At 55.4% G+C, this 56,547-nt stretch overlaps 2 protein-coding genes across 2 annotated transcripts; one reads left to right on the top strand and one right to left on the bottom strand.

Moving 5' to 3' along the window:
- The first annotated feature begins 8,568 nt into the window (after nt 1-8,568).
- WIPI1 (WD repeat domain, phosphoinositide interacting 1) lies at nt 8,569-31,122 on the top strand. The gene is made up of 13 exons (XM_082492074.1): nt 8,569-8,700; nt 10,079-10,161; nt 11,704-11,873; nt 15,446-15,542; nt 19,227-19,324; nt 20,378-20,470; nt 20,789-20,859; nt 21,749-21,856; nt 22,258-22,422; nt 22,608-22,715; nt 23,976-24,097; nt 24,842-24,942; nt 29,375-31,122. The coding sequence occupies exons 1-13, from the start codon at nt 8,630-8,632 to the stop codon at nt 29,420-29,422; spliced, it is 1,335 nt and encodes a 444-aa protein (XP_082348200.1). The 5' UTR covers nt 8,569-8,629; the 3' UTR covers nt 29,423-31,122.
- A 42-nt stretch (nt 31,123-31,164) lies between these two features.
- On the bottom strand, nt 31,165-50,496 carry ARSG (arylsulfatase G; the record flags this gene model as incomplete). The annotated part of the gene is made up of 11 exons (XM_082492317.1): nt 31,165-31,544; nt 31,864-31,954; nt 36,074-36,194; nt 40,830-40,938; nt 44,396-44,476; nt 45,144-45,337; nt 48,199-48,336; nt 48,648-48,759; nt 48,839-48,886; nt 49,790-49,977; nt 50,300-50,496. The coding sequence occupies 11 exons, from the start codon at nt 50,494-50,496 to the stop codon at nt 31,210-31,212; spliced, it is 1,614 nt and encodes a 537-aa protein (XP_082348443.1). The 3' UTR covers nt 31,165-31,209.
- Nucleotides 50,497-56,547: the final 6,051 nt, after the last annotated feature.

Raw genomic sequence — 56,547 nt, 5'->3', positions numbered from 1 at the left:
TGGTAAATACTGGCAGAGTCTGAGCGTGGATGAGAAGAGATGACTCCCCAGGCAGGGGCTGTGAATCATCATGTGTCACAGCATGGACTTGCAGAAAGCTGCAGTTAGGACTTCCTGGACTTTAGCAGCTTGATTGCTCTCAGTTTTAAACCAAGAAACACTGCCTGAAGTATAATATTTCTAGGCAGATTCTGGATTAAAGTGTCCAGAGATATTTAGGTCCCTGCATGTTAAGAGCTGGCTACCTAACTACCTTGGAGAACCTAGACCAGAATGTCCACCCATTTTTGTAAAGTACTCTACTGTTAGGTTTATGTATTTAGCCACTTCTGCTTCAGCCTCCTCAGGAGGAGCCAAAAACACTATTTTCATGATTAAAACCAGCAACCCTCTTCAAGATCATCACAATTCCTTCATCAACTGAGTGATAATGCCACCTTATCATTCTTAGGCATTTGGCTCATCTCCATTCTGCATTAAGTCATGTAGGATACATACTCCTTGTCTCATAAAAGACCGATAAATTTGTCTGTAAAAAGCATCTGAAATATCCCAAGTGGGAAGATAATTTGTTTGCTTTTTAACAAAGCTTCCCAGAAGTTCTTACAAAGACTGAATTTATTACTCTAATTTTTATGGTGCTATTTATCAACGTGGTGATCAACAGTAATAGAAGCTAAGAATGGTCACTGGGAAGGAAAGAAGTCAAGGCTTTCTATTCTGCTTACCACCACGCAACCGTATAAACCCCACAGAGATACTGACTGGCTCAGTATTATCCCGCAAGCATAAAGCGTTGCAGCATTATCCGAGGAAGCAAATGAGAGCACAGCGGGTTAGCTGAGGGGAAGGAGACCCAGGGCAAGGCAGCTGGGTAAGAAGGAACAGCGAGGATGACATGGGGAGAGGGCACAAGGAGCAGTATTAAAGGGGTGTGAAGAGCAGTTTGAAGCTGAAAGTGGCTGAGGAGTCGCAATCGCACTCTTCCAGGAATAAGAGTGGGGCGGTGATTGGGGAGCTCGGGGGAAAAAAGTTGCATCAGCCAAGATGAGAAATAAGAGTATAGAATTCATCTCCCCCTGCTGTGTGCACAGAACAAAAGAAGCTTCCTGATAGGTACTTTAGCGGCAGCAAAATTAACTGCGCCTGTGGGTGTCTCCTGTGCTACACGGTAGTTACAACAGCAGGGTTTTCTGCTGAAGGTACCGGCCCAACTGAGTATCATGTTCTGCCTGTGAGGTACCACCATCTCAGACAAGCCACTGGGATTGAAAGCAAATGAGTCAAACAGCCAATGTTTGTGTGTCTGTGTGTCCCAGTTTTACATGTTAAATTATGCAAATTTATCACCTTTGATGTACAAGCAGGGTCCAAAGAGGCGCAGCCCAACGCGCAACAGTCTTGATCAGGGTGACTGCTGCGTGTGCACTGCCTTGGGGTGGGGGGAATGGGGAATGAAGAAGCCTTAGTGGTACAGAAAGCTTTCTTCTAGCAACAGAAGCTGCCCTTAGCCCCAACAGCCCTAAAATCCACATTGACCAGCAATCAGAAAGTCAGTGAAGCTAAAACCTGTGAGCTCACTGCGGACCGTGACGATGTCAGAGGTAGAGTTCATGCTGCGTCCTTTGGGCATATCTTCTTGTATTTTGTTTAAGCTTTAACTAGCATAAAAAATAACTGCCTATTGCTGCTGCACAGCACATTTTGCTGAGACTATACAGTGTGATTCATAGGAAGATCCATAGATTAGGAGCCAAAAGAGAGAAAAAAATGTATTCCTGTTCAACAATAGACTATTTGAGGGCTTCTGGGTTCCAGGCCAAGCTCTGGAGTTGACCGTTCAAACTTGACAGCTTTCAGTGCGACACTTCAGTTTATTTGTAGGCAAGGAGAGAAAAAGGGTACTTGCCACACAGTGCCCAGCAATGCACAATGTTTGCCAAGTAGTCTGAGCCTCTGGATGAGTTGCAGCATAAATAAATCTGGTGTCAACGTCTGTAATTTTCCCACATGAAAGGAGATAAAGGAACAAAGCAAGGAACTGATGGGATCAAAAAGCATGCAGTCTGAAAGACAGCACTTGAGCTTCCTCCTCTAACCCCATCATGACCTGTGCCGTGGGCTAAAAACCACTCTGGATGCTGAAGGATGGTGCGTGGAAGCTGGCTTTGGTCTTGCTGCACGTCAACTGGGCAGACAGTTGTGTGAAATGGTCCCCAGCGCAGACTGAGTTTGCTTTGAGCAGCAGATCTCAAATCATTTCCATATGTTACTTTGAAGAAGAAAACGACGGGTAAGACTCAAAACAGAGTAACCAAGAGCCAAGAAAAAAATGCCCTGAAGCGCCCAGATCTTTAAGATAGGCCAGTCGGGGAATCCATTTACATCTGCGAGATGCCTGCTGCGACACAGCCCTTCACACACTCGGTGTGGTTCCCAGCTGGAAGTCTTCCAACACCCAAGGGGCAACACTGAGGAACGTTTTACCTCCCGAGTAAATGCTAAACAGCTCGGCAGCGTGAGGGAGGCAGCGCAGCCAGCCGGGGTGCCGTCATTATCTGAGGTATGTCACATAGCTCTCCCGTGTTTGCTTAAGGACAGGCTCAATGACACTTTGAAAAAGCCATGATACCCTGATTAAATTCTAACACAGATAATGGTGTTCTGCCTGCTATCCAACCGTGCTTAACCCGAACTCAATGTTCTCTCTTTCTTCTGACCTAAGGACTTGTGTCCAGACCAGCAATTAACGTGCACCTCAACAACAGGGTGAGAAGTTTCTAAGCACCCTCCTGAAAATATTTATTGGAAACTCCTTGCTTGGGTGTCTATGCACAAGTCTGAAGGGCTTCAGGGACTCTCCCTCTCCTCAACTCTGAGTGAGGACAGGGATTAGCACACACTGCCTCACAAGAACTGGGAGATAGAAAACAGCATCCGAAGCACTGCAAAAAAGACCCTGTGAGGCTCAGTCCTCCACAGAGAGGGAAGGAGATGGGAGAGCAGCAGATCTTTACCTCCTGCAATTCGGATGTAGACCATCTTTTCTTTGCGTTGTTAACTTTATGCAACCTCTGGGCAGCTTCAGCAGTTCGTGAACTGCCCAAGCATCTGCAAATGTGATTCTTGCCTGTCAGATCTCTCTGACGCAAACCAAATTAAAGAGCAATGAGATAGTGTGAGGCTACTGTTGACTTCTTTTCCGGGAACGCATGTGAAATACTACCAGTGTTTGTTTTGTAATAGAATGTAAATACCCCCGTTGAAAAGAATCCTCAGTTCCTGTGCTTTTAACATAGGAGCAGTCTGGGGAGAGCTCCCTCTACGAGCATCATCTCTGACACGCTTCTGTTGCAAGACAAATGGACACATAAAAGCGTTCAAAACAGCCATTTGCTTATGTGCTTGTCTCTGAAAGCAGGTGGCAAAGTAAACACATCATGCAGTCGGTCAGATCCACTATTCTTGGCCTGGACTGACATCCAAACAATGTCTGGACCAACATCTAACAAACTGGCTACAGAATCAAGCGATTCCTGGTGCAAGTTTCTGCCTCCCTCCCCCCCAAGATAATAGGACATTTTCCCAGATGGAAGAAACCCACTTTAAAAACAATAGGTCTTTGAAGTGTCAGCTAAGGCTTGCTCGGCATGTGCCGTGTGCCACAGGAATATGATATAGCCTTTTTCATTCTCCAACTGCGACCCTTAAAACTGAAGCAGCAAGGTTATTAAGAGATGCAAGTCTCGCTTCCTGTTTTGCTACTGATTTCCAGGCTCTCCTGTGGAAGTCTCTCAGCCTCGCTCCACCTCCGCTTCCCCCAGCAGAGTCAGGATAACAGCGCTTTCTGGGCTGAGGATGAAGCCAAGCTCATGAGATGGTTGTGTGCTCCAGTAATGGGGATCAGTAGTTGAATTACTTGGACAAGGTTTAAGCCCATCAGAAGAGAACTGATTCAGTACGGTTTACAAAAGAAGTCATGAAGCTGCATCCACACAAACTTGGGGGCGACAGCTGGCAATGGCTATGGATACCTCGTCTCTGCGTACCCCACAGTCCCGTGGGCAGCGTAGATGCCTCCCTGCATTCTCTGTTTCAACAAGACCCAAGTTGTTTCTGCTATGAATGTATTCATTATACCAAAGTTTTGTTCCATTTCTCTTCAAAGTCCCTCCTTGTATCCTCTAGCATGAAAGGGGAGAGAGTCACCCAGGTCATAAGACAGACTTAAGGCTCGGAGCTTGGGCAGTGAGCCTGTCTCTCCCGGTGTTACCCCTCCGCAGCCTCACTAAGCGGAGCTGCTCCTCTGCTCTGGTCACACCAGGCTGTGCAGGAACCTGACGTTTGTCTGTCCGCCAGGACCGCCGTGTGCTCCCAGTCTCCCTCTCACAATGTTACTCGTTCTAATCTCTCATGTCAGAACATTCTTTGATCTTTACATAATTACAGAGGAATTTACAATTAGTGCTGTATCCAAGAGTTAAAGGGAAGGCAAAAGTTTCTCTCTCCCCCCTCCCAGTTTTAACCCCTTTGCTCTCTGTGGTGCAGGTCTATGGTTCTCAACGAATCCCAGACTTTAAAGAATCCCACGTGCACCCCAAAGAGACATGAAGATCAGCCACCCTCAGCCTGTACCACTCCTGTGAGCAGGGTGTCTAACCAACTCGTGAAAGCCTCCAGTGAGATAATCCATTATCAGGGTACGTGTGATGTCCTAATCTTAGGGAAATGGGATGCTTGCCAGAATGAGGACAAGATAAAGGAGCATTAATCCAACTTACAAGGAAACGCAGCATTAGGTTGCAAGCTCTTCCCTGACCTTGGCAAGCGCTTCTGAAAGGGCTGCTCACAAACGACAGCTCGTTAAATGGCAGGATCTGGCTCAGGGTCAGCATCGAAAACTGAAAAGGAAAAACAAGAAGCAACGCTCTCGAAACTGGTGACATTCAGACTGGCTGTGGAGTCGGGCACTGCCGCTCTTGTCCTTCTGTCACCCTGATTGATGTAGGTGCCGACAGATGGCTCTCGAGGTCTCAATGCAACTTTCCTGATTTCTGTATCGAAACAGAGTGCAATGAAACTTCTTGTATGCACATGGCACACACACTTCCACTGTATACCCCTTCCCCGCCCCACACAAGGGTAGTTCTGTCCAAATTAGCAAGACAAACCGGTCTTCTGGTGGCTGTCACAAATACGTTCTGTCCATTGTTTCTCTTTCCCACTTTTTTATATTTGATAAAGGACTCGTGATATCCAAAAAAAAAAAAAAAAGGCTCTGAAGTGATGACTTCTCTGGTGTCTAGACCTTGTGATCAGAGTTCTTCCAAAGTCATATTGGCCTCTGATATATACAGTCCAGCTTTCTGCTTTCTTCTCATTTTTCTACTGTGTAAGAGAAAAACATAAAATCTCTCCTGACATAAACAAGAAGTAACTCATCAAAGCAAAAGAAGAATGCAAGATATAAATTCTGCATTCCATTCTATAGCATTTTATTAGCAGGACTACTCAACTATCTCTGAAGTCGGTGTTTTTTCCTACACCAGTACTGAAAGCTAGTGAAGGTGCAGGTAATCCAGTGGATAATCCAAAGAGTAAGCAAAGACTGCTCTCTCTATTTAGCAAGTACCGTGTAGAAACATCATTGCATGCGGATGCTGGAGAGGCATGAATGATGTGTGCAGCCGGACTCGGGGCACCAGATGGCAGCATTTATTTTCTGCAGGTCCTAGAGCAGCCGGGACCGGCATTTTAGTACTTGACAGTTCATGCTATTAAAGCCCAACAAGGTTGGGCTGCACCCCTTTCTTCCTCCTCTGCTTCAATGACCATGATACCACTTGCTAAGGGTAATAGGTAAGAGCAAAGCGAACGTGTATGTGCCACCTCTCCCCACTCCTTTCACATGCAAAAGACGGTTTCCTTGCTATGAGAAATGCTTGCTCTCCTTATTAGACATTAACGTTTTGCCTGTTCCCTTCTGCCTATTTTTCCCCTGGAAGCTCCAGATGCTCAACAGGCTCCTGGTTACCATGAATACCAGTGAAGGATATTTAGCAGATTTAGCCCTTGCCAAGACATTTTCTTTTTTTATTTTCTTTTTTTTTTTTTTCTGAAGCAGATTTCCTTCAAATAGCAGACATATCGGTAGGAGCAGGCTTTTATCTGAGAGGGAAGAGCTGGAATTTAAACACTGAGCCAGGGAAAAGGCTAAAAACTAGCAAAAGGTACCTAACCCTTCTGGAATGGCAACACGCAGGATGCTGTGGCCGGGAGAGGCCCTTCTAGGCACTGCAGCTGGCTTCCCAGCTTCCTCACCTCCATTTCCTCTTCCAGGCTTGAGTACATACAGCCAGGGTGGAGAACACAAACCAACATCTGTCACACACAGTCTTCTGCACTGAAAAATATTCACGATCAGATGGCCACACTCTGGGCTGGTTTTAGAGTTGATGACTGAGCTGAGGTTGTTACTGTCAATGGTTACTTACACACAAAGTAGAGTTACTGCAATCACAGGACTGTCAGGAAAGGGAAGGCAGCTCCTGATATATTTTTCCCAGCATATGCAGGCATAAGAGCAAGAACTGTCCTTCTGGTATCTGGTGTGTCTCTCTGCTGTCTCTGCCAGACCATATTCCTCAGGTGTGACACATACCCAGATCCCAGGAAAGATGTAGGGTTTAACTACTACCCTAACTACTACCTCCTTCCAACGCTGTGTTCCTGAAAAAACACAGTTTAGCTATTTATTTATGTTTGAGACATCAGAGACACCTCGTTTCTTTACTGGGAAGACCCACAATTTCCACACACAGCACCTCAGCTTCTACTTCATGCCCAAAGCCCAAATGCCCCAATCTGTCAGAGCACAGAGCCTGAGATCTCCAAGGGCTCTCGTGATGCTGAGCTTCACCAGCACACAGAAGGTATTCCAGCCAGAGGAGCGGCTTGCCCTGATGCTGGCCCTGGTCTTACAGCCACTGCCATTGCTCTGGCACGGCTGTACTCAACAGCAACACCCATTCCAAGGGCCACCAAAGGTTTTCACACTGTAGCAGAGGACAAGAACCATTTGTTTCTCCCACCTTTGCTAATTAAATAACCATTGTAGGCAGCTAGCTTGAAAGGAAGATCGACCGACATGGTTGCATCAATCAAGCTACAAATATAATTCTGTTGCCCAAGTCTCAGATGCTTCTGTGGCTCTGCTTTATCAAGGCTTCATTTTAAAACCAGCTCATGTTGATTACCCAAGCAGCAAACATCCAACTGTAGCAGATACTCAGCAAATGGGGTTTTCTTTTTGAAATATAAGGCACTGACTCCCTGCTTGTTTTTGTTTGGTTTGTTTTTTTGTTGTTTCGTGGGTTTTTTAAACTTTTTCCTGCTCTGCAAGCCCATTTTCCATCTGTCATCCCTATTTCAAAATCAAACTATGCTGATCCACAGGGACAGTCTTAGGACATTCAAAAACAGCTTTTCTGTTTCATTTGGGGGTTTTATTAGAGCTTCCCACTAGGCCTTTATGAATAGAAGAAGTTTTCCCCCAAAACATGATGAATTTAAATATTATTCCCCTGCTGCCTTTGCAGTGTCGCTCATGTGCTCTGTGTCTGAGGGAAGGGACAATCTGCCGTCAGCCTCACTCCAAGCTAATGCTGTTTTGAAGCTGTGTTTTCATACTTCCTCCCTGAAAATCAATCATCTTCACAGTTGCAGGTCTTAAGCTCGGTAACAGGGGAATATTATGGACACTCAAAGGCCCACATGCTGCAAAGGGGGATTAATCTAGGCAGATATATGTGTCCACATGGAATCTGCCTCATTTAGATGGTATTGCACGTAGCTCTTTTTCCAAAAGTCCTGTGGTGCACATCAAGTGATCCGGGGCCAATGACTTCAGCACTCACATGAGGATTACTCATCTAATTAGGGGGTTTGCGGCCTCGGCCCCTGCGTTTCTGTGCACTGTTAATGTCATTGTACTGACTTCTGGAACATTTGTCATTTAGTGACAGGCTCTGGGGTTTGTTTTTCTTTGTACTTCCCCCAACAGATTTGACCCCGCAAGGTAGCAGCGGCATTAATCACCTGAACAAAGCTGTTCCGTGCACAAATGAAGTAAGTTCACAGCGTAAATTTTGTTTAAAAAAAAGGGAAAACTGAATGCTTCGAGGCACTATCCAGCCAAGGAGGCGAACAGGAGGGCTGTGTTGTTTTCCGGTCAGCGAGACAGCGACGTCATCACCAGTTTTGTGACGCCGCTCAAGCCTCTGTCGGCAGCGATGAGCCCCCCAGATGTGTTCCCCCTCCCAACAGCTGCCCAGTCTCGTCTGATGCAACCACAACATCACCACGTGGCCACGCACAGCTGTTCCCCGCCGCCAGCCAATAGCAGCCGGCTCCGCTCAGCCCGGAGGCGGGGCCGTCCCGCCTGCCCCTCTCTGATAGGTCGATCCGCCAGTCCATCTGCCAATGGGGCGGTCCGTCCGGCGGAGCGCGGGCCAATGGGAGGCGGCACCGCCCCTGGCCGCCGCCAGCGCCGCGGAGCGGGCCGGGGCCGGCGCGGGGGAGGCGCCGCCGCCGCGGGGGCCGGAGCGGGCCGAGCCGCCGCGCCCGCTCCATGGAGGCCGCGGCCGAGGCCCCGGGGGGGCCCGCGGCGCTCAGCTGCTTCTCCTACAACCAGGACTGCACGTAAGCGAGGCGGGAGCCGCGGGGCAGGGGGTTAAGGGGGGGGCGGGCGGCGGCCGGGTGGGGCCCGGCCCGGAGCGGGGCTGGTCTCGCAGCCCCCCACGGGGCATGACGGTTCGGAGCGGGGCTGGCCCTACAGGGGCGACCCCCGTGGGACACCCCGTCTTCGCCCGGGGTCCGGTGCCGGGCGGCCCTGGGCGAGGCTCTTGTCCCCACGGCCCAAAGCGCGCCGGCCCTGTGGGATCCCGCGGCCCCACAAGGCCCCGCTCCCCTCTCTGGGGGCTCCTGGCTCTCGGTAGACATCCTCACGTGCCCCCAGGTTCGGTCTCTGGGGCAGCAAATTCAGAGGAATCATCAGGAATCACTCAGCATTATTATTTTTTTTTTTGGATGGTCGGAGAAGTGACTTGCTCCCAGGGCTTTGTCTGCTGGGCCTGTGCTGTGGCCACTGTGTTGGTGGCGGAGTTGCCCAGGGCTCTGTGCTGAGAGCCCTGCCCAGGCTCTGGGTGAGCAGCCTGTGCTCAAGTGTGGCCCCACCACCACCTCAAGACAGAAGGTTTCCCCGGAGCCTCTCACCCTTGCTAACCTGTGGTTTACCTGCTTCAAAGCCCAATATTTAAGAACCATTTCCAAGCGGGACAACAAACATCCTGAAGCGGTGAACCGGTGTGTGTGTGGCAGTCGTAGCCCAGAGCCAAGATCAGCCCAGATCATGGGGTACGAGATAAGAATCACAGATAGCAGCCTCACACCTGGAAATATCGTTTCCTTTGCAGCACTGCTTTGCATTTGCTGTGTCTAAACAAAGAGTGCTTTGATGGGTGGCGATGTGCTGCTGACGGGAACCTGCTGGTCACCACCGCCAGTGCAAACGCTGTGTGTTGGTATTCAGGCCAGCTGCTGATTTAAGTCCTAGATGTTGCTGCTTACTATATCTGGAACTGAGCAGAGCCGACGCTTGGCGTGACTTGCTGCCATCAGCAGCTAGAGCAAAGCTTCCACAGCCCTCACAAGTCAGTGTAAATGGATCAGCTCCTGGCTTAGGAAGAAGCTCCCTTTTATGAACAAAAGGTCCTGTCTGCAGCTTCCCAGGTAGAGATATGCCTGTTTGTTCCTCCAGCAGCCACAGGAACATATGAATAGATGATAGCTTGCTCTCTCACAGAGATACTTGCTTTCTGTAGGCTGTGATAGCCTCAGATGGAAAGCAGGGTTCTTGGGTTTGTTACTTTAAATGCTTTAGGTTGAGAGTGGAAATTGCAGCTGTGTCTTCACAGATCACTATACCAGGAACTACCCATTTTCCCTACCTGCAGGGACTCTTCCTATCACCTGGAGGCCTTAAAATCTGAACTAGCAGGTTTTTGTCTTGTCTTTGTAGCTCCCTGGCCATTGGAACCACAACTGGATACAGACTCTTCTCCTTAAGTTCTGTGGAGCAACTGGACCAGGTCCACGAAAGCAGTAAGTCTCCTGTTTCACTGCAGTGGAACATTGGCCAACAGACTTTACCTGTATTACTGCACTCCAGTCTGCCTTGAGGGGGTGATACTGCTCACTGCTGTTGCAGAGGTGGCATCTGTTTCTGCTGTACCCATATCAGGAGAGGAACAGCTCTGGTTATGCAGCAGCTTTTAGAGTGAGCTACAGCCTTGAAGAAGCTTCTGAACTGTCAGCGGTACTTTAACAAAGTTGAAGGACTCCCACAAGTTTCGAGTCCAGCTTCTTTTTCACTGCTGTCAGTCTGACAGCAGCAGTTTGTCCTGCAAACCAACATTCAGAGGTAGTTTACCACTAGCATGTTTCAGATATGCAGACAGGAGACTGCAGACTCCCAGCACCGATGCTGAATAAGTTGCAGGCTTTTAGTCCAATGTGGTATTTACAAGCAAGATGTTTTTAATAGGTTTCCCATGCTGTCATTCACAGCAGACTTTCGGTTATTAGCTGTGCTCGGAGCAGTGTGCAAGGTACTTAACAGCCCAAAACAAGTCAGGTCTCATGGAGCATGTACTGTAGTCTGGGTTCAGGCCATGGCCAGAAGTGTTTCAGCTGAGATCCACTAAAGATATACCTCACATACTCTCTCCACTGGCTATAGAAGGACCCTTAGCAACCAGACATAGCTGCATTATTTGGAACAAGGTCCAGGCTCCTTTCCTTTTTGCCTCACAGGGTAACTGAGCTGCTATACAGCAGCAAGCCATAGACTTATATTAAAGAGTTTTTAGGAGTTTGGATTGCCCCCAGAGTCAGGCCAAAGGGAAACCGGTTCCTGATGGTGACATGCTTAGGGTGATGGGCTGAGACACAAGCTGTGGAACAGTCCTTGTACCTCCAATACAGCACAGCCCAAGCACTGAGCACCGTTCAGAGCTACTGACACTAGAAGTCATAGTCCCTGGTGATGTCCACCAGGACCATTGTAATGCCTTCTCAACACAAGAGGAGTCATCCCAAACATGGTCTCTTGCAAGACATCACACCACTGCCCACCACAGCCACGCTAGAACTCTCTAGAGATCACAGCCCCAGTGACAGGGAGAGCTTAAACAGGTCAGCCTTCCCTAAGGAGGCTGGGAGAAATCAGACGCCATGCAGAATAAACAGTGAGTTTCACACAGCTTGTTCCTTAACTCAATAAGTTCTAGTTTATTCACTCTCTCCAGGAAAACCCCTGACCAAGCTGGGTGAGCTCCTCCTTTTTATATCTCCTTCAAAGTATTAACTACAGCTGGAGAGCCATGCCCAGGAGAGGCACAACAGCACTGTCAAAGGGGGCTGGCTTAAATTCTGCCCTCAGGGGAAAGTTCATTAACCCCTTCCTGCTCTGACCTAAATGCTTTGTGCCAGTTATGAGAAATTTTTAACAAAAGCGGATGTTGAACACCTTAGCGCTGAGCATTCCAACCTGATTCCCTCTTGAGTTGAGTCTTCCTTGTTGCTGCAGTCAAACCAACCGTAAGCCAAGCTAAAGACTCTGCCTTGCTTTCCTTCTGTGCCCAGATGAAATCCCAGATGTTTACATCGTGGAGCGTCTGTTCTCCAGCAGCCTTGTGGTTGTGGTCAGTCATGCCAAGCCACAGCAAATGAATGTCTACCACTTCAAGAAAGGGACAGAGATCTGCAACTATAGCTATTCCAGTAACATACTGTCCATCCGGCTGAACCGTCAGGTAGGAGGCTGGGGAAAGGGGTTAACCAGTTGTCCCACTCTGGCTCTTTGCTGGTGTTGACTTTCCAGCTGGGCCCCTGCTGCCTAGCAGAGCTGTGGTAGCCCGGGTAGGTTTGCACAGAGACTGTGAAGTGGGACATGAGGGGCAGGTACCTGTCCTCCCCTACCGGCTCCACTTCAGGCTTGGTGACCTCTGACAGAGGAGCAGGATGGTTGTGGATATCATCTGCCGCAACTGTTTGCTTCAGTAAAATGAAGCTAAGTCCTTTTCTTCATAGCAGTTACACAAAGGCTTTTTGTTGTCTGCCTTCTTGCCTATTCAGCATGCAGCTCTGCCAAAAAAACACCTTTTCATCTTCCTCCCTCCCTTGGATTCCACATCCTGACTTCAGGCCCACCTCTGCCTTCTTGGTTGCAAATGAGACCTTCAAAGTTGGTAACAGAACCCAGGAGTAACTTGAACTCCGTGCATGAGGTGAAGGGCTGCTTCTCAAGTACTGCTAGCAGCCTTGTTTTATTTTTAAAGGTATAGAAAACACTCGGGCCGCTTAGAAGAAGGCTTTTAGAGTGTTATTTATTCTCTGAACTGACACAGCCTCATGCAGCCTTGAGCCCTTTTGGAGGATTTAAAATCCTCTTTTCTTTTTGTCCATAATTATTTTCAAAGTATATGCCGTAAGAAGCAGAGGACACTTTACAATGAAGAAATAAGCAGTCTGTGTAATTGTATATAATCAGCCTCTCCTCAGTTAGCAACAGTGAGTCCTGCAGTAAGGCTCTCCCATAAGGAAACTCTGGGTTGAGTTTCCAGTAAAGCCGTGTTTGACCAGAAGTTCCTGTACTACAATTAAATCTGTCCTAAATTGATTTTTTTCACTTAAACTTGCAATGGAGCTGGCAAAATAAGGACTTCCTTTGAATTGCAGATAGATGTATGCATATAAAAATAACCTGGGAGGTTCTGCTTAGCAGCTCTAGGAGATTAGTGTGAGAATAAAATAAGTTCAGGCTTTTCCCCATGTGCTGCTCTGGAAACTGCCTGAAGATGATGCATAGGCTGAGCTTTGCATCCATGTTCCTTGGCTGCTTCATGAGCTTGGGTTCAAATCCTGGTCTGAGCTGATCCTCCAGCCGTAACACAGCCAAACATGGAGAGATTTGAAGATGCTACAGGTACTTGGGTAGACAGAAATCACTGTTTCGATCTATGTTCAACATTTAAACTGCTGGCAGTTGGGTTCTGCATGTGCTGTGACATTGGAACCTGGGCTTCTGTATAAAAGCTGTACTTCATTAAAAGCCTATAGGAGACCAAATCCCATACAACGTGTTAACACAGGAAAATGGTGGCAAAGAAAACAGGAACGGGTCTCAGACAAATGGTGCATGTTTAGATTTGATCTCTCTCTGAAAAAGTCCTCATTGTGCAATCGAGTGAGTCTCTCGGTGGTTATTGTTGATCCATGGGAATTCTTTGTTCCGAGCTCCACCGTAACTCTCAAGTGTGTTACGGTAGATCATGATTTGTCTCAAAGTGGGGAATAAGGCTGTGCTGTGGGACTGGTGAGAAGCTCTCCCACAGTCCCCCTGGGTTTTCATTCACTGCTGAAACCCTGCTGAGCTCTTGGAGAGGTTTCATACTTTTCCCTGGCTGTGTTCATACCCAGCACGTTTAAATCCTTGACACACAACTCGGCTATCTAACCTGGTTCGTGTCAAACTGAAGTACTAGAGAAGAATACTGGTAAGCAGTAACATTTTGTACAAGACGCAGTGCCTTGTGTAGCCATCACAACGCCAGGCACCTTCTCTGAGACTCCGTCTGTTTGCATAGTGGGGGTAAAACCCATTCCTCATCTCAGCGGGGTTTGCACTGATGTTGGCATGGGCTCCAGGGCTGCATGGAGGGCCGGAGGCAGAGAACCAGCCCTCTCCGACTCCTGGTGAGCTTGTCCAGGCCTCCTTCGCCTGTTCACCTCCCACCCCCCTCACTTTCCTGGATTTTGTCCCCGTCGGTGCCAGCATCTCTTGCTGCAGCTCTGGCTGTTGCTTTGCCGTCATTTGGAAACCTCCACTTCACCTGTACATCAATAGCAGTGTGTTTTGCAGTTCTGGGAAAGCACATGGTGGCTTTGCCGAAATCAGCTGTATAAATATTACTCTGACTGTCTCTGCTAGCAAGTTGATGGTTGTTGCTGTAGAAAAGGCAAAGTCTTCCTGGAAATGCAAAATGGCTCTGACACAGCCCCAGATGCTGTGGTTAGCAGGAATAGAAGCGGGAAAGAGTTTGATCTGAGAGTTATGGTGGAGCAAGGCAAAGGTTTTCTAATGTGGGTGTTTCAAGTTAGTGACTAAGCTCCACATTTAGATACTAAATAAGTGGCCTTATTTTTAAAGAGGTGGAGGCTTCCTGTACATGGATTCGGGTGCTCCAACTTCAGGAGTATGGACGGAGTCTGGCCTTACATTTTTATTGGGAGGTTTTCAGTGCTTCTGGACACTTGGCACTAATGTAGGTGGAACTGTGCGCTCGCTGGACTTAGAAAGCGTAACTCTTCAGCCAGATCCAAAGACTGGTCCCAAAAAAAGACTCTGTGCAAAATGCCTCTGTGGTAATGCATAGAGATGTGGACCAAGCTGAGACACAAAACTGGTCACGGAGATGGCGGCCCAGTGCTAAGGTTACAGCGTTAGCCTTCCTTTTTCCTTTCTGCCTTTCTTCCCCATCACTCGGCAGCTCCTCTCTTAGGACCTGCCTCTTAGCTGGGTGGGTGGGTGTTCCTGATGAGTTTAGTGGAAGAGGTACAAGCACACGAACTTGGAAATACCCTACCCATCTGCCAAGGTGGTGTAAATACTCGGTGTGAAACACTAACCACTGTGACTGTGCCTGAACAAATGTTTCCTGGCCCAGTTTTTATGCAATTCTGCTGCACAACTCAGGGCACGTAAAGTGGAATCTTGTCTGCTGATGGCGAATGGTAAAAGAAATCTTAATTTGCTGAACAGATGCATTAGGTTTAGCAGCAGTGGGAGGCCCATCACCTAAGTGTTCGCTCCCAAATCAGGAAAAAGTCAGGGCAAGGGGCACGTAGTCCCATCTGTAGGCATACTGGCAAGCAAGGTTGGCAGCCTCTCTGCTGCCTGGGCTTTATGATCAAAAAGTAATTTGCTATGAAAAAAACTGCAAAGAGAAGTTGAGGTAGGAATGGATGGCAATCAAGGCACCATGGCTCGGGTATAACCCTGGTGTGCCTTCTGTTCCCAGGGTCTGGGGATGTGGAAGATCAGCTCTTAGAGTAGCAGAGAAGTCATGATGTTTTAGCTGCTTTCTAAAGCAAGACCAGATGCAGGCAGCTCTCAAAAGCAGAGTCATACAAAATCAAAGGTTGTCCAGTGAGAGGGGATGGAGAAGCAGAAGAGACCACGTTTCTGTTACATTTCAGCATGTGAGAAACTCCTGTTGAGTTTTTCTGACAGTGAAGATTTGGGTGTGCGAACTGTGGGAGCAGCAGACAGAGGCACCGTGCCCGTGCTGGTGAGGTTCTGTGCATGTCCCTTGTGTCCTTGCAGAGGCTGGTTGTTTGCCTGGAGGAGTCAATTTACATCCATAACATTAAGGACATGAAGCTTTTGAAGACTATTTTGGATACGCCTCCAAACACAACAGGTAAGCATGGGAGAACTGTGTGAAAGGGAGAGATGAGCTCTGCAGGAGCTTTGTAAAGCCACAACACAACACTCATGTTAGAATTTAAACCAGCCTGGGGGTTGTGTATCCTGATTCAACACCGGGGAGCCAGAAATGCATGGAGGTAGTCAGTTGGGCTTGAGAGAGGAGAAACCCTGCTCTGTCCTGAGCAAATGCATCAAAGGAGAGCAGAAATGGTCAGCATGGTTTGACTTCACCTCCCAGGTTCGGTGCCTTCCTGTTCTCGCGTGGGATGTCTGTGCAGCTCACAGCTTCCCGCAGTGTGCCTTTATTCTCTTTCACAAGCGGAAGGCTGTAAGACAGGCCAGGACCGCAAGTTTTCCTCCACATATAGGACAGCTTGAAACTCTCCCTCCGGGGCTGCTTTGCCCTTCCTTCACCGTGCTCTGCGTCAGAGAGTCCAGCGGCATTTTTGCTCTCCGGACAAAGGAGCCCTGCTTCCCCGCGCTGCCGGCATGAGTCAGCTCTGCAGCGTCACGCCATGCTGCAGAGCTCGGCACTCCCTGCAGACCTGCGGTTAACCCAGGTTCTCTTTTGGCCACGGACATGCACTGCTCCGCTAAGGTAGAAAGCTCCTGTGATTACTTACGGGCTTGGGGTCAGCTCCCAAAGTGATTAGCACTGTGAAGATCACCCGGGGCAGAAAACGCAGCCAGGCACAGCACTAATTCCCTGCCAGGGAGTTCCCAGGAGCCCAGGCTGCCACCTGATATTATTCCATATACGCTGCAAACCCAAGGGGCAGGGCAGGTGGTTGCAGAACAGATCCTCTCTGTGCAGCATAGGGTGAATCCGGCTTTCCTGCTCATGGGAGAGGAGCTATTTTTAGCCACGGATAGGGAAACTTGGCCGAGCGCCTGCAGCAGCGCTGCTGTGCGTTGCTGTGATATCCCGGTCGGTCGCAGGCTGCAGCATCGTTTCACGGGTGGTTGATCGGGAAGTTGCTGATGTGCTCGCGCCTGGCTTCTGGGCTTTCAAGGGACGCTTTTCCGGTGGCTCCCCTGACCTACTTCAGGTCTCAACAGATGGCCTCTCCATGTGGATTAAACATACTAAATACTGCAAATATAATTAAAGTTTAAAACCTTCCCGAGAAAGCCCAGCAGCAGCAGGAAGGGCAGGGATACCCAGGCCTGAAGCTGTTCTGCAGTAGGGCTGAATGATCAGGTCATGGTTTAAGAGCAACAGCAATCAGCACTCACCAGGACAGGGACTAGGCTGCTGTGGATCACAGGACTTCATACGGGCTTAATTTTTTAAAACCCTTTTATCGCAGCAGCTGTCATTGAAATGAGCTGAGTGACAAATGCTGTGCCACGCGGGCTCCCTTTGTCCGCGAACCATCTGCTTTGGTCCCAAGCCTGACCTCGAGGACAGTGTGTCCAGGAGGCTGAGGCAGTATAGCCTCACCGCTCTTTGGATACCCACTCTGAAAAGGGTTATCTGTGCTGATGGGGTGAAGGATCACACAGGGAAGTGCGCACCATGGGCATGGTAACACCAGCATGGTGAGGACTGAGATTTGCTGCACACCCACTGGCCGGTCTCAGTGAGATCCCTGGCTGTTCCTGGCCAGGACCTGGCTCCCAGTCCAGCCTCCTCCACGCGGGAGAGGAAAATGGCTTCAGCGGGTGAGCCTGTTGTTTTTCATGTGTGCTCAAGCATGTTTTTCACGTGGCTCATGTCAGGGGCAGGATCTGCACTGAGGGGGTTGCAGTGCTTACGCTGACATGAGTGCCACGAGGGCACATCTCGGGGATGATTGCAGCTTTGGAAACCACCTCATGTGGCTCCCCCCAAGCCCCAGATCCGCCTGGACCTGCTGGCTTGGGGGCAAGGCCAGGCTTCTTGGATGCAATAGCTTTTTTCCATGCTGCTTGAGGAAGCCACCTTCGACGTGACATTCCCAGAGGTGCTACCCTGAGCAGCACCAGCCTGCCTCCTCCCTCCTGAGCCCACCACTGCACACACCAACCCTCGGCGGGGCTGTGGGGCTGCCAAGAGCAGAGGAGCATCTTCAAAGGCTGCCCGTGTCCCTTGTGATCCTTGTTCTTTGTGCGTCCCTGAGGTCAGCCCAGTACACTCACATCTGTGTTTTCCCCTGGCCTGGTTTCCCGTCCGCCTCTCCCAGCCAGGCGCGGAGCAGAGGGAGCGGGTGACTCACACCAGCCGCTCAGAGCTTGCTTTGTTTAGCTCGAGCTTTCTCTAGATCCTCCACTGAGAGAAAGGGCTGCGCCGATCCCCCCGTGCTGCCTGGGCTGGGGCAAGACCATCCTGAAAAGGCACCCTTGCTCATCACGAGCAAAGGCTCTGGGCTATCACTGCCTTCCTCCTATCCCTCCCTCTTGAGGTGCCTTTGAATTGCCAACACTTTGCTGCTGCTGTGCCTCTTCTCTTCGGTGCGTGCGCCATCCCTGGCATGATGTAAATGCCTCTGATTGACAGGGAGTGGATTCCCGGGGCCCCTGGCTGATCCTGCAGCTCCTGGCTCTGCCGCGGTCTCTTTGTTTAGTTATAAACAATGACCTAAAATGAGAGCTTCAGCCGATCTTTCCCCCCTGCTGGGCCCGGGCCAGGGCCGTGTCCTGACATGACGGGTTGCGTGGCATGTGTGCGCACGTCCGTGCGTATACGTGCACGCGTGCGGGCGTCCTGTTTGGGGAGTCTGGCAGCATCCCCAACAGCCTTTAACCCCATGGCTTCCTCCGCATGGGGGACTAGCTGGGACCCCCTGGCGGGGGCCAGGAAGCTCAGGTCATACTGAAGCCTTCAGTTGGATTTGGGAGGACTGTGAGCACATAGATGTAGTGCAGGAGGCGAGTGAGACCCATTTCTGTATGTGGCAGGATTCACCCGGATGGGTCCTCAGCCAATGGCAGAAATGAGAGGCAGGAAGAGATGCTCTTTTCCGAGGTCACCTGGGGGACAGGCGGATGGAAACATCCATCCATCCCTGTCTCATCACGTAATTCCTGCTCAGATGCTCATGTTGGCATAAAACCAGATGTCTATTATGGGGAAGAATTCCCCCTGCGGTTAAAATTTAGCTAGGTTCAAGCCGGAAACTCCCTGCACAACTGTGGCATTTCCTTTGTCTTCCTCTGCTTCCCTTTTCCATTCAGAGAAAAAGGAAACGGCACTGCCCAGCCCCACAGCCGCTGCCTTGCTGTGCCAGCCTTCACGTGCCAGACTTCATACCAGGGCTGTGTCCGTGCTGTGCTGCTCATCTGAGCTTCTCACCCAGCACCTACACCCTACGCACATCTGGAGGTGCCCAGATGTGCCTGGACAGGAGTCCCATTAGCCCTGAGACCCAGATGTCCCTTGCTGTGTTTCATGTGCCTTCTCAAAGGGGATGATTAGGGGGGGTGAAGCCAAGAGTGTGCCCCAAAGCAGGACCTGGGCTCCTCCTGAGCAGGGTTTGGGGAGGATGGTGGCTGGGAGAAGGGAGCCATACTGTCCCAGACCAGCAGGTGTCCCCACGGCCGAGGCATTGCCAGCACACAGCCGGCGTGCGCCCAGTGCCGGACACTGCCCCAAAATGAGACAGAGCCTGAACCCCCTGTGGTGTCCATGGCTGCGTTTCTGCTTTCTGTCCCCCACCAGCAAACAACCTCAGCTGCGTCCTTCTTGCCTTGCCAGGTCTGTGCGCACTCTCGATCAACCACGCCAACTCCTACTTGGCTTATCCCGGCAGTGCGACCAGCGGAGAGATAGCGCTTTACGACGGAAATACTTTGGTAAGTGCGAAGCTTGCCCGTTTGGATACCGGCAGGGACTGAAAACAAACAGAACCACAGCAAAGCCAACAGGGCCTTTGGGAAGGATGAATAAATACACTCCACCGAGCTAGACTGTGAGGGAATTGCCCGGGGCAGGCATGTTCCCCATCCCCCTTGCTTGGACGCCATGTGAAGCAGACGGCCTCTTTGAGGTCAGGACATCCATCTCCCTGTATGGGATATTAAGGGAAACGTGACCCATTACCCCACAGCCCGAGGGCCGCTGCCAGGCTGACACAGGGGTTCCTATAGGGGGATCCTATAGGGGCTTCAGCAGCGTATTCCATGGGATTGATGTGACCAGGGTAGCTCAGGGCGGGTTGGAGCTGCTCCAGGCGCAGGGCAGGACTGGGAGCAGCTGCTTTGCCCGTGTCGCAGGCTGGAAGGGATGCCGGACCCGAAGTCACGGAGAGGGTGAGGTGTCCAAAGCCCCATCAGGAAATCTGTCCCTGGCTGGAAGCAGGGTCATGATTATCTGCTGTTTATGCCAGGGCTTTGGATTACATAAGGCTGTCGCTCTGTACGTGCAGCGGGAGCTGAGGATCTGCAGCAGGGGAGGAGCAGAGCACAAGGGGAAAACACGCTGCTGCTGTGAGAGGTACTAGCGAGGGCCTGGGCTCCCTGCAGGCATCAGGGTGGTGTCGCTGCAGCAGGATTTGCCGTACAGCCGAGCGAATTGCAGGGAGGCCAGCTCTGTCTCGGCACAAAGAAATGCCAGGCTTCAGAGGTGGCGCAGTCGCAGTCCCGCAGCCTGGAGAGGTGGGGGGGCTGAGCACCTCTGCCCCTGAAATGAGCTTTCTGTAATCACAGTGGCCATAGTAGGTGGGGAGTGAGCTCAAGGCAGGGCCAAGATAAATGCTGAGGATGTTGAAGGGATACCGTAAGTGCGATATGATCCCATCAATCCATATTGGCAGGCCTGGATAGGGTGCAAGGTAGGGAACACCCTGCCCTTACGCAGTCCGAGGCACAACGTGTCTCTTTGCACTCACATCACCTTCTGCCCTACAGAAAACAGCCTGCGTGATTCCTGCCCATGACGGGCCTCTGGCTGCTCTCGCCTTCAACTCCACCGGCTCGAAGTTGGCAAGTGCTTCTGAAAAAGTGAGTGAGCGCTGCTGCGAGCGCCCTGCCTGCTGCCTGCGCTCTCTTCCCGCGGCTGGCAGGGGAGTCCCAGCCAGTTTGGCTGCCTGGAGCATGGAGAGCAGGACCTCTGAGCTGCCCCTTCTTAAACACAGCCAACAGAGGAGGGGCGCTGAAAGGACTCTGACTTGTAAGAGGCCAGTGTATCGGGTTCAGATTGACCCTGGCTGGCAAACAGGAGGGGCCTTTGCACATCCTGAGTTTCCTGGGTGTGTCAGAGAAAGGGCTCGCGCTCTTTGCCCTGCTCCTGCCTGATCTTTCCATTTGCATTTTGTGCAGGGCACAGTCATTCGTGTGTTTTCCATTCCTGGTGGGCAAAAGCTCTATGAATTCCGTCGAGGGATGAAAAGGTCAGTCCGTTCTTCTGTTGGTGACAAGTACACAGAGGGCTCCCGGAGCAGAAATGTAAACACAGGGACAGGGCAACATCAGATCCTGGTGGCTTTGGCATCTTTTGCAGAAAGAAAATGAGAGCAAGCGTATCAGATAGAAATGTCATTGTGCCAGACAGCCACGCTGCGCCCAGCTGCCTCCGGCAAGTTTAGTGATTCAATTCAGTGTGCCGCAGAACAGGGCGATTGCAGAGGTAGATTCTGTCCATTTACTCTGTCCGTTCTTGTTTCTTACTTGAAATAATGAAGTCCCCAAAGTTATCGGCTCAACTATTGCGCTCTCAAAGGAGGTGTTCTGAAGCTACTGAGTCATTTGCACAGAGCCCAAGTCTCGATGGTGGAGATGGGCTGCTGTGGCTCTTCTGCAGGCTCCCTCAAATGTTTTCAGTAGATCTTTTCCTGACTTTTTCCCCTTCCCCATCCCTGACCTGCCTGTGATTTTACACCAACTTCTGCGAGTACAAAAACTGCCGTGACCGAGACACCCATCCCTGCCGAGCCTGCGCAGGAAGAGATGCCGCATGTATCCAGCTACCCAGAGCTTTGGATATCTTCCCTGGCCTTTGCAGTACCAGAAGCTTTAGCTGCTGTGGCAAGGCTGGCACAGATGTTCGCTCCACAGACAGCTCTGTGAGCAAGGATATTTCCACCTCTCTGGCTGTTTGTCACTAACTTAAGGCTATCCCCATCTGTGCTGAGCAAAGGGATTAGGGAAATGCTAGTCAGCCAGCCCACAGGCTCGGCAGCAGCCAGGCAGGGTGCTCCTCAACTTATGTGAGCAAAACTTAGCAGTTCCCCTTGAATTGTATGCCATGAAGTGACCAGTCCTGTCTTCGCTTGGTCCTAGGTATGTGAACATCAGCTCCCTGGTGTTCAGCATGGATTCCCAGTTCCTCTGTGCTTCTAGCAACACGGAGACCGTGCACATCTTTAAACTGGAGCATCTCACTGACAGGTGAGGGAGTTAGCCTGGGTTAACCTGCCTGCCCCGGGGGTGTCTCTGCTTCAGACGTCTGCCTTTACGCAGCTGGCCTCCATTTCCTCGCCACGTACTCTCCATGAGCAATACCAGCTGCAAACCGCCTCTTTGGCTTTGTGTCCTGCGGGATTCACTCCTTGGAAAAACTACACACTGCATCCCTGCTGCCAGCCTCTCCAGGCCTGCTCTGGGTTCACTAGCTGCCACTGTCCCCTGCCTCCTCCCTGTGTGTCCAGCTAGACTGGTGCACAATATGTGCAGGTGCCCCAGAGAAAGCCTTTGCATATCTGAGATCAGGATCGTTTTGGCTGTTCCTCATCTGTTTTGTCACGGCTGATTGTGGGAGCCCCACTGAAGCTGCTTTGTGACCCCCTCAGCCGGCCAGAAGAGCCTCCAACCTGGAGTGGTTACATGGGAAAGATGTTCCAGGCTGCTACCAACTACCTCCCTGCTCAGGTATCAGGCATGATGAACCAGGATCGAGCCTTTGCCACTGTCCGCCTGAACATCTCCGGACAAAGGAACATCTGCGCCCTTTCCACGTACGTATTGACATCTGCATCCCCTCTGCCACACCAGCCTGTGAGCAGACACAACTATCTCTGCAGCACACCACCGCTGTGGCTTCTTATCTTGCAGCCGTGCCTGCAGAGCACGCAGCGCGGGTGCGTGCTGTATCTGTGTGCGAGTGCAGATGTGTTTGGACTCATGATGCTTTTCTCACCAGGATTCAGAAGCTGCCTCGACTGTTGGTTACTACGTCAGATGGACATCTCTATATCTATAACTTGGACCCGCAAGATGGAGGGGAGTGTGTCTTAATTAAGAAACACAGGTAACTATACCTCCAAACATGTCTGATACAGAGGCTGATCTTTTTAAAAATTAAGGGGAATTTCACTTGAAAGCACAAAATGGAGCTGTAGGAGCAAGAACATTAGAACTGACTTTGTGATTTTAGCTGCCTGATCCGACAGACGTGGGTGGGAACCACATCAGCAGGCAGGGACGTGGGGCTTCTTGCAGGAGAAACCAGAGACATCTCCCATCCCTAGACACTTGTGGGACGTCTCAGCTTAGACAGCAGAGGTGGGCAGGCTGTGCCTTAGGAGATGCCTCCAGCAGCAGAGCACTGACCACCATGGTGGCAGGAGAGCAGAGCACCTTCTCCAGGCATGAGTGGGTGCTGGAGAGCTGACTTTGGGGGTGGGATGGTGTGGAGCAATGCTGGGAGCTTCCGTAAACAAAAACCCGCACAGATGCACTCCTGCGGGCATGCACTGCCAAAGCAGAGTCTTCTGTGCCGCTGTTCAGTTTGTGTGCAAATTTGATTAAGCACGTAGCTCTCCCCTCCCCCCTCCCCACCCCCAGATGTGGGCTACTTGGCTCCAGATGTGAAGCCTGTGGGGTGGGGTGCGATGTAACATGTGCTCGAAGCCGGGAGGTGGCTGCCAGCCAGGAAAATGCCAACAGTTTTTTGAAAAGCCACAAAACAACGGCACTTCAAAGCTGCGCTGTCCAGCGTGCTCCGGCCGCCTTCAGACACCGCTGCCGCCCGCCCGCTCCCGGCCCAAAGCAGCCGTCCAGAGCTGGCGGGCCAGCTTCGTATGTGGGTTCCTCTTAGCATCAGAGGACTGAAAAGGGCCCTTGGGTCATGAGTTATGTTACATCATACTATATCTCTGCTCAAACGCCATCCTAAACTAGCCAGGGCTGCTTTTCCCATCTAGTCCGCTCCTGTTGGAAGCCCTTTGGAGCCCCCTCTGTGATTAGAAACACTGTTTGCTTTTGTAACCTAAAGCTTTTGTGGTCAATCTGTTCCCTTCTATTCTCATGCCAGCATTGTCCTCTAGCCGAAGTAGTGCTTTCCCTATCTTCTGCTCCCCCCCGCCCCCACCGCTTTACTTGTAGAGCACAATGCTCTCCTCCTCTGCAGCGCTGCTGGGGCTGCAGGCAGTGCCTGTATGCGGTGATGCAGATGGGTGATGTGCTTCAAGGAGACGTGGATGCATGTGCTTGTCTTAGCCGGTGCTGGGGGAGGAATGGTGAGGATCAGAACTAACTCTTCTCCTCTCTCTTGCTCCTGCACAATTAGTCTGCTTGGCTCAGGAAAGATGGAGGAGAACAAAGAAAATGACCTTCGGCCTCCATTACCTCAATCTTATGCAGCAACTGTAGCCAGACAAAGTACGGTGCCTTCGACTTCGACCATGCCAGGTAAGCATCGCATCTGCCCCTCCTCCGGCAGAAGCAAGAAAGCCACCTGGGGCAAAGTGGAGTCTCCCAGCTTCCAAGGGTTCAACCAGAAACACCACTTGTGCAATTAGACTGGGGCAGCAGGACTCCTTAGGGCTCACCCAGTTCATCCCCTGCCCACAAAACAGGCCAGGCTTTTGCTCTGGACCCCTTCCCAGTGCTTCTCCTCCTTGTGCAGAGCTGCACCACAAACGAGCTCACCAGCAGTAACCACATCCGAGCTTCACAGTTTGTCACGCAGCAGCTGCTGCCAGGCTGGTTTCCAGGAGTTGAAACTGTGGGCGTAGAAGTCAGATCTCACTATTTTAGTGGCAAGATCGCTACAGATTCTCCCAAGCCTATTACACCTTGTCCTAATGAAACTTGCACTGAATTGTTGCAGGAGAAGACTGGGTGACTATCTCATTATATTCCTGAGTCTAAAGGTCCACAAACAGATGTGGATATTATTCTGAAATCGGTGCTTACATTCGTGGTGGGAGGAGGAGGAAAGCTTCTGCCACAGGAGTTACCCATGTAGTCCATTCCCTAATCAGTCATGTCAGCGGAGATAACCTTTCTTTTCCGCAGTCCCTCAGAGCGCTGCAAAAAGCCCAAGAAAGCAGCTTTGTGCTAAAAAGGTGATAAAATAATGTCTTTGCTGTTTGTTTCCAGCCTCCTTCCATCCATTTATCTCTGTAACGTTTTGTATTTTCACTTGGACAGGTTATTCAGAGGACGGTGGTGCCCTGCGAGGAGAGGTTATCCCAGAGCATGAGTTTGCAACTGGACCAGTGTGTCTTGATGACGAGAATGAGTTTCCTCCTGTGAGCATTCGGGACCCCTAAAACTGCAATTCGGCCCTCATGCTAAGAAGAAAGTATTAACCTCTGACAGAAGAGATACTGTTGCCCCCACCTAGTCCCTGCTCACTGTGAAGCCTAAAATAACTAATTAAGTTATAGGGACAGTGCCGGGAAAAGTGCACCCCCACTAAATGGCAGCTAGGGATGGGGCAAAGGTGATCAAACCTGCTAATTAGAGACAGATCTGAACAAACTTGTTGAATGAAGTGCAGATGCAGAATGACATTCAGATCCAGATCTGACCTTTGTGCCTTGCGCAGATTTCTAGTATTACCAAGAATAGCTTTAATTTGAACAATACCATCCTTTAGAAATAAAAACGTAGTACTCCCTGTTGCATTTACAGTCAGTTGTGTTAGCTTACGGAATGCACCTGGGACATACCTGAATCTCACCAGTCTCTTCGTTTCCAAGCTAACTGAATAGGAAACTCCTTTTCCAAGTACAAAGATGAAAGGCATAACAGAGTTTTAAACCTTTTTATGATTTTATATGGCACTTTCTCAGTTACTGTTGGAAGAAGATACTGGCTTTTTAAAGTCTAACTTAAGCCTGGCAGTGTCTCTCTGGCTCCTTTTCCTGTTACATGCGCTTTTATTATGTTAAGTATCTAACCCTTAAATGGACAGATGTTGGTACTGTGCTATGATCTGGTTGTAATCAGCGGTGTCTTCTTAATAGTAATGCGCTAATACAGCGGAATATTGTAATAGATTTCAGGCTGTAGACTTGGCAGACTTTTGAATCCCTTACTCCGTTTTTACATATCCTGCTGTTGGAGTTTTGCCAGAGAAGGAGGAAGTAAAAACCTTTATCGGGATCCCAGGATTTGTTCCGTATGCTGAGGCTGACCTCTGTGAGGCACTTTCCGATTAACTGATGCAAAGTGTTATTTAGATAAAAGGTGACTAGCTCATGACTCCCTTTGAAACACCACTGCCTAAATCCAACTCGAGTTGCATAAACCTTAGACCAATTCGCTTTTGTTACCTGTAACACAACCTGCTGCAAAACTGAGAACAAGAGTTTTCTAGTGGTCTTACTCCGTTACCCAAGAAGGGTATTTAAAATGTGTCCCTCCTCTGCAAAATCCTTTGCTTCCTTCTGCTGAACCTGCTCTTGAACATGTGGTTTGGGGACAAACAAATGCCAGCAAGCAGGAATCACGCTGCTCCTGAATGAGCCTTCCTGCTGGGACCATGCCCTATAAAAGCAGCCCCAAACCCCTGCTGTACGACAGCGGGCGCAGTATTAAATGAACTTTGATCTGTCAAAATCCTGTGCTGTAATGAACCTGCCAGAGCAACTTACGTGTGTAACGTTAGGGAGGAGGTGGTGTGGGAGGGAAGGCGCTTTCCAGAAATACTCCCTGATATGGTGGCTTAGCAATCAGAGGTTCCAGATAAAGTCTCTGCAGCTAGGACCCCGGGTTTGCCCCTCCGTTGCTCGTGGTAATGTGTTTTGCATCTGGTCTACCCGTTAGTGCGGCTCTGGCTCCCGCTGCGTTAGTGCCTACGGAGAGTTGGTTGGGATGTTTTGACGCTCGGAATTTCACTGTTTTTGCTCAGCACTGAGATGTTCGGTCTCAATGACGCGCCAAGGGGGGGGGGGGTTTCAGGCATCGGTCACTTCTGTGCGGAGAAGGAAGGAGAGAAAACCTGACCTTATCCAACAAAAATGTTTTGACAGCATTCTGCTTTGCGGAAACATGGGAAGGGTTTTGTTTGTTTTCCAGCGTGCAACAAAAAGACATTTAAAAACCTCAAAACTTGTGACAAAATGGAATATTCACCCGCAGCCCACGCCACGAGTATGGCTTTGAACTTAGACATACTTCTGGAGAAACAGCAGTGCTCAGACCCAGCAGTTCCTCTCCATTTTGAAACATCTCGCCTTCCCCTGACCTCAAGCAAGACTTCAGAGGCTCAGCTGTTAAAAGTGAGGAAAAGCAGCTTCAGTCTAACATAAAATCTGTTGCTGATTGTCAAAAACTTAAACAGAAGGAGGGACAGATCAGAGAAGAGATGAGAAGCCCGAGACGGGCTCATAAAAAGTGGCCTCGACAAGAGTGGATGTGGATGTTGCTACTGATTGTGCCAGGACTGCTGGAGGATCCTGCGGCAGGAGGTTAAACAGGTTCAGTTATGTCTCTCGCTCGCATCGGTGGGGTGGATCAAGTGCTTTCAGGTCCGCTGTTGCTCTTACGCAGGAAGGTCACGGGCGTTACTGAGACGGACAGCAGGCTAAAGCCTGAGGTGAGGAGAAGGTGCCGTGCTTGAGAGGAGGCTGCGCAAAGCCAGCTCTGGCTGCAGGTGGTTGTGGCGATTGCGGCTGTTTTCTGGTTACCTGCCCAAGCAGCTGCCACTTTTCTCTGGGTTTCTCAGTGTCGGTGAGGTTTCCAGTGGCGTTGGGAGCTGTTGGTGTGCGTGTGCTTCGGGCCAGGCAGGGCACCGCTCGGCCAGCTCCACTTTCGGGAGCCACCGTAGCGGCTCTCCTCACCAAGGCATGGTCAGAATAGTTTTTGGGTAGTGCCGTGAGGTTTGACAACAGAAATCCTACGGGATCAGCAAGCAAGATGGCCTGTGTGGACCTGAGCAATGCAACCAGGGGATCTTCTTCAAAATTCTGGGGTTCAGGTGATTTCTGCCAGCAGATTGCTCGGTGCTTTTCCAGGCATGTACGATCCGTCCTGCATTTGGCTGCACGCTGAAGTTTGCCAGCTTTGGGACCAGAGCTGATGTGACGGCTTTATCGGGAGAGCCATTTCATTAAGCCAGACTAGATCGCATACGGCGGTCAGCTCTTCAACGACAGCTTCCCAGCACCGACACACAGACAGTCTTTAGAAACATCTCTTTCACATCGATTTTTGGCTGCATCCAAAAATGTTTGGGCAGCCTGCCTGTGCTGCCAAAGGATGCTGCTGCCCGTGCGTGCCCGTGGCTCCTGCCTGCAGGAGGGTGCACAGGGTGGAATAAAGATTTCCCCCCCAGCAGTGAGCAGCAGCTCCCGCTCCTGCCTGCTCTCTGGAATGATGGGCCAGAGCAGGAGCTCCAGCAGCCCATGCACCACGGCCGCCCTCGACAGCACGACATCCCCATCCTAGCAGTGCCGCTGTCTGCAGGGGGGGAGAAATCAGTGCCCCAGCCTGGGGGTCCGCACACATCCCCACCGCTCCAAACCACGGAACTTAATATAAGCAACCAGGTTGCAGATGCATCTTTGGCTCCGCAGGACCAGTATTTGCCCGAGTCCATCCTCGCCGTTTGCTGGCTGGTGTCTCGCTCATTCTGTTGCCCAGATATGCGACACTAACGATTTTAAGTGATTTTTTTTTTTTTTTTTAACAGCTGGCTGTTAGCAGAGGAAAGGCCATAGATTTTACAGTGAAGCTCTACTAGTAATCATGTTTCACGGGGGATGAGCACGTTTGGCAGAGCCTGACTGGTCTCTTCTTCCTCATGGCAGCGCCTGCCCCGGTAGCTCCGATGGGCGTTTTGGGCAGCCGGGGCTTTCAGGATTAAGCCCAATTTATCAGTACGTTATCTGAGGTCCCTTGGGAAACGTGCAATGCAGTGCCAATGCTTGTGCCTCAAAACCTGGCAAGTGGCGGTCCCAAAGCCCATGGAGAGACAGATGCCGAGAGGAGGAGCTGGCATGGACCCTCCTGCAGCTGGGGCTGCGCGGATCACATCCACACCGCTGGGAGACGCAGGTCTGGCGAGGCTGGAGCCGGTAAAGGGGAGATGTGTGCCTTGGCTCATGGTTAGCATCCGCGGAGGCACCCGCCCCCACTGCTCTGCCCCAGCCCCGTACAGAAGTAGGTGCACACCTTCTCCCAGGGCCCCCAGCCTCGTCCCGCGGAACGAGTAGCTGATGTGAAGTGGTTCAGGGTCCTCGTTGCTGCCTGTTCTATGCGCCTGCTTTACTCTTTCACTCCAAGGTGTTGCTGATACTTGGGCTAGTAGGCTTCCCCTCACCTAATCCAGTCTAACCTACAGGGTTCCATCTGGAGGCCCCGGAGAGACACGGTGGTGCACGGCACGCACCGTTCCCCTCCCGCCATGCCGGGAGCTGAACTTTTTGGGAGGACATAGCGAGACAAATGGCCTTCAGCCCCAGTAATTGAAGTCCTACAAGCATGGCTGTGCACAGCCCAGTGACAGCTAGAGGCAAGACACACTTATCACCCAGCCAGATGGTTCCTGTTCCCAGGACTGTAAATTTGGGGAGGGGGAGAGTAAATAAATAAACCGCTCGCAAATCTGCCTTTGAATGGAAAGTAAAACACTGCAGGACATCCCTCCCCCTTCTCCTTCCATGTGCGTAAAACCAACTTGAAACACACCCTGTTGCTGGGAAAAGTAAGGCCGTTCTGTTTTGATTTTGGTAGATAATCTTGTGCCGTGGAGGTCAGCCGGGCAAAGCGAAGAGGTCATGATGAGAAGCAAACATCCGCGCTTAGGACAGCTGCTGGGAAGTGCTTTGGAAAAGCCAGGAATTTCGAAGAACAGATTTGTGAGTCCCCAAGACGAGAGAAAAAAAAAAAACAAAAACCTCCAAGGTGGGCCACTGCTTTTTCCTACGGTATGTTTAAGTGAATACCCGGCCCCGCTAGCCCCTTGTTTTAATTTGTGTCTGGGTGGGGTGTCAATGTACTGTATGCACATCGCTATATTTAACAAACTATATGTTAGAACCACAGTGTAAATGCTAATTTAAGCAGATTTTTATGTAACCAGAATTTTATATACCCGTTTGTCCCTTTTCTAATTTATGCTGGTTTATGTGTATAAATGTACTTATAGGAAGATATATTAAACTTATGTCTTTGTACAGTATATACATACTATTTTACCCAAGCAAAGTATTTTTGCAGTGATATTAGAGAAGATGCCATTTGCTATGTTTAAAGACAGAATAAAGTCACGGTCTCTCCCTGGCGACTCGCTGCCCGTGCTCCTGCTGTTCTTTGTGGGGCCCTAAAGATGTCAGTCTTGATTAAGTTTTACCAGTGGGAGCGTGGGTCTGGGGGGCTGCTGCGAGGACAGCTGCTTCCACCCGGCCCACCTGGCCGAGTTCACACAAGTCCACTTACGGCTTGTCCAAAGAAAGATCTCCGTGCCTAAATCGGGGTCCAAAATTGGTTCAGAAAACCCTCGCTCAGCTGCTGGGAAATCCCGGTGGTTTCTACGTTTCAGTTGCACCTTCGATTTTGCATTTGCAGCTCCCCAGGCCTTTGCATCTGCCCAGAAATGGCCCCGTAAGAGCGCTTTCGCCCCATCTGCCTCTCCGGCATCGCGCTGGGATCAACAGGAGCAGCCTCTCTGCTGGGAGGCATCGGGGCAGGGACCTCTCCTGACCTCCCTAAAAAAAAAGATGCAGTTACACCATTGGTGTTTCCATGCAGAGTTGATGCGGAGCAACTCCCCCATTTCGGCACTGCACACCTCTCCCCTGCACCTTCCCCGAAAAAAGCCTTTTCCCAACACTGGGACTTGGGTGGGTGTCTCGGGGCAATCCCTGAGCTGCGCTGCGGCAGCTGCGGACGAGCCGAGCATCCCGTCCCCGAGGAGGGCAGCGGTCAGGTCAGGGAGAGCCCGGGACCCTCTTTCTTTTGCAGACAGACGGCTCTTTAGCACAACCCCGATAATAAACCTCACTTGGCAGCCGGTGGGGCAGGTGCTCTGTTTCCCAGAGCACTCACCTCCTGCCAGCCAGGAATTTTCTCTCCGCAGCCACAAACTTCCAGGGTCTCGGCACCAGAAGGGGCAGAGAAGCAGTGCGCCCTGTCCTCCCCTGCCTTGTGCTCCCACCGGCCCACTCCTGTATGGTTTATTTTAGAGGAAAGCCAAGCAAATTTCCCAGAGGAATTGTCTCCCAAAGCCAGCTCTCACAGAAGGGAGTTTTAAGCCAAGACCTGGCTCTTTTTCAGGTAAAGAAGAGCCCTACAAAAAACCTCTCTCCTTCCACGTGCCCGGAGCCAGCAGGTACTGTAGTGCCCTGCTCTGCCGCAGTGACGGTCCTGCTCTGCAGCAAAAGGGACCCTCTGTGTGCCCACGCAGCCCCACAACGCACTCCCCTCCCTGCATCACCGCAGGGGACCGCAGCCTCCGTCCCTCTCCTCCACGGCCAACCTCCAGCCTGGAGCCAGCCCGCGCGTCGCTCCCGTTCACAGAAACCAGACTCGGGGTGGGGGGGAAAGGAGCAGCCTGAGCAATTATTTGCTTAAAGACAAAGCCGTGTGGCTCTTCTTTCCGTGCGACGGTCCAGCCCGGCTGCGTGAGTGCCGGGCGCTCGGCATCGGCAGGCCACGTGCTGCGCGTTGCAGCAGGGGGTCACGGCCGGGTCTTTGGAGTAATCTGCAACCGAGACGTTGTCTGTTGCGATGTCCTCCAGAGCTTGGGTGTAAGCCCTGCTGACTACAGGCAGCACTGCCTCATACTCTCTGGATGCCACGTCCAGAGGCTCCTGCTCCTGGATATCGCGATCCAGGTTGAAAATGAGGGGTGGCTGGTGATGCTCAGCTGGCCCGATGCTCCCATCGCAAGCCATCGCCCCTCCTAGGGAGGAAAAGAGAGAAAAACACCAGAGTCGCGGGCTGCCCCGGGGTCACCTCTGTACTCCTCAGCTGTCTGTGATGGCCCAGTCCCACCGCGTCCCAGCTTTGGGAGCCCGAGTCCCGCTCCCAGTCCGAGACTGCTCCTGAGGCCAACAACCCCGGGCTGCAAAGCGCAGACACAGCGGGGCACGTACTTACTCCCCGCTGGGTTTGCTCTTGCCTGGATTAACCTCAGTTGGTTTTTACCTGTGTCTGCAGGGAACTAAGAATTCCAGATTTTTTTTCCCCAGACTTTACGATCCCTACGAGGGACACGGTACCTGTGGTGTAGAACGCCTTGTACTGAGCCAGCCGTAGCGTCTCTATCTCGCCGTCCTTCCCCGCTGCCCCACTGTTGGGGTGGAGCAGAACCTGAAGGAAGCAGTGCAAAGTGCCCGTCAGCCCGCTGCAGAGAAACCCTGCCCCGTGAAACCCTCTCCCCGCCAAGACGAGACCCTGTCCCGCCCGTGCACACACTCAGAGACACCATTCAGCCCCCGGACTCTGAGCAACCAAGCGAGTTTTGCTTGCTGAAGGGCGGAGGGACAGCAAAAGGGCACCGGGAAACACCAGCATCTCCCTTGTGCCTTCCTGGTCCTGCGTGCAGGACCCCCTGGATTTACCTCCCCAGACCGATTCCACTGCAAGAAAGGGCTCACCAAGGTGCGGGGGCAGAATATTTCAGAGCCGGGATGATCTCAGGTCTTCCATGTCACCCACCACTGCCCCATGCCGTCGAGACACCCGTCTCCCTGGGTGCTCACAGCTCAGCCAGTGACAGGGACATCTAAGGGAGCCGAATCCTTGCCCGGGGCCAGCAGCGAGCCACAAGCTGAGGGTGAGCTCATGCGAAGCGGAGACTGCACGGGTAGGTGAGGTGCTGGAACATCACTGCCGGTCCATCCCCACCGCTGACTCACCCCGCTGTGCGAGCGCTCCCTTCCCTAACAACAGCCGTCCCCGCACAGGGAATGGGGGTGAGAAGGAGGGGAAGGAGGGAAGGGTGGGTCGAATCTCTCCCTTTCGGTATTTAGGACACTTGATCCGCACAGGACGACTGCTTTGGCACACGGGAGCGAGAAGACAAGTGAGCTGGACGGTTCAGCGGGCTCATCTGTCAGATAATATCTGCCACGGAGCCAATGGCTTCATTGAGGGATGAGTCACTCGAGGTTTCCTCCCCGGGAATTGAGTTGAAAAGTGATTCAAGAAATTTCCACTGTGCTAAAAATTAGAAACATCTGCCGGAGTTGTAGGCAGCTGCGGTGCCAAGTTTAGTAACAGCCTTCGCAGCTGATGAGCGCGGTAATGCCTTAGCAGGTGCCCGGCGCGGAGCCCTGTCCCGGCACGCAGCACCGCTGGGCACCGCGCTCGCCCGCCCGCGGGTCTCCATCCCGCGCTGCCTGGTCTGGATGCGGCCGCCGTCTCGGGGCGGGGGGGGAGGAGGGGAGGGAGGAGGGGAGGTAGGGCAGTTGGTAACTCATCCAAGAAATGCCAGGATTCGGGGCGGGGGGTGATTTCCAAATGCTCTCGGTTTCCTTTATTGCCCTCCATTGCAAGGTAAATAAATAAATACATAAATAAACAAACAAATGAAAATTCGCCTTCTGGAACTTGGTTTAAAAATCATGTTCTAGGGAAAAAAAAAATCAGGGTGTAAAGCAGAAGAGGTGGTGCAGTGTGAGCCTGCTACGGGGAGGAAACCCCTGCGACAGAGTCCCCTTACGCTGACACTCCTCGGGCAGAATAAAAGAGCTCCGAAGTAGAAATCAGCCAATATTCCTGGGCCGGTGAAGCCGAGGTACCAGGAGCTGAACCAGTTTTCTTTTTCCAGCCCTAAAGCTTTGCCTAAACCCTGTCACCAGTCGGCGTTACCTTTAGCAGCACAGTCGGGATGCTGCTGCATTGGTGCAAAGGGACTCAAACCTCCCTCGCTACCAACCAGCCCCTTCCCAAACCCGCCTCGTAAAACCCTACGCTGAGAAAATCTATTCTAATTTACTGCATCGTTAAGGCGCTTGTTTCAATTGAGCCCTTTCAGGGAACATCCCCAGGTCTGCAACACATCTCTTGATCTTTGACTTTGTTTTAATTTAACAAAAAAAAAAAAAAGAAAAGGGGAAAAAAAAAGCCTTTTCTCCCCAGAAAATCCGTTGTCTGAACTCAGTGCTGGGGGCTGTTTGCACCAGCGGGCGCGGGGAGCAGGCGCCCACCCCTCCGCCGTTAAGCTAACGGAGAGAGCCCGTTTCTCCGACGCTTGTACCCTTGCCGCATTTTGTAGGATGTGTTTCTTTTTACTGTAAACAGCCTTCGCTCAAAACAGGACCTTGGCATCGCCCCAGCCCCGGCAGAGGTCGTGCCGGTGCCGGCTGCGCGGGTTGGGACGCCGGGCAAGGTTACCCCAGCGACCCCAGTTCGGCAAGAAGCTGTCGGTGGCGTGTGGAAACCGGGCGAGCGAAGGGACCGCTTTCGGGAGGATGTGTGTCAAGGAAAACCCCGCAACATCAAAGCGGGGGTGAAGGGGGGTTTGCTATCAGCCGCTCGCACGCGGGAGACGAAAGGCAGGGAGCCAGGAGGGGAGGGAGCGGGGACACGCGTTTGCTCCCCGTCACCCTGCGGGGATGGAGCAGGGGGGTGCTGTGTGTGTGTCGTCCCCCCCTCAAGGTCACCCCGTGCCGCAGCAGCGTGGGCAGCGGGATTGCATCCCCTGGGGACGCCCACCCCGCTCGTGCTGCGGGACCGGCAGGAACAACCCAGCTGTGCCCCCCCCGCTCCCAGCACTGCAGGGGTTAATTCACCCCCCCATAGCAGCACAACCGCCCCCTCCCCCCCCAAAAAGAAAACAGCACTGGGCCAGGGTGACACTGGGGAAGCCTGGGGTAGCGCCTGCTTTCAGCTCAGGACTTTATTCCTTGGTCTGAAACTCGTGGGAACATCTGGCATGGGCTTGTGCCCTCCACCGCGCCCTCACACCCGGCAAACCATGGGTCCCAGCAAACCATCATTCCCAGCAAACCATCATTCCCAGCAAACCATGGGTCCCAGCAAACCATCATTCCCAGCAAACCATGGGTCCCAGAAAACCATGTGTCCCAGCAAACCATGGGTCCCAGCAAACCATCATTCCCAGCAAGCCATCATTCCCAGCAAACCATGGGTCCCAGCAAACCATCATTCCCAGCAAACCATGGGTCCCAGCAAACCATGTGTCCCAGCAAACCATGTGTCCCAGCAAACCATCATTCCCAGCAAACCATCATTCCCAGCAAGCCATCATTCCCAGCAAACCATGGGTCCCAGCAAACCATCATTCCCAGCAAACCATGGGTCCCAGCAAACCATGTGTCCCAGCAAACCATCATTCCCAGCAAACCATAGGTCCCAGGAAACCATAGGTCCCAGGAAACCATCGCTCCCAGGAAACCATCGCTCCCAGGAAACCGTCACTTCCAGCAAACTGCCGGTCCCTCGCTCCCGGCGCCACACGCGCAGGAGAAGAGGGTTAATCCCGAGGAGCACCGCGGAGCACGCTAGCTGCATCCCATCCGCTTCCCCGCTTTGTCTCACGGTTCAGCGAGGGTTCCATAAATACGAAGCAAATACCAAAACCCTGATGGACGCAGAAAGCAAATCCAAGATCCCCGCTGGGAGCTGGCTCGCGGTGCTCGCAGGAGGGTGGACTTTAAAAGCAAAGTCAGGCTTTATCTGTGGGACTGCTATTAAAGCCACTTTTTCTTTTTTTTTTTTTTTTTTTTCTTTTGGTTCTGCAGAAACCTTGTGCAACTCCGAGAAAAATGCATCGCCATGCCGCTTGTTCTGCTAACTGCGTTTTTTAGGCTTAAAGGAGCTGTCAGCAGCTCCTTTTGTACAGGCAGAGCTGCAGGGTACGGGGCGGGCTGCCCCACTCGAACATCAGTAAGGGGCACGTTCCCCAGCCTGGGAGCTGGGAGAAGGAGGGCTTCGCTACGGCTCGAGCTGGGAAGATAAATCAAGTGGATAAATCCAGGTCCGAGCTCCTGGGATGTTTTGTTTCCCACGCTGGCGTACCTTTTGCAATTGGGAAGGAGACACGCCGCGCTGGGCACCGTGGGGCTTGCCGTGGGGGCAGGCAAGCCCAAGCATCCCCGGGGACGGTGTCCCCCGGGGCCAGCGGGCACAGCCCTGCCAGCACTGGGCAAGGGATGCTAGGCTGCATGCGTAGGCATTTTCACCTATAATCCCAGATTTATGAACAAAGCATTTCTCTTAGGTAAAAAAAAGTCTTCGCTAATCCAAAAGCCCTTTTACCCCGGTACCCCAAGCCCAGCCCCGCTGCAGCACCCGGCCGTCTCTGCCTCTCCTCCTCCTCTGGATCCGGGGGAAGATGCTCCCGCGGATCTGCGGGTCACCAGCTCTGAGCCTCTCCGCCCCCCACTTACCTGTTTCAGCTCAGAGGCAGTGGGACGTGTTGTCAGGAGGGGGATGCCACCGGGGGGGGTGGCTCTGTCTTACCTTGTGCCCCACGTCCGACCACCCAAAGAGAACCGGGGACACATCCAAACCGTCGAAGCGCCTGTTCGGGGGGAGCGCCGCCCCGGCCAGGGCCACCAGCGTAGGGAAGATGTCCAGGATGCTGGGGAAAGAGGTGGCTCTCATCAGCGCAAGGAGCGAAGATCCCCGCAGGGTCCCCCCAACCCCACCTGCGCCCCGCAGCCCCTCTCTCGGGGGAGGGGGTGCACTGATGGCAGAGGAGTGCTTTGAGGGGTTGGGGGGGGGGGGAGGGGGGGCAGCCGCTTCCCAGCACCCATCCCAAGAGCTGAGCTCTGCAGAAAAGGTTAAAACCGGCTTCGAGCGGCGACTCGGCCGTGGCAAGCCCTCGCTTCGCACACCTCCCACCCCCGGCGCGGCTGCTCGCCAGGCGCTGCGGGTTCAGCCAAGGATCCGCCGCTCCCCGCGCCCGGCAAACCCCGCACCCGCAGGGCAGGGGCACGGCGGGCAGCGGGGTACCCCCCCCCCCCCACCGCCATCCTCTTCTCCGTCCTCCCCCCCCGGGGACACGCGGGGAAGGCAGCAGGTCACCCCTGCGGAGAAAGTGCTAGCGCTGGGACTTTTTCCGCCAATGACAGCAGATCCCGTCGCCCCAGGAAAATGCGGTCTCGCTTTTGCATGGCGCAGCACGAGCCGTCGCGGCCAGAATGGAAAATGAGAGCGGTGCTATTTTGTGCGCTCCCACCAAAACGCCCGTCAGCATTTCCACCGTAAACCTCGGGTTTTTCAGGGGCCTCAGCCACAAAAGAGCGCCCGGGGCTCACCCTTGGTTGCTTCCCAGTGCGGAGGGATGCAGGGAGGGAGCGGGTGACCCGGTGTCCCTCCGGCTCCGTAAGGATGCAGAAGGGGAGAGCCTCCGCTTTCCTGCCTGCTGCCTGCGGCTCCGGGGACAGGACTGGGGCATCCCCGCAGAATGGAGGGACCACAGGTCGAGCAAAGTCCCTTCTGGGGTGGGACGGGGACCACCCAGCCCTGCCGCCAGCCCCCTGCGCAGCCTGGCCATGGGCTCCCCCCTCCACCAGCTGCATCGCCCAGTGAGGTTTAGGCTCAACTCCAGTGGGATGGGGGACCACCGGCTCGCAGCCCCTGTGTCTGACCCCCACCCTCTGCATCCCACTCCTGCGAGGCACAAGTGTCCATCCCCCCGCCACCACCGAGCGCACCCCTCCCTCCCGCTCGCAGTCATGGTCGTGGGGTGACCCCACACCTCTAAAAGAAGACACCTCACACCAGGGGTGTCCCGCGGCCCCGAGGGACAGCAGGGTGTTAGTGTGGCCAAGTGACACGTCCCAGCACTGCCCTCCCCAGGGATGAGGCCACGGCATGGCTGATGAACCGGCGGAGCCACCGGTGCTGAGCAGCCGGCAGGGACTCAGCCCACATCCCTCCGGCTGCCAAACCCTCATGCCGGCAAGCTCGGGGGGTTGAAAACCTGGGGGGGGTTGGGGGGGGAGGCTCAGCTGGGGCAAGGAAATCGCTTGGGGAGGTGAAAACACCAGGTCCCCCCAAGCTGGGGGTACCCAGGGTGCTGGGTTGCTCCTGCCATCCCGCTCCTGCCACCGCGTTGCTCCCGCCCTGTGCGCGACGGCGGCTGCGCAAGCGGAGAGAGAGAAGAGCCCGGGGCTTAAGGGCCCCCGGTTCTCCCATTTGACGAGTTTTAATTTAGCTGCTAAGAGACGGAGAGAACAAATAAGAACAAACACTGCTGAGAGGCAGCCCCGGTACGGCGCACTCGCGGAGGCGGCCCCCGCGGCCAGGCGAGCCGGGAGGCGCCGAAAACAATTCTGGCTCCCCACTGCACCCAAGGCAGCACACATCCCTGCAGGCACCTCGCTGGGGTCAGCCCGGGTCCACCCCCAATGGCAACCCAAGGCAGGACCCGGTCAGCGCGCTCCCGGTCCCATGGGTGCTCAGCACCCTCGGGATCCGGCCCCCGGCACGGTGCACGCGGATGCTCGCGTGGTTGTACCAAGCAGCCCCGATCCAGTGGATGGGACGGCTGGAAACCGTCACCGAGGCGGGAGGACAACGCGACTGAGGGCAGAGGTGGTTGAAGATCCCCTCGGCCGCGGGTGGATGTGCCCCGTGGAAAAAGGCATGAAAAAACAGGATTTTGGGCAAAGCTGGCATCAAAGCAAAGGCCCCGCCGGCAGGCACATCTTGGTGGCCAAGCAGGAGAAGCCACGCTTGCAGGGGAAGGAGAAGCCCCACCGGCAACCCCCTGCCCTGGCCAAGAGAGATTTAATAAATAAAATCACTCCAGCGCCCCACTGCCGCCCCGAATACTGAGGAAAAAGGGGCTGTCAGCGCCCGGGGACGGGCAGCTCTGCCCCTCGGCGCTGCGCTGGCGATGAGCATCCCGGGCAGGACGGCGGCAGGGAGTGCTGCCCTGCCCCGGCGATGGCGCGGTGCAGGCAGCTGCAGGCAGCTTGCAGGCAGCCGAACCAGCTCTCCCCGCACCCCGACCGGCTCGCCTGACCTGCCCAGCCCCACGCCGCCGGCGCAGCCCGGGTGGTGCAATTTGCTTCTTCTTCACCACCCCACTGACCTATTTCTTCCGTGCCCTACTTCGGGTTGGGGCAAGGAAGGGCAGAAGCACGGCGGGTGGCTCCAACAATTAAATATAATTAAGAAAAGCCGACAAGGCAGTTTTCTGCAGAAACCGGCGTGCAGGTGCAGGTCTGCGGCGATGCATCAGCATTTCTCTGCTGGCTTCAGCTTCCCCGGCCCCCGGGGCACGCTCACCCTCGCTCACCCCGGCGCTGGGGAGGACGCGAAGCCAAGCGATGCCGGGGAGCGGCGAGGCGCAGGCTCTCTCCCAAGCCGGATGGCAAAGGCTGACAGCATTTTCATCACCTCCGGGACAGAAGGAGGCTCACGTAGGTGGTTATCGCCCGCCCTTGCCCCGCTCCAGCCCTTCCCGGGGGATCCCACCAGAGAGAGGTCCTTCCCTGTGTACAGAGGACTCTCAGCCGCATCTGCACACAGATTTCTCCGCAGCTTCTTGGTCTTCTCCATCAGCTGGGGGGACAAGTCCTCAACCGCCCTATGTGCACCGAGCAGCCCCTGCCCTCCACATCCTTCCACATCCCTCCGCATCCCTCCGCATCCCTCCGCATCCCTCCGCATCCCTCCACATCCCTCCGCATCCCTCTGCATCCCCTGCCCAAGAGCTCAGGCCGTGGCCAGGACCACAGTGGTGACACCTTTCTGAGCATGAGCCATGGCTCGCATCCCCTAGGCTGGCTCTGTGCTGCCTCCCAAACAGGGGGTTGTCTCTCCCTGATGCCAGGGCATCCCCCTGCACAGCTGGGCATCATCCTGCACCAGCCGGGCATCATCCTGCACCAGCCGGGCATGGCCCCACAGCAATGCTGGGCTGTGCTGGGGAGGACGCTGGGTGTGCTGTGACTCCTGGGGAGCTACACAGCCACTTTCTGAGCGCCCAGCATGCAGCAAAGCCTGTGCTGCCACCGGCTTTCTAGATTTCCAGCTGTCCAACCTGCTGGACTGGAGCTGGGAAATGCAGGAGATAAGGTTTTCGAGGAGATAAAAGCAATGCCTGGGCTTGGCGGCAGGGCTGGAGCGTGCGTGGGGGGATGAGGAGGATGGTGGGACAGCGGGATGGGGACGGCACCGATCCTGCACCGAGCGGGCACAGGTTGGCAGCTCTGTGCCGTGTCCCAGTGGTCGGTCCATCGCCCAGCCGTGGAGGGGAAGGGGCTGGAGGTGAAACCCAAGGGGTGCTGCGTGCACCCCATCCCCTCCACCGGACACCAGTGCCCAACCTCACGCCTTGAACCTTCCCCCGCTTGCAAAAATCCAGCTCCCAGAGCTGCCCTCAGGCCACGTAGGAGTAAGTGGCTCCAGCTTATCTCATGGACCTTAGCAACACCCAGTGCCTCCAGGGGCCACCAGTCCGGACCTGCTTCCAGCAGCTGGGACACTTTCCCAACACCCACCAACCCCCTCTCCCCGCTCCCTGCCCTCCACCATCATGTGCTTCAAGGGATGAAAAGGGATAGGGCATCCCACCGCGCCGCCCCCAGCCCAGGCTGTGCCCCCCCCCGCTGCGTTTGCTGCAAAGGGGCGCTGTAAAGAGGGGGGGCAATGGCTGCAAGGGAGAGCTGCAAGCGCTGCATGCAGAGGTGCAATATTGCTGCAATAAGGGCCCCTCCGCGCCCCCCAGGGCTCCCCGGCGAGGTGAGGAGAGGGCGGCTTCAGCCCTTCCCCTCCACTCCGGTTGGAAACAGCAAAAGTCGCTCGCTACCTCCCAGCCCGGCCGCATCCTGCGCCAATTTGCAAGCGCCATCGCTCCGGCCAGCCTTTCCCACAACCGCACCCTCCTCCACAGAAAGCCATTCACAAACCACAAAGCCTAAGCCTGCTTCTTGGTGGAGAGAGAGAACATCGTCATCTTTTAATTATCGGCAGGCACTCAGCCACCGCGGCCAGGAGGCACACGGAGCCGGCTCACGCCAATCCACCAGCCTCACAAAAAGCCCTTTCAACTCCTCTTTGCTGAAGCATTAAGTGTTACGGGCTTCGGGGAGGACAAAAGTACGGAGTCTGGCACATGGCAGGCAAATAACCGGTGTGGGCAGCTCCTGCTGCCAAAACCCAGATCGTCACCTAGGTCCCAGCATGGGGACGGTGCATCCTTCCAAACTGGGGCAAAGGGGCTGCCCCGCTTCCCGATGCGATCCGGCCGGGCTCCTACCTGAGCAAAGCGCGGCTCGTCCGCTTGGCAGGGATGCGGCCAGGCCAGTACGCCAGCGCCGGCACCCGGTGCCCTCCCTCCCAGGTCGTCTGCTTCGCCGAGCTCCCGCCTGCAAGAGAAAAGGGCAGTGCTCAGCATCCCGCTGCCCAGGAGCCTTGCATTGACGGGAAAAAGTCCTGACCCCAGACTTTCCCTGGGAAATGAACTCCTCGGAGGTAGAGATGGCGTAAATGACCCCAGCGGAGGGTGATTTTACTGGAGATGGAGCTGGGTCGGGGCAGGAAGAAGAGTTACGGGAGTTTTTAAAAGATATAGGGGAAGGGGGGGGAAAAGAAGGCTCGGTTTGGTGCTGCTTTGCGTTTCTCGTCTGCTCCAGCGAGTGACGAGAAACACAGCCGGCTGCTGGAGCTGCCGCCTTTCCTTCCACTTTTGATGTCGGGCGAGAATACGGAGCAGGTGGGAACTGCAGGAATCTACACCAGGGGCTGCGAATGGCCCCGTGCAGGCGGCTGCTGCCCTCCGCGCGGTAAAGCACCCACAGCCCCCCCCAGCCTGCTGGAAACCCGCTTCATTAAAAACACCATCCTGCTGATAACCCTCCTGCTGGCTAATTAACCTGTTCGGTTGTTTCCCTGACATCACCCAAAATGCCCCTGCTCCGCGCTTGGGTTTGAGATGCACAGCACGAGGAAGTTGCCCGGTCCCTTCCTCCACCCGGGATGCTGAGCATTGACATGGGGGTGCTGAGCATTGAAATGGGGGTGCTGATCATTGAAATGGGGGTGCTGAGCAATAAAACGGGGATGCTGAGCAATAAAATGGGGATGCTGAGCACCAAAATGGGAGTACTGAGCACTGAAATGGGAGTACTGAGCATCGAAATGGGTGGAAGGGTGTCAAGAAGCCCTGCGTTGGCTGTAGCCCAAAGGGCCCCCGGCAGCCGAGGGCTGGGGGGGGGGGGGGGGGGGGAAGGGTTTGGGAATGGGGCAAACAGAAAATCCCAACCCGATTCACCGAGCAAACTTCCCAGGCGCAGCCTTTGTCCGCCCGCCTTTCAGCGTGCGCATGGCAACGGCGCTTGCCCAAAGCCATTTCCTCCGGGCAGAGCCAAGAGAGAGGCGCTGACAGAGGCACAGCCGCCCCACGCTCCTCCGTGTCCCCGAGCCGGTCCCCATCCCAGCCTGGCCCCTCCGGGAGTCACTGCTACGGGCATTTGGGCTCATCCTGCGCTCCCAAGCGATGCCGCCGTACCCACACCGCCGGAGCGGAGGAGGACACGTATGGCACGGAAGCTGCGGTGATGGCGGCACAAGGAATAGTCCAAGCAAAAAGTTTTTGACCCCACTGCCCGTCCTGGCAGCTCAGGCCAGGCATGTCCCCAATCTCTCCCACTCCTCACCCAAACTTTTAGCATTTCCCCAGATGAACATCTCTTTGGGGCCTGAAGCGGTGGGACAGAGCTGGCACCGGGGTCTCTTGTGGCTATCGGAAACGTAACAGCGCTTCTAACACATATCACGCACGGCTTAAGGTGCCTCCCTGCCTTCGGACACCCAAGGAAATTATAGCAATTAATATCAATCCCCATCTCGCCCTCCCGGTACGGCAGCTGCATTTCGAGGGCTTTTCCATGCGTGGCCAGGGGGTCTCCAGGAGGACGTCGGGTGGGTATTTCCCTCCAGCCACCCTCTGGCCTCTGGGCTGGGCAGGGTGCGGAGCTGCCCGCGAACGAGCTCACATTAACACTTTGGGCAGTCAACGGGGCTGAAACACCCCAAACCCAACCAGGGATTTTCCTCCGGAGCGGGGATGACGCAGCTCTGCTGCTGTGGGGACTGTGGAGGCCACGGCTTTCCAGGAAAGCTGAACTGAGCATTCCCGTGCCAGGATGAAACCCCTGGTCCTGCTGCCACCATGCGCAGCAGGTCCCCAGCACGGGGACACTGGCTCCGGAGCCTCTCAAATCTGCCTCAAAACACGGCCAGCATCACATCCCTGAAACGCCCATCTCCATCCCAGCACCTCCCTTGTGGGCTCTTTGCCCCAAGGTGGGAGACGGGTTTTCAGGGTGGGCTGGGGGCTGCGGGAAGGTCCCCAACAAGAGAAGGGGGGGGGGGGAGGGGAGCAGCATGCACGGATGTGCTGCTCCCTCTGAGCAAGGACCGGTGACCACCCGACATCAATGGAAAACATCCCTGGAATTTGGGTTGGACCCTAAAGGGAAACGCCAAGCTATGCGAAACGTATAGAGTCCCCCAGCAGCCTGTCCTCCCCTGCCCTCCCGCTCCTCAAAGGGCTTTTCCGCCGGGATGGAGCGGCCGAGCATCCCACCCACCCACCCACCCAGCACCCACGCCGGCGGGCGTTCGCAGGGTTAGACCAGCCGGCAGCAGACAGTGACACGGGGCTGGCTTTCAAAACATCCGCGCAACAACCAGCTGAGGGATTTCAGAAGTCCTCCTTCCCAGCCGGTATTTACAGCCAGCTCCCAGAGCGCTGCCCGCCCGACCTCCTCCCCGGCCGCACGCGATAGCCGCGGCTCGGGGTGTTTTCGCAGAGCGGCGAGATGCTGGAAAGAGGTTGTGTTTTCCTAGCTTTGTTCCCGAAGGCTGGACTGCCTGTACCATCTGCTCCGGCTTGTGACCGTCGGTTGCTCAAGAGCAACCCAGGTCGTCAGCAGGGTTTGTTTACTAAAAAAAAAAAAAAATTAAAGTTACGATTTCATCCCCGGGGGCCAACCAAAGGAAAGGCTCTGGGAACGGGAGAGCCAGCCAGCCCGGCGGCAGCGTTTGCCCGGGGAAGCGGCCCCGGTTGCATCGCCGGGGTAGGTGTCAGGAGGAGGAAAGAGGCGCTGCCACCCGCGGCCCCTCCGCCGCCCTCCCTCCCCGCTGACCCCGAGCGAAGAGGGGAACCGAGCCCGGCGCGCGTTTACACTGCGTAATACAAGCAGAAGTGGGAAACGCCTGACTCATGCATGCTTCTGGCCACTCCGGCTGAAATAAACCCACCAAGCAGATGGTTTGGCCGGAAAAGGAGGAAAGGCAGAAAAAAAAAAAAAAAGAAAGAAAAAAACCCCGACCAAAAAAAAAAAAAATATCCCCAAAACAAAACGGTGGAGAGAAAAAAGAGTAAAGCCCCATGGCGCTGGGCTGGGAGAGCTGCTGGGTGCTCTCCTCCGGTGGGACGGGGGCTGCGAGCCCCTGCCGGAGCCCGTGGGTGCTTGGGTGGAGAGAGCATCCCATCTCCAAAACCAGCAGCCACTTGCCTCAGGCTTTGGGGTAACAAGGATGAGGGGGGGGGGGGTGGGGTGGGGGCAGCTCCCCCTGGAAGCAGTTTTAGGGGAAAACTTGACTGCTTGAAAGAAAAACAATTATTCTGGGGTGTCTTCAAGGCAAGGCAGCCCAGGGCAGCGGAAAGGCTGCAGGGTGAAGCGCTCCCCGTGTCCCCCTCCATGGGCAATGAAGGCCTTTGCGGAGCAGCCCCCGCTGCACCCTGAGGGACAGGGAGCTCCCCGCCCCCCCACACACCACACACACCCCCCCCCGGCCCCGATGCTGCCAGGTTACCTCGCTGCCTCTGCCAGGCCCCCACGAACGGCCCCGGGCGTCCCGCCAGCTCGCACTTCTGCGCCCAGGGGCCGTTGTCACCTGCAAGAGAAAGAAACGTCCCCATGAGCGACAGCAGGAGCGGGGGGCACCGCCGCAATGGGGGGGGGGGGTGTGTGTGAAAAAGAAGTGACCCCTCCATCCCTCCTCCCCATCCCCGTGATGCTTTCCCGCCTTTGCAAGAGCAGCGGGTTAGCTTATTTCTAAAAAAGTTTATTTTGAAGGGCTGGGGCTGCCCGAGTGCTGGAGCGGGGCTGGGGGGTGGCGGGGGGGTGGGGGGGGGGGAGCACGGCTGCCACCAGCTTTGGGCGTTAATAAGCGGCGGAGCAGTTCCTGTCGTCAGGAGCAAGACATCCTCATTAGGGAGGCTGCTCAGCGAGAGCGGATTTGGGCTTCTTAATGAATGAGGATTTGCGGTTTAATTAGGCACAGCCCTGTTTGTTCAGCCCCCGGGGCCGGAGGGGGGTGGCGGGGTGGACACCCGGCCGAGCGGCCGCGGCACCCCGGGACCCCCGTCCCCGCCATGCGACAGCCCCGGGCAGCTCAGCCGCGGCCGCCGATCGCTCCCCATCCGCAGAGCAGCCGGGAGCATCGAGGGAGGGGGACAAACACGGGTTCTGCCCCCACCGCCCCACGCACCCCCCGGTGATGGTGCCGGTGCAGCCGCCGGCATCGCTCCCAGCCACCGCAGCCGGTTTTCCTGCCGTACCTGCGAACCACAGGAGCGTGTTGCCCTTTCCGTGGCTGTCGGCGACCTGCTTTATCCGTCCCACCAGGGCATCCATCTCGCTCAGGGAGGCTCCGTAGATGCCCCTGCCGGAGGCGGGGGGCGGCGGGGGGACCCCCAGCGGGACGTGCATATGGGCCAGCGCTAGGTAGAGGAAGAAGGGGCGTCCGCTCTCGCTGCGCGGGGAAGAGGGGGAGAGAGTTCAGCCGGGTCCGGGAAGGGGAAGGTGGTGGAAGGAGGTCACCAGGGTGGTGGCACTGGGGACACAGACCAGTGGCCCTTCCTCCCAGGAGCCCTGCTGCCACCCCTGCCTCTGCCGCAGCTCCGGGGGGGCAAAACCACCTTGTGTGCATCGGCCGGCTGCCAACCCCCTGGGTACCCGCTCCCCTCACAGTGGGGATGCTTGGCCCAGTGTCAGCCACTTCTCCCCTTCTCCTGCTTAAACCCCTCCCCATTGTCCACTGCCCTCCGTTTGGGATGGGCTTGCCCCCTCCTCCATCTATCTCCCAGGGCCAGCCGCCAGCCAAACTCCCGGCGTCCGTGCACCCCTGACACCCACCCACCTCCCTCCCCTCTCTCTCACGGGGCCCATTTTGGCCCTTCCTCCCCCTCCCCAGCGAGCGCTCAGCCCCCGCCGGTGATTTTAGCAGCAGAGGATGAGCAGCAGAAGGATGCTGACGCCGACCCCGAGCAGCCCCGGACAGGCAGCGCGGCACGTTCGCTCGCCGCGCGCTGCCCCGCTGCCTGTTTGCTTTTAAATCATCAGAGGACATGTCCTGTTTTCTTGTTTACGGCTATATTTATCTCCTCCAACGAGGCCCGCTCTTCCTCAGGGACCTCCGAGGGGAAGGGTGGGATGGCGAGCGGCGGGGAGGGGCCGGATCCCGGGGACGTGCCCCATCCCGCGCACGCCCCCAGCTCCGGCCGCCCCATCGCTGCCTCCAGAAAGCTTTCGGGGCCGCTCCGATGTGCGTTTCGGCACTTCCTTCCTTTACCCGTCACCCACCTGGGGATGGAAAATGAGTAAATCCCATCCCGCCCGGAGCTGCCGCCGCATCCTTCCCCGGCGGTGCTGGAGCCCCACGCAGGGCCGTGACCCCCCCCGGCACCCTGCCCAGCACCCTGCGAGACACTGGGGGTCGGGGGGTGCTGATGCACCCCTTGCAAATTGCCGCTGCAAAAGGCTACGCAGCACCTTTCCCCTTGGGATGCCAAAGACCCCAGAGCAGGGAACGCTGCTTCCTCCGGCTCGCATCCCACTGGGAGCACCAGGTGGACTCCAGCACCCAGACAGACTCATGGCCACGGCATTCCCGCTTGCTTTTCGCACCGACATTTCAGAATACTCCCGAAAACTGAGCAAACATTTAATCAATAACTTAAGACAAACGTCCCTGACTTTTGCTCCCGCGTTCACCGCGCTCGAAGTGTCCCGAACAGAGCCGAGTCGCGCTGCCACGAATTACTCAACCTTGACACGACCAGTTAAAAAAACACCGAGATGACAAATCCGGTGTTCTTTTGTTGGCCCATAATGGATGAGTCAGGCAGAGGAAAACTGGAATAAGCCATCAAAGAGAAGGAGAGAAAAGGCAGGCACCTGCTTAATCCTGTTCTCCCTGAACGCAGATAACCCCAAAATACTACTGGGAGTTTAAAGGTTTTTCCTATTAACCCGGAGCTCACCCGCTTCGTTTCACCGCCGAACAGCATCCTCGCAGCCCGGAGGGAGGAGGGATGACCGCTGCCCTGCAGCCCGGTGCCCGGGTACCCTCCAGCCCCGTTACAGGCATGCATCCCGACCACGCGGCCGGGCCGATTTTGGTACCCAAAGGGGATAAACTATAGGTATTGTGCGCACAGACCAGCACCCAGGCTTACAAGGAGCCATTTCCCTGCAAGCTGCTCCCTGCTCAGCCCTCCATTTGCCCCCATTACACAAACTTTTCCCCAAGCACACCCGCAGGAGCCCCCCGCCGTCGCCCTTCCCTGGGGTCTGCGTTATCCCTGGATGTAGGTGCGGGACGGGACGGGCTCTGACGCGGCTGCCCGGCAGCGCTTCCCCTCCTGGCGCCGCAGGGATGCGTTTTGCAAAGTCACAGCTCATAATCCGCCGATAATAGGGATTAAAATTACACAACCCATCAGCAGGGCTTCAGGGTCCTCATCTCAGAGAAGCCGCTTTGATCCTCGGGGAAGAGCACGCCCGGGCTCCTCGTGTCCCCGGGCGGCTGGGGAAGGCAGACGCTGAAGCTCAGGGTCCAGCACGCTGTCCCCAAAATGGAGCAAAGCCCACGTACAGGGGGCTGTTCCGGTCCCACCACCAGAGCCACCGTGGGCACCCATTCGGCGCCCGCTCCCACGTCCCCACCAGCACCCCCCACCCACAGAGGCACCTCCACCGCCGGGCAGAGGGATGAGGGATGGAAGGCAGAGGGATGGCAGCATTTCCCTCCCATCCCCGCTAGCCGGGACCCCGCTGCACGTTACCCCCGGGAAGGAGGCACAGTGCAGCTCAAAGGCTTTGACCTTCCTTGTAAATGGTGGTTTTAAACACACACGGTGCCTTTAGAGGAGATGCACCAAAAGGCTTCCACGACAAGCCCTGCAGGACACCGGTGACAGCCTCGGTGGCTTCTCCCTCCCCCAGAGTGCTGGGAAGCCGAGCCACGGAGACGCCGGATCTGCTCCCCAAGGACCACAGTGCAACACCCGTCCCCGCCAGCATCACACCAGCACCAGCCCCACCGCGGTCCCGGCCGGAGCCGCTTGGCTTTATCTGCCCTGCAGCATCTGCTGCGGGACGGCCACGGCCCGAGCCCTGCAAGTCCAGATCCACCGGCCAGATCCTGCTCCCACGCGTGGCAGAGCTCAAGGAAAAACCAGCTGTGGTGGGGAGCAGCCACGAAACCCCTCTGGTTCTGCAGCCCAGGGGGAAGCAGCCCCGGGGACACCCCGCAGCATGAGCAGGAGACGTTTGCAGTGACCCAGGAGCTCTGCCGGCACAGGGGACGGGGGACGGCGGGTGGCACCTCACCTTGCTCGCCGGATGAACCGCGCCGCCTCCTGCGCGTAGCGCGCTGCCAGGCTGCTGAGGTTGACGGGCTGTTGGATGATGGTGACGTTCTCGAAGAGAGGAAGGGCCACCTCCGTGTAGCAGTCCTTCCTCGCCACCCTGCAGGGATGAAGCCACCCCACGCTCATCACCGGAGCGGGGACCAGCGCGGCAGCAAGCACGGAGCCTGGCTGCTCTCCTGGCTTTGCAGAATGGCACAGCCAAGGCAGGGAGCGGAAAGGGGATGATGCTCTGGGGACCGACGTGCCTCTCCAACCTGCGCCCCGCTGCAGGGTGCATGGGGGAGAAAAACGGGGGCACAGAGCATAAGGGGAGGCGACCGCCGCAAAGGGCAGCGCTCGGGGCTGGGGATGCCAGTTCAAAGACCCACCTCCCAGCGCCAGCACCTGAAACTCCCCGCATTCCCGTACCTGGCAGCTGCCCCATGCCGCGGGCAGGGCGGGCAGGGCGGCAGGTTGTAGCCGGGGGTGTCCGTGCAGCCCATGTCGTGGCTGTAGGGGATCCCAAAGTAGTAGTCGAAGCCTGAGGGGCAAGCGAGGGTGTCAGCGGGGACAAGGCGGCCGCGGGATGCTCGGCTCCTCCCCGCCAGCGCAGCCCTTACCGCGGAAGCTGGGGTGATGGCGGCCGTGGTGTCCCAGGTGCCACTTGCCTGCGTGGAAGCCACAGAACGTCATTTCAGAGGTTAACGCAGCTACAGCCGCCACCAGCCGTCACCCACAAGGCGCCCACAGCACTGGGGGCTTTAATCTAGCAACACGACAGGCTACTTGTTTGTGCTGGCCGCGTTTCCAGAATGCCATTTTTTTTTGCAGAAACTCGGAAAAAACGCGTAAGGTATCTCGTGCCTGTGCAAAGCGACCGTCTCCAGCCTTAAAAGGCTCTTTCATGTGTTTGCGTTCAGCGGAGACGACTTTCTAACCCCTCTCAAAACAACCAGCTTCGTTCTCTGACCTCCGGCACACGCTTCCTCCCACCGAACGCGCCGGTCCGAGAGGGAGAACTGCAAAAACTACGGGGGAAAGGAGAAACTGAGGGCTTTTCTGCCAGCCCAACGTGCGCAAGCAACAGGAGCTGCAGGTGCAAAAGTCTCGCTGCCAGCTGGGGTTCCGCAGGATGGGGGGACCCGCGGTGACAGGAGGGTGCCCAAAGCCACGGGGCCAGCGGCACCGACTGTCCCAACCAGCACCGGCGGCATCGCTCCAGTACGGGACGCGGGAGGGCAGAGCTGCTGTGCGCAGCCGTGTCTGCGAAGGAAAACCCGGCGCATTCCTCGTCAGGTGAAGCAATTAGAGCTTAAATGGAGAACTGGGGCGGGCCCGAATTTCGGGCAATATTGTCTACCTGAAAATGAAGATTTTAAGCTTTGAATTGCAAAATCCAAGGGGGACGCGCACAACCTCTCGCACGTAATCCTTTAGACTTTCCTTTAATTGACAGCGTTTCACCCAACTACCTGTGGTACCTCCTCCGCAGAGGATGGACACGGGCATCTCCGTGTCCCCGTCCCCCCCCCACCCCGCCCCGGATGCCCCCTCGGCACGGCGGGCGTTACCTATAGCCCCCGTGCTGTACCCAGCCTCCCGCAGGACCTCGGCCAGGGTGGTCTCGTTCAGGGGGAGGCCGCCGACCGACGTGACGGCGAAGTTGTGGGTCACCCCGTTGCGCACCCCGAGGCGCCCCGTGAGCAGAGAGGCGCGGGATGGGGAGCAAGTGGAGGCAGCCGAGTGGAAATCCACGAACCTGGAAAAAAAACAGGACCCTTCACTCGCAAGGCCCTGCGTGCCCCAATGCTGCCCTGTCCCTCCCTGCTCCCCTGCACGCGTCCCCTTCTGCCCCGGGGATGAGGGTCTGGAGCGAGGGATGAATCTCGCAGGTCGCAGCAGGGATGGATGGACCCGCACCCCGAGGTGCTGAGCTCTGGGCGCCCTCCCCACGCACCCAAAACCACATCAGTGAAACCCCCTTCTCCTATTGGTCCCTGTGGGAGCGAAACCCCCTTTTTCCGTGGGACAGAGTAACCAGGGATGCTTGGAGAGGGCCGGGGAGGGGAGACAGACGTTACCTCATTCCTTCGGCTGCCAACTCATCCAAATGGGGGGTCTCCTTCGTTTCCGCCCAGTTGGCCCCCAGATCCCCCCAGCCCACATCATCCGCCAGGATGACGATGAAGTTGGGCTGCCCGTACGCTGCTCGGGGAGCCGAGAGCCCCACCAGCGCCATGGCCAGCACCAGCACCGCCCGCGGGGAGGGGGTGCCCATGGTGCCACATGTCCCCTCCCACCCGTGCCGAGGCATCGGCGGCTTCGTCTTCCCTAAACTCTCTCCACCGCGTCCCCACAGATGCAGTTGAGGTGTCCACAGGCCCTCACGGCGATGCAGCCGTCCCCTCCTCAGCTGCTCCTGCGGGACCGGGAGCTCTGGGTTTGCTCCCTTGTCTGCTGTCCCAGCTGCAACGTCCCCTCCGTCTTTCACACCCAGCCACAGCCGATATCCCTGAAATCGGCGCCAGCAAAGGTGTTATTCTTAGAAGTCAAAAACACCCTTTGAAGTCACTGTCACCCTATTTTTAACTTTCCTTCCTTCCTGGTAAATAACTAATTAGCCACCAAACCGAAGCGGTATTTTTCCCTCCAGAAGAGCGCTCGATCTGCGGCAGCGGCTCCTCTCCCCTCGCCGCAGCCGGGGGGGGTGGGGGGGTGTTGTGCGCGTCTGACAAACAGCTCTTTCCCTGGAGACCTGCTCCCCAGCTTGCCGAAGCGCTGGCCACCCTTGTTTCGGGCAGATGAATGACTGCCGTGGCTCTGCTGGTGACGCTCGGTCCGTGCTTCACCTCGCGCAGCTACAGCATCCCCTGTGCAAGAGAAAACAAGACACAATCAGGACCCGCCGGAGCCCTTCTGCACCCCGGCCCGGGGCAGGATGGCTTATCCAGGTGCTGAGACTTTGCCTTTGAAATTGGTATTTTTTGCTGCCCGGCTCACGACGGCTCAACTGGAAAGGACTGGAAACAGCGCGCACCCCTTTCCCGCATCCGTGGCTCGGGCTGGGATGGTTTCCCACGGTGCTGTCACCCCCGGGGAGCAGCGCTGCTCCCTCCCGGCTTGCCGAGGGCTCTCGCCCTCCCTCCCGAGGGCTGCAGGGGGAAAATACGCAGGCCCTTGCCTTCATTCGTAACGACGGACAAGTTTCTAAAGCTCCTTTTTTAAATGTAGTCCTGCTTACGCTGCCCCACTGCTGCCGGCGGGCAGAGCACAGCCCCCGCGGCCACGGGGCACCGAGAGGGAGTCGCTCCCCCAGGTAAGAATGCAGGAACCCGGGCAAACCCAGCAGGCAATAAACCCCAGAAAACACCCAGGTTTACAGGATTAAGCACACACGGCTGCTTAGGGCAGGATTTGGCTTCCAGTGGTGGAGAGGTTTGAGGACGAAGACCCCAAAGAGCGATGGCAGAGATGGGGCCGTGAAACGCGGCGTCTTGAGCACACAGTTATGGCCAAAGGGAGATGAAGCTGCAGAGATTTGCCAAAACCCTGCTGAACCCTGCGTGAGGAGCTCTGCACTGGCTGTGGGGATGTCCCGGGGACCTGTGCCCTGGTGGGGATGGCTGGGGAACCAGCGGGACCCAGCTGGGATGTCCCCGGTTGGTACCAACAACCTTGGGGGAGGAACACGCCATGGAGGACAGAGCTCCCAGGGGATGGTCAACACGGCCGAGCAGGACAACATCCACAAAGACAAACCAGGAGGATGAGGAGAGAAGGGAATACTGGAAAACAAAAGAAGAAAAGGCGACAGGAGGAGACAGGAGAGGGAATACGATGAGCCCCATCTGTAGGCCAAGAGGTTTGTAGCTGGGAAAACAAATTATTCCCACGTTTTGCTGTTCACATCTTTAAAAGCTTTGGGCTGTCGCTCAGATGAGCTTCAGGACTGTTGGCACAGCACCGCAGTGATCGGGGATGTGACTCCATTCATAATTCATAGCCCAGAGCATCAATTTATAAACTTCCATCCGAGGGCCTCGGAGCTCTCGGTACATTAATTAACGAGGGCAGGATGCGGTGGGTCGGTGGGCTGAGCCATGGGTGAGGCTGCCCAAGCAACGCGCGCGAGCCCAGCTCCCGCTGCAATTGCAAACCCACAGCTCGTCCCTCGTGCCCTGAACAACTGCCAAACAGCGAGAAGAATCGAGATTAGGCATGTGGACATGTGTGACGGCGGCCAAGTCACCTTTATTTTCCCATAAAAAAACTCCCTTTGCAATTTCTTTGGAGATCCCTTGAGGTTTCTTCAGGGAAGGGGGGGTTGAAAGGAGCAGCCCTGCTTCGGTCCAACACCCCCGCGCGAGGGCTGAGCCCGGCTGGATGGGGGAAAGCACAGACTTGAGCCACCAGCTCCATAGGAACAGCATGGATTCACCCGGGCATGGCCCAGGGTCACCTCAGCCCCATCTCAGCCCTCTGGCCGGGGCTCTCCGCAGGGCCATGGAGCGGGAGATTGCCCAGCGCTAGTATTGGTTTTGGGGGGAAAAATAAAGGGAAAAAGTTCAGCTGAGCCCCACGTAACCATCCCAGCTGAGCCGTGCCTAAGGCGGGTGGTGCTCACCCTTTCCAGGAAGCCACACCACGTAAATCCTACCCTGCGGCACCTTCGCCAGCATCCAGCAGCTCCCAGGCCCCTTCGCCAGGCTGAGCATGGTCCCCACACCAAGCCCCAGCCTCTCCGAGCATCCTCCACGCAGCACCATGCCGGACCCCCTCCCGTCCTCGGGGGGTGGCTCTGTGCCACACAACGCGCATTGGGGACACCCCGTCGGCACCTGCAGCCACCCAGAAAAAAACGAGCAAGACCCAAGGGAGCCGAACCCGCGTTCACCCACAAACCTCTGTCCCTTCCCTTTAGTTTGGGGATGACATGGCTAACAAAACCAATCAAGCCCATCTTCAAAGGACGCGCTCTTCTCTCTGAATTACAGGGGAAAGTCATCCAGGGCTGAAATTTATGCATTAGCGTCAGATGAAACTTCTTGATCTCTGATGCTCAGAGGCCATTTGAAGGAGAGGTGGAACACAGCCTGTGGAAGGTGGGACGTGCCGGTGCGGTCCTTGCCAGGCTCCTGCAGAACCGTCCTCGTCCGCAGCAGGTCCAAACCCCGGTGGAGCATGAGGCCGCCCCTTGGCATCCACTCCAGCGCGCTCTCCTCCGAGCTCCTCGGCAGAAGTGCCTCTCCAACCCTTTTGCTCTCAAATTCCTGGGTGAGTCCGGGCTCTGCCCCCGTGGCACGCTGCGCACGTCCTCCGGCAGTGCCAGGGCGGTCGCGGGGAGCCTCCCTGGGACGAGCCCCAGTCCCCGCTCACCACTAAGCCGGGACCTGCACTCCAGCAGCATCTCCGTTCCCCCACAGCTTTGCGAAAACCAGACCCACGCAGAGCTGACGGACCACCTTTTAGCTATTTTTGCAAAAAAAAAATTAAGTGGCTCAGAAGAGATTCCCCCAGACTGACTATGGTGGGAACATGGTTGTTGTGGCACTTTGCTTCGTGCCAACCAGGAAATACCGCACCAGTGTTTACAGCCCGATGAGCTACCTGGGCAGAATCACACCCAGGAACCAAAGCCTCGGGATAACCGGGACCGGCACCGTGCTCCTCACCGCACGGCGCTGGGCTGCGGGCGCCGGCATCGCACGGGCTGGATCGCACCTACCTTGTGCCAGGGAACAATTAAATAAATGAAATAAAGTGCTTTTTTACACGCCAGACAAGATGGTTCACAGAAAGAGGAGGGATAAGCCGAAACCAGATAAACCAGTTTAGAAAAGCCCCAAAGCCTCTCTAACCAGTGCTGCTCAGGACACCCCGGGGCTGGCCCCAGGGCAGGGGAGGGGAGATGCCCCCTGGGCTCGGGGATGCCACCACCGGCTGTACCACCACTGAGCGGCCACAGCCCAGCGCTGGGAGTATCTGTCATGTATTTATTACACATTAACCAGAAGTTTACAAATCTTGGGGCCAGCACGATCATTTTCACATTTTTCACATTCTTTCACATTTTCACGCCTGCCTGGAGAGCAAAGCAGCAGCCGGAGCCCAGAAAAACCTGCCGCCCTTTGAAGCGCGCCCGGCTGCGCCGGCTGCGCCGAGCCGTCCCCTGCCAGCAACCGGGGCTCGCACCCCACCCGGGGCGTCACAGCTCTGATCTCCGGCCCAAACCCACGCCCGCGGCACTGCGCTCCTGCCGAAAGTCTGGGCAGGCATCCCCGTCCCGGCTGCGAGCAGCGGGGAGATAAGGACACAGCAGGGGATGGGAAATTCCAACCGGAGCGGGGACCCGCTGTTATCCCAGGACCACCCCAGGGGCTCTCAGCATCACCCCTTGTGCCGGCAGGGTCGGGGAAACTGAGGCAGGAAAGCAGAAGCCATCTCTCGAGCTGCGTGCTGGCTCCGCGGCTGCCGAGTGACACCGGATGGGGATGTGCCCCCATGGCGTGGCCCGCGGCGCTGACCCCGACCCCACCGGGGACCCACAGCCTGGAGGGGATGGACGGTGGCACATCCTGGCAGGCACCGCCGGGCTTTCAGGGGGGGAGAAAAAAAAAAAAATCCTTGCTTTATTTTCAAACTAACCACACACAGATTCCGTTTTCGATTTGAGCACAGCAAAGAGCAGCAGGTGCCTCGTGAGGGGTTCGTCCGTGGGGCAGAGGGTGGACGAGCTCTGCCTCTGCCCCGTTAGGACTCCTCGGTCCCAGCGTGTTTACCAGCAGAGCTCCATTCCCGGTACAACTGTCCTGACAATGCTCTGAACAGAGTCAAGACTTTATTCCAGGAAAAGGTTTTCTACTGGAATAGTTTATACTAGTTCCCCTAACAGAATGAGCAGCACCGACAAAAACATACTTCTGCAGATTTACTAGGATTCCTGCCAGCTCCTGAGACAGGAGAATGTTTTTCGCCCATCTAACTGCTAGGTCTTTCAGAGAAAACATTACACATGCCGAGCAGGGCTGGGCGAACCCCAGCAGAATAAATGAACTGGAAGTCCCTGACCCATCCGGCGGCAGAAAGCAGGGGCCCGCGCCCCCTTTCTCGTCGCAGCCCGCCCTGTTTTCCAGCTCCCGGCTGATTTATGCCCGCTGACGGGACGCTTGCTCTCCTTCGCTATGGTTTACAGAGCCCTCAAACACCGGCGGCGCTCCCAGGCTGGGGACAGTGCAAAAGTCCTCGGGAAGACGGAGAATCACGTCCCGGTGCAAGCCGCCGCCAGGCACGGGACGGACCCGTGTTGGATGTGCCGGGGCAAAGCATCCCGGCAAGACATGGCCAAAGCCGCTCCGAGGCCAGGCTGCAGCGGGGAAAAGCCCCTCAAAGAGGGCAAACAACATTGGGGGGGGGGGGGGGGGAAAGCGTTTCACAGCAGAGCTGCAGCCCCCAGCCATCAGCCCCATCCCTCCTCCGGGGGCCTCTCCAGCCCCCCCACCCCCCCGTCGCTCCCCAAAGCCTTTACTGCACTTGGAAAGCCCAAAGGAAAGGAATGAGAAGGTGAAGCAGAGACAGATGTAAAGTACTGACAAGAAATACCAAGGAGTAAATCGCCTTTGTTTTTTCATGCCAAAGATATTTGCATTCTTATTTCTCCCCTGGAGGCACAAACCTCTTTTGTTGTCCCATAACCACTTGCACTGTCGCTGCCAGGAAGAATTACAGCTCGGGGAGGGCGACCCATTCTCAAGGAGAAGCTTGTGTAACGGGATGGCGGCTCTTCGAGGCCAGACAAGGTGGTCGCCCTTTATCCGTACCCGGGAAAGGCATAACCCCTCGGAGGAAGGGGTTTCCCGTGGGATGGGGGGATACGGGGCTCCCCAAGGACACACGGGGCGCAGTCCCCATGGCCCAGCACCTGGTTTTTAGCTTGTTTAGGACAGGACTGCGATGGGTGAAGCTGCCGAAACCTCCCTGCGAGGACAAGAGCATGAGCGGCTTGCTTGGAGGCAGCGGCCGTGGGACCAGCATCGCCCTGAGAAATTAGCGGCAGCTTTCTCAAAGTTACCGAGCGCAAGCAATAGCCAATTTGCCCGGTTTGTCAGAAGCCTGCAGAATTTTGCTCCCGCTGCCCGCCAACCCTTACCTGCGCCGCCCCACTTGCAAGTCCTATTGTGACCGGAAAAAAAAAAAAAAAGAAAAAAAAAGAAAAAAAAGGAAACCAAGAGAAGGGACTCCTGCCAAATCAAAAGCAGCAGCCCTCGCTGGGGGGTGAGGCACTGAAAGAACATTTTAACCTGGGTAGTTTTTCCAGGGGTACGAACCAGCA

This window comes from Vanellus vanellus, assembly GCF_965231255.1.
Source record: "Vanellus vanellus genome assembly, chromosome: 17".
Taxonomy (NCBI): domain Eukaryota; kingdom Metazoa; phylum Chordata; class Aves; order Charadriiformes; family Charadriidae; genus Vanellus; species Vanellus vanellus.
The sequence above is the reverse complement of the archived record's forward strand: the minus strand, read 5'-3'. Positions and strand labels throughout refer to the sequence as shown.

Coding starts and splice junctions, on each gene's coding strand:
- WIPI1 (XM_082492074.1), top strand. CDS start 8,630: ATGGAGGCCGCGGCCGAGGCCCCGGGGGGGCCCGCGGCGCTCAGCTGC. Junction 21,857..22,257: donor CTGGAGCATCTCACTGACAG/GTGAGGGAGTTA, acceptor TGACCCCCTCAG/CCGGCCAGAAGAGCCTCCAA. Junction 24,943..29,374: donor ACGAGAATGAGTTTCCTCCT/GTGAGCATTCGG, acceptor TGATTTTGGTAG/ATAATCTTGTGCCGTGGAGG.